General features: G+C 48.5%; 1 pseudogene; it reads left to right on the forward strand.

Annotated features, from left to right (window-relative positions):
• Nucleotides 1–23,384: 23,384 nt before the first annotated feature.
• LOC117034731 (tigger transposable element-derived protein 1-like) lies at nucleotides 23,385–51,275 on the forward strand (annotated as a pseudogene).
• The last annotated feature ends 20,814 nt before the right edge of the window (nucleotides 51,276–72,089 follow it).

Genomic DNA, 72,089 nt, shown 5'->3' on the forward strand with positions numbered 1-72,089 from the left:
CTGAGTGGAAGGGCTCCGGGGTGCTGACGTCTGTCTCGTGCTGCACGTGCCCTCCCGAATGTCGAGTGACACCCTGGAGGGACTTTCCACGTAGCCCAGAGGAGTAAGGTCTCGCCTCTGTCCGGCCTCATTCTGTGCCCCCTTCTCCTCACACCCGAGGCCCACGCTCCACTGTCTCCACCCCTCTGTGCCCAGCGGGCAGGGTGTGTGTCTGCCTCAGCAGCCGGACCCTGGCTCTAGCCCCCAATGGAGTCGGGCAGAAGACTGGCAGGTGTGAGAGGAAGGCTCCTCCCTAGGCTGGCTCTGCCTGCTGAGCAAAGTTTGGGCTCCCCTCAAGGGGACTTGTGCCCTGAGGTTCTGTAAACACCTTCTCTTGTCCCTTCAGCCCAGGGGTGGGGACCGCCGTGCGCCTGCCAGCCAGGCTCCTGCCCTGCCCCGGGTTTCCTTACCGCCTGCCACCCTTCTCTACGTTTGCTCTTGTACGTAAAGACCCCTGGACGATCCTAATTTGAGCCTGCTGTTCCCTGTTGGGACTGCAGCTGACAGACCCCAGGAAAGAGCTGCCCCCCCCACACGGCGATGTCACACCCCTCTGCCTGTGGCCTGGGCACCGCAGGACAGCCCCTCACTGTCTGCAGAGGAGGCAAACATCACCTTCGGACGAAGCCCATTTACCACTGGGGGGCATTTTGAGTAAGACAGGTTTGTCACAGTCCTGGGTGGGGACAAGGCTTCTTAGACAGCCTGGTGACAACTTCAGATAAGCTGGTCCAGGCTGGTGACCTCTGGAAGCCACTCGGCCACTCACCCTCTTGTCAACGTCCCTCGCCCTCAAATCTCATCGATTAGTGTTCAACCTCCCACTCTCACGGGAACATGAGACGTTCTCCAGCTTCCCGCCTCCTCCTGGGGTCCTTCACCTCACGCCGTGTTTTACAGGGGCAGCTTCCTCATTAACGAGACACTTGGGCACAGGGCCTCGTGACACTGTGCCTTCTCCTTACAAGAAGTAAATGAATCCCCAAAATCACTCTGCACCCCCGGAGCAAAGCAGCACCGGCGAGGACTTGGGGCAGAGCCCCAGCTTTTCTTCCGAGATCACAGCCATGTGAAATATTTAGTTGTATCAAGTGGACGGCGTTCTCTGTGTCCCCAGTGTCACCTCACCACCCACATCCAGGTGTGGTCATGTGCAGTCATCCTGTAGTGACACCTCCGATTCAGACGTAGAATATTTCCTGAGTGCACTTTGTGCTTATATTCTTCTTTTCAATGGGATAATGTCAAGCACGCTGGTCTACACCTCAGTGTCTACATGAACCAGTATCTCGGGAATTTTTCCATGGTGACACATCCAAGACCCACCTGAGGCTCTAAACAGGAGGCAGCAAGTGTAAACATACACAACGCTCGACTCCCGTGACTGGAGTGAATGAAGGCCGCATGGCTGAGAACGTCCCCAGGCACCAGAAGGATACGTCAGGGCTCCCGTCCTCCCCGGAATTCACCAGGACCGTTCAGCTGTCAGGCCTCCTGCTCTCAGGAGTAAGTCTGTCCTTTCCACAGAGGCAGAGACACGGCTCGCCCCTCAGCCTCGGCGGCCATCGCACGCATGGCCCGTCCTCATGGCCACACAGACTGTCCTGGTTCCGGGCTCTGTGGTCCCAGAGCTTCCCTTGCTCTTCTCTGCTTCGCTGCCTGGACGAGGCGACAGCCGCAGGCTGTGGGTAGCCTGGGTGAGCGGGTCTCCACTTGGTCCCGCGCAGAAGACAGAAGCAGGTGTCTCCTCCACTGTGTGCCTCAGCAGGGCCGGGATCCAGCAGCACCCCCACCCCCCATGGCCCCAGCTCCTGCTCACAGGACCAGGATGCGGGATGCGGGAGCTTCCCTGGGGGCCTGAGCTCTAATACCCACCCCCCCTTGTCCTACCAGCCCTGGGAGGCGGGGCGCGGGGAGAGGCTTCTTGCTTCACTCGTCTCTGGTTTTATTGCTGTTGGTTTCTTAGCTCACTGACCTGCATCGCAAATGCCTTGCCTTAAATTCACTGTTATACACACGTGTTGTGGATTCTGCTTTCGGGGTCAGACCCTGACACAGATCAGCAGGAGGGCGACCTGACTCCTACCGGCCACAGCTGCAGTCCAAGCAGGAACAAAGCACAATGTCCCGCCACAGAGGAGGTGATTTGGTCCACAGGTCTGAGGGCCCGGGCGCTTCCATTTTCATTCTCCCTTGCACCTAGCCCTGGGTCGGCCTCAGCTTTTACCTGGACGTCTGGTTCCCCTGAGAGATGCCACCTTACCATGGCATTCCCTGGGCGTCTGCCTCCCTGGCGAGGCTCGGGCTGCTGCACCCCCTGGCCCCGTCCGTGCTGACTGTCCTGAGACGTCTGCTTGGCACCAAGTGTCTCACTAAGCGCCGGGAGAGGTTCAGAAAACACTGAGGAGATAAGCTGGCCCGTCCTCCTCTCCAGAAGATGACAGCTCGCCCAGGGGAACAGGACTCCAAACAGCAGTAAACTTGATGGCAGCAGAAACCACGTCTGCTTCCCTCCCCAACATGTCCCCGTGCCCAGCACAGCTCCCGGCCACGGTGGAGCCCAGCACGTATTTGTTGAACTTGAAATTAGTAAAATCAGACAACGATCCACACAACACAAAGGTGAGTACTGAGCGGCCCTTGCATCCCGGGGTGGCCACCAGTTTCTTCCTTTCTTTCCAAGACACTGGCCCACTGCATTTCATCTGTAGGACTGGGATGTCCCTGGGTCCACCCAGAGGTGGCCAGAAGGAGCAGGTGGTGTCTGGTGGGGGTGGGGGCAGAGTCCTAACACCCCTCTCCTAAGAGCTCTCTGCCTCTTAGGGGATCAGTTCTGACACGTCCGGAGCCACCTCCTGGGACGAAGGGGCTGACCCCGGGCTGTTCTTTCGAGGAAGGCGACGCTGCTACGGCTGGGCCTTCCTCCCGTCTCGCCTCCCTCCTCCCACAGCCGATCAGAGCCAACGCACAACGGGCACGTGAGCTCGGTGCTGCCGTAAATACTTGTTACGTCGTCTTCCTCAGCTCCTGAGAAAACGGATCCAGAGAGTGTCAGGGAGGCTCCACGGCCCGTGCGGTGGGGAGGCCGAGCCGGGATTTGCACGCAGGCCGTGAGTCTCAGCAGCCTCGTCTTCAGAGGGGACGTCTCTGGGTGACGCAGTGTATGTGACGCAGCAGAGACCCGAGGCCCCAGGCAGGGTGGGAAGTGGCCCCTCACATGTCCACGGACGATCACGGTGTCGGACTGGAGCCCAGCCCTCGTGGCTGATTGTCTGGGCCGCAGCCTTTGTGTGTTGCCCAATTTTCTGTAAAGATTGGCCAGAAACTTATCAAAATAACGACTGGAACATTCTGCCGTTTTCGTGGACAGAGATGGGCCCCACAGGGGGTCGTCCTGGAGGCTTAGGCGACGGTCTTGGTGGTTTCCTTTGCCAGCAAAGGAAGCAAAAGAGCATCAGCCAATCAGTGAAACTTCCAATGCCCTCATTTTCAATTCCTCCTGTTTTTTTCACTCTGGTTACAGCATTATGACACATAGGGGACAGATGGCCCGCAGAAGAAAACCCAGCCCAAGTTAGGGAGACCCAGCTGCAGAAAGAGGGACCACAGGTTTCGCAAGCACACACCAGGCAGAGGTAAGGTCGGCTGGCAGCAGAGGAAGCTGGGAGGAGAAGCTGACACCTGGGCAGGTGTTGCAAGGCGACACTGTGAACCAGGAAGAGGGAGGAGAGCTGCGGGAGGACGCATGTGTAACAGCTGCAGCAGAGGCTGTCCACGGTCAGTGGGAGGGGACGGACGGCAGAAGGGTGGCTGCGGCCTCGCTGCCAGCAGACGGACTGTCTGCCCAGTGAGCCAGTTCCCCAGAGGTCGGCACAACAGCATTGGGGGAACGTGACAAACCTGACAGGTTGGCGGGCTCCCCGTGTTCACTTCCAGCGCTTCATCACACCTGGGGGTGGTCTTCACAATTGTTTTAACATTTGCTAATCCCTTTCCACATTTAGAGCCCTAAGCAATACGAAGAATTCAAGAACAGAGCTTTGTATGTGTTATATTTACGTTTACGGTTATATTTTATTTATGTCAAATGATACTCGTTCTCTGTTTATGGTTGTTAGTGTCCTTTGCAAACATATTTATTGAAGTAAAAGAGGAGTAGATATAAAAAAATATTAATAATGTTGCAAATGGTTCAATGATACGGCGAACGTTGTGAAAAGGATACCTATTGGTAAAAATAGTGAACGAAATTCTGTGAGTGTGATGGGAAGCCTGCGATGGTTTTAGAGCAGTTGGTGTATCAGACGAGCACAGGACAGGATAGGATGGTAAACTGAAACCAGAATAGAAAGGGGAGGATTTAAAAACAGGACGATTAGCTGGCCGTGCACCGGGGGTTCACAGCTCCACACCTGGGCCAGTGACAGGCCTGGGCCCAAAGGCCTGGGAGAGGGCACGATTTCCAGAACCACAGGACACTATCCTGGAGAGGGTTCTAGGAGGAGCTGTGCCCTTCACTGGGGGACACAGCCAGCCCATAAGGAACACGGAGAAGGACAAGAGAGGCTCTGTACCCGCTGTGGGCCGGGGTGAGGGGCACAGAGGAAAGGGGGGGCAACGCTGGAGGGAGGATGGAGGGTGTCTGGCCCAGAGAGTGACGGGAATTTCCCTGGGCGGTTGTGTGGGGGCTGCTACGGCGGGACTCTTACCTTGTCTCTGTGGAATATGTGACAGGAGGAGAAGACTGTGCTGCATTCATCTGGGGGTCTTGTCCTATAAGACCCAGCTTTCTCTCTGAATCCGTCACGGGGGAAGATCACTAAGTGAGAAGTAGATTTAAGAAGAGAGCCACAGAGTAAAAGCGTAACATGAGCAGATGGTCGCCTGGAAGACGATCCATGGAACGTGGTCCCGGTCGCAGATGCTGGAGCAGGGACTCACCACGTGTCAGGAGTAGGTCTCCCTCCCATCAGACTGTCAGACGGTAACACCACCAGCGCCTTACACGTGAGAAGGAAGAGAAGTAGATGAGTACTTAGTTCCAACAGCAGTCTGGCGAGTGTCTAGGCTTCCCAGCCTTCTCCAGGTGACGTCTTGTTCTGTGCACCCTACTCCAGGCATTCCCGCATGCAGCGGTACAGATGCAGTCATTCGCTGAGCTTCATGAATTCGCCTGTGTGCGTGTGCGTGTGCGTGCGTGCATGCGTGTGTGTAAACTTGTCCAAATGACTGGTTATCATATGTGTGTATCTTTAAAAGAAAATCCCCCATTGTCATTATTATTTCTACTGGCATTTTGTTAGCTCACCTCTTTATTCTTCCTGATGAACTTAAGAATTAGTTCATAAAATTTCCCCAGTTCTTATTAGTATTGTAATTGAAATGATATTAAATCTATAAATTAACCTGGGGAAGGCTGGCATTTTTTTCATTCAGCTTCCCATCGAGGGGAATGATATGGTGCTCCAGCTCCATCGGCCCGTCCAGATTCAGTTGCTACCCTTTTCCATCTCGTTGCGTCCCCAGAAGACTAACCGGCTTCCTTGTCTTCTGGTTTCCAGGTGGGTTCAGCCAAAGGGCAGGTCTGGCAAAGTCACTGGAATGTGGGCGGTGAGTGACTTACCTCCCAGCTTCCTCGACACAGGCCTCTGTCAGCCGCGCTCCTCGGCTCTCTCTCCAGGTGTTTGAAATCCCTTTGTCCTCAGGTCCCTGTACAACTAGAGTTGGTTCGGGCCCAGGCTGCTTCCCCATCCCTCACACTAACTCCCACACGAGAACTAGTCCCTTTATTACACCCTCCTCCAATATCCCACTAGAATGTGCCACCTGCTTCCTGTAAGACCCTGACTGGACAGTTTGCCTTCTTATGCCATTTCCACGTACATCCAGCATAATAATGTCTTCTAGTATTATGTTCCATCTTAGACATTTTCGTTAGGTTTTCCTAACCACTCTACATTCTGCTTATTGTTAATAAATTGGGATTCTTTTTCTCTTTTTATTTCCTCGACAATTATTACTGTGGCAAAAGAAACCTTCGGAATTGTTTTCATTTCACCTTTGACCCTGCAAAATAGCCAGCTTCTTTATCTTTTTTTGCAATTCAAAAAACGTATCTCATGCTTCCCATCCACAATGCTATTGAATATTGGTTTAAGGTGTTCTTTTTGTTTTCTTGTATTTGTTTTATTGTTATATTTTTGGTTGTACTTATCTGAGAAATTAGCTCTAATTGTTAAAGTAGAAAGTCTCCTGAACACTCAGTGGCTTAAAACAACAGAGGTTTGATTTCTCACTCAAGAGGAGTCCGTTGTCAGCCAGGCCGCTCCACCGTCTTGCACCACCTGAAACATAGCTCCTCAGAGGTCACCTGGTAGGGAAAAAAGCCTGAGAATGTCATGAATGGATGGTTTGTCACTCACACTTAATCCTACTGGCCAGAGTCAGGTACAGGGGAATGGAAAATACAGAGGAACAAATGAGAGTTTGGTGTGCACTTAGAGTCTCTCCCATCAAAGCACTGGTTTCACAGAGTGTGTTAAAGACAACTGCTAAAGTTTTGTCAAGGGCCCTTTGGGCAGTTATTGAATTGACATTACAGTTTTTATTAGGTTATTATTCAGACCTTCTGTGCTGTGTGACCTAGACATGTGTCTCTGTTCCTTCAGTTGTTCATCATTTAGAGCTGTTCTGAATTTTAAATGGGCAGTGAGGTCCTTATAGCAATCCCCAGCACATATTAGGAAATCTTCTAACATAACACCTGACATTTATTGTGTGCTTATTACGAAGTAAATCTTGAATTTGGGGGGATAACAGTATTCTTTTGATATGGTGATTCTTTTAACACCTTATTTTGCTTGTTAAGATTTAAAATTTTTGCATCTACATTCATACAATTATTACCTATTGGAAATAATTATACCAAGAGCTAAGTAACGAATTCACATTTTTGTCAATTTCTACATAAATGGGTAATGCAGTTTTTATTTCCTTCTTGAATCAAACATTATCTGGAAGACGGCTTCCCATGTCCAGGCTGGTTTGGGCATTGCCTCTGGTCACAAAAAAACAGTACAAAAAATTACTCCGGAGTAAGCCACAGATACCATTTTTTACATGTTTCATGACAAGAGTAACTGGGTCAGTGTGAATCCTCACGATACGTTTTTTCTAACAATTTGTCTTCTACGAGGTGTGCCTTTGCTTGCTTTAAGAGAGAATTTACAACAATGAGTAAAATCTTTAACTAACGGTGTGATTCACTCATCGCTCAGTCCCACAGCTTTTCCAAGCTCAGTCCCTTCACCTCTAAGGTCCTAAGGGGCCCTCCTCATGTCTGGTTTCTTGTGTGTTCTGCTGTGTTCCTGGGAATTGGAGACCTGGGTAGGGACAGAAGGGGCAGGGTGATGACACAGTGTGATCTTCTCACTGGGTGTGGGGGCGGGGCCGTCTCCCATAGGCTGTTATGAGTGTACATCTGCGAGAAATAGGGCTGGGAGAAAGTTAAACTAAAGTGTCTTATTTAATTGGACCACTGTCTTAACGAAGTGCTTCATCCGAGCCTTAATTACCGGACATTTGTCCTAATGTTAGGCCTTAATTCTAAATTTAATGACTTTATCAATATTCCAACTCTCCATTGCTCTGGAACCTTTAAATCTTTCCCCATGGTACAATGAAAATTGTAATGGAAAGATGGAGAAAACACCTAGCAACGGTAGCTTGATGCTGGCCTAATAAGATGCATGGCTTGTGAGGAGAGAGAAATGAAGTAGAGCTTCTACAGAGTAATTTCAAACAAATAAACTCATATGTCAAAGTGATTATGTCAATTTCTGACACATACACAACCTTTAACAGTTCTCTACAGGCCTGTTTGCCTTGACCTAGCAATGACTTAGGAGAACATTAATTCTTGAATTTTACCCACCCTCCAAATGTGTGATTTATAATACGTTATTAACACTTTAGGCCATTGCTGGGGTCACGTAGATCTTAATAGTAAGATCACATGTCATTTGGACTTGTTTTATGAGTAAGGAATTATTTTGGAGTCTGCATCAACGTTTCCACTTCTCTGTATCCTGTTCTTTCCTTACCTCATCCACCACTCTGGGAATTATGGACCAGGTAAGTCCACCAGAGCAGCCGTCAGTGATATTTCTTATTTAGCCTAACCTCTCCCTTCCTGAGTGCTATGGGCTGCTCCGGTGACATGTTCTTGGCGAGGACCTCAGTTCTGTTTTGCATCGGGATCTTTCCCAACTTAGCAGAGGAAAAGAAACCTTGCAATGTTCAGGGTGACTCGGGAGGATTTATTAACCTACTTTTCCAGAACTACGTGGGGTCGACCGGAAGCTTCATGTGAGCTGGTTAGAGCCCAGCTGAGAACAGGGAGGTGGGATGGAGGCAGCTGGAGCCCGTGTGTGTGACGAATGGCCGGGTCATGACGTCTGACGCTCCCTGTCAGCAGGGAAGCCTCTCCTGGCAGCGCCATCAATCTGCCTGGAAATTGAGATCGCATCTGTGCGACTTCCCGGTGGAACGGTCTCCTCACCCGGGCCCGTCTGAGCGGGTGAGTCTGTCTCCGAGACTGAGACGCCAGCGGCGGCTCCAGCAGCAGGCACACATCCCTCACGGAGGTGGACAGCTGCCACTCCGCCACTGCAAGCTGTGCCCTGGGTAACAAGGTGGAGGGAATCGGATGGCGTGTTGTGACCAGGTCCGGAGCCATCTGTGGCCACTGAATTCTGACTTTGGAGGATGGTCTCCAAAGCCCTACCAGCCACCCATAGCCCAGGTCCCCAAACTGCATTATTAAAAGCCATTATCTCATTCTCTTTGCTCCATCATCAGTTATCTCTATTGTCCTTGGTAGCATCCATGTGTCTTTCATCACAAGAGTTGGTATTTATCTTCACAATCACGGAAGCCGTCTATTTGCTGTTCCTTGTATGGCACAAGGATTGGTTTGGGGTTTTGTTCCAGAAGAGCACCTAGTTCCTTGGAGCCTGTTATTCCGAATTAGTTTCCTGCCTCTGCCGTTCACTCACTATTTGCTCTTGGACAAGTGAACTCCCGTGGAGCCTCTGTCTCTTTAGCTTACTTTAGAGCTAAAACTTTAACACATTTCTTGGCACATACTGAGTTCAAAAAATGGTAAGCTATTTACTTTTTAACTGATGTCCATTTCACACACGCCCTAATAAATGCACACTCACACTCATCCTTGCATGTGCCCTCACATACCACCTGTGACCCACCAGGGACACCGAAGTCCAGCAGGGATGCTTGGACCCAACAGTGGCACTGTGGTCTGCCAGGACATGGAGGTCCCCAAGAACACTGGGGGCCCCCAGGGACACCAAGATCCACCAGAGAAACACGGTTCCACAAGAAATACCAGGGTTCACCCAAAACACTGGGGAACACTAGGAACCACCAAGAAGTGTTGAATGCTCCAGGAACACTGTGGTCTCTAGGGACCACAGATCCCCAAGGGACATGGGGTGGTGGTCACCAGGATACGGGAGTCCTCCACAGATACCGGGGTCCTCCACAGACTCCAGGGTTCACTGGTGGAATAAATTATTTTGAAACCAACACAAGAGGAAGTTCAGTGATGACAAATGAATTAATTGAATGGTCAAGGATCTAAGTATTGGGGAATGTATGGTGCTTTCCTAGGGTTTTCTGAGTCAAGTATAGAGAAAAAGACACGGCCTGCCGACAGCTTAATTTTATTCCTTGGGAGAGACCAGTGGAAGGGAAAAGGAGGTATTAAAGATTGAAATGTAAAAAACTACAACCGGCGCTAATTGTGGGCAAGTGACAGAGTGTACCATCGGGTCAGGTGAGAGAGTGAGAACAATACGGCTCTGTTTTCGCCCTGGGAAGGTAACGGGAAGGCAGAGCTTACACTGGTAATTGTGTCACGAGCTGGTGTATGAATGAAGAGTTACGGTGACATGAATGTGATGACATAATATTTTGTTTGCAGTGTAAAGCGTTTGATTCTTCTCTCTTTTATGCTCATCTAATTCTTCCTGTTATACACCAAGGTCTCGCTGTGTAGACAAAAATCACGTACTGACAACTGAAACAGAGAGGTTACAAGGATCACTGGGATGTGCAAAAGAGGGAAAAAAAGGTTCAGCTACATAGGACAGAGCTAGCATTTTTCTCTCAGAGTGAAGATATCTCTGTCTGGGACACAGAAGAAAAGATTAGCAATCTGCGAAGAGGAGAGTGAGAGGAAAGAAACATCGAGAGCCTCTGTCTGAACAGGTGACATCTGCGTCAGGACGAATCCATCCTTAGACATCAGCTCAGTTGTCCTGGTCACTGCCATCTGATGAGGACCCCCGGGTAACTGAGATACAGCTTACAGAGTGACTGGCAATAGTTCAAGATCAGTAACCCTCTTAGAATGGTGGGTGGGCACCTGTATTCCTGGAAGAGAGGGGATGGTCTGAAGGGAACACATTAGACCTGACACTTGAACCAACGAGAAGCCGAGCCACAGACAATGGCCTTTGTGTCTAGACAGCACCCGGGATCGCAGCAGGGTGACACATAGCCTCCAAGTTTGAGACAAATGGATGGAGGGTGGACAGCACCTGCTGGACGCCAGGCGGAAGCTGCCTGGCTGGTCCCATCCCAGAGCTCAGGCTTCCAAGTGGGAACAGCAGACATGGCGTCAGCGCTAAGTGCCCTGGTCCTGGTAGGATGTGGGTATCAGCCAGCTACCACCACAGCTATCAGTGCCAGCCCCCACTGATCACCTGGTTAGGGTGACACAAAGCCAGCACTTGCAGCAGGATTCAGGGACAATGCCACACAACGTATTTCTTTAGCAGCGTCTCTGATGCTGTGTGTGTGTAAAGCCTGGACTCTGTAGAGGGTCAGCACTGGTCCATATGAAGGAGCCAATGTCTCAGTCACGGTTATTTTGGGGAAGGGGGATATATTTCCATTTCATGAAACTTGGGGATCATTACTAAAATTATTGTGTCTCCAAAGTATTAGTGGACTGACAGGACATAAAATGATAAACTTCGCTTTTCTAAACACACATGCAAAACACTAATTAGGAATGTTACCAAAGCTTTTGGAGTTGGTAAGGAAATAAGAATATGACGGGAAACACTTCTCCTTGGGCCTTTTAGGCAAAGAGCAGATCAGAGGGAAACAGGTCACCCAAGCATCACAGGCCAGTAACACAACAGACATGCTCGTGCAAGAGTTCCTAAAAACAAAATGAACATTTCAAAATGGGACGATCGATAATTAAAACAGAATAATGAACTTTAAGCCTGAAAAAGCATCTTCACACATAGTAAAATAAAAATGTGTTTCCAAGGATAAAAAGCATATGCGAGGCACTGAAAAGGAAGCACAGGCTTGACGAAGGGGCCCAGGTGAAAGGCAGTATTTTATTCAGTTTACATTGTTTCACTGTAATCCCACGGCTTCTTTCTCACAACCCTTGGTCTCAGAACTTGCGCATTTTGACTGTCCACGTACCTGACACGTGGTCACTCACTGTGTGTGATCATGCAGCCAGGGGACCGATACTGGGAAAACCACCTTCACACCAACCCAGTTTCCTGCAGGTCATCACAGTGGGTGCGGCGCCTTCTGTGTGCCTGAGGATCCAGGAAGAAATACAGAATCGGCGGCTTCCGCAGGGCAGGGAGCAAGGGGACAACGGGAAGCTTTAAAATGTACAGCTAGAAAACTGGAATTCACTAGAAACTTAAAAGACTCTATGATTAACTTGCAAATCCATTGTAAGAATGTCTGTAATTCCCTTTATATTAATTTTCCAGATTAATTAAGCAGCCCTCCACGGTGTCTGTTCTGAGACGCCCCTGAGGTGGGGAGCTGGCAGTGCCAGTACCTGGTGTTCTGCAGTGGTGGGGGAGAGGGGTGCTGAGAGCACACAGCCTGCCCAGCTCTTCTAAAATCCAGCAAGCAACAACGTTAGCAATTTGTCCTCGTTCACAGCAACACTAGAACCTTTTTGAATAGATATTGGAGATGAACTAAACATTTCACCATCCCTATTAAACCCAGAAAATGACAAATCAATAGTCGCCCTACGCCACACAGTAAAACTGCTGAAGATGACATTATTTTCTGCAATGCTGTTTTACTTTAAAGGGACACGTAGACTTTTCACATTAGTGCTCGGGATAACACTGCAACCCTTCCCCGCTAAAACAGAATTTATCTTCAACTCAAATGTGTTGTGATTTTATTAACCTGGCATCTGCTGAAGGGCAAGGAAGACTAATAATCTTTTGTGAGAATCATAAAATTTTGTGAGGGAGCATAAAATCACAGCTGTGTCACTTACAAAGGTCCAGAGCTTGCACTCACAGAGGGGCTCAACGACCCAGCGTCTGGTCCGCAGACCCCTCGGCAGAACTTCTCCCAGGATTTCGTTATTAGATTTTTTAACAATATCAGCTTTTGGAGATAGACCTTTGGGTGCATTTTGTTTTCTCCCTTTTATTTGTCTTCATTTTTCAATTTTCCACAGTAAGCATGGATTTAATTAGGAAATAAACACTGATCAATTTTGTATATGCTATAAATTGCCACAAAAAAGGCAAAAATTTGACCAAAACAATCTTATAGCTCCTCCCCCTTAACCAGAGATGCCTTACTTTTTATGTTTTTATTGAAATATAATTGACATATAATATTGTGAAAGTTTAAGGTATACAGGGTGTTGACTTGATACTTTCACGAATTGCCATTTGATGACCCCCGTTTGCTAACGCCTCTATCATGTCACATAAGTATAATTTCTTTTTTGTGGTGGGAACAATTAAGATCTCTTAGCAGCTTTGAAATGTTACAATCCAGTGTTGTAGACAATAATCGCTAGGCTGTGCATTAGCTCCCAGGACTTCATTCTACCTTCTAGTTCCCAGTTTGTACCCTGAGACATCTCCCCATTGCCTGGTAACCACCGTTCTATTCTCTGTTTACGAGATTGGCTTTAATGGACTCCACATATCAGCGATAGCAGGCAGCCTTGGTCTTTCTCTGTCTGCCTTATGTCACTGAGCATAATGCCCTCAGAGTCCATCCATGTTGTCACAGATGGCAGCATTTCCTTCTTCCTCATGACCAAATAATATTCCATTTCATATACGTAAGTACCACAACTTCTTTATCCCATCATCCATTGACAGACGCTGAAGTTATTTCCATATCTTAGCTACTGTGAATAATGCTGCAATGAACGTGGGAGTGCAGATATCTCTTCCAACTCCTGTTTCATTTCCTTTGGGTATATACCCAAAAGTGGAACTGCTAGATTACATCGTAATTCTGTTATTAACGTTTTCACGAACATTGTATTCTTTTCCACAGTGGCTGACCCAACTTACATTCCCACCAACAGTGTGTAAGTGTTTCCTTACCTGTACAGGCTCGCCAACACTTGTTGTTTCTTGTCTTGTTGACAGTCATTCCAACAGGTGTGAGGTGACATCTCATCCTGGTTTGGGTTTGCGTTTCCCTGGTGATTCATAGTGAGCATTTTTTCATATACGTGTTGGCCATCTGGAAGTCTTCCTTAGAAAAATGTCTATTTAGTTCCTATGCCCATTTTTAAAACCTGAGTGTTTGTTTTCTTACTGAGTTATATGAGTTCTTAATAAACTCTGGATATTAATCCCCTATGCAATGTATAGTTTGCAAACATTTCCTCCCATTCTGTAGGTTGCCTTTTCTTTTTAAAAAATTGTTGACGTTGCTGTGCAGGAGCTTTTTAGTTTGAATAGTCCCACCTGGTGATGTTTGCCTCTGTCGCTTGTCTTTTGGTGTCATTTCCAAAAAGTCACTGTCCCGTGTGAAAGAGTTTTCCTGTTTTCTTCTAGGAGTTTTATCGTATCAGGTCTTGTGTTTAAGTATTTAATCCACTGCAAGTTAATTTTCTGAGTGGTGTAAAATGGGGGTCCAATTTCATTCTTTTGCATGTGGTTCTCTAGTTTTCCCAACACCATTTATTGATGAGACCACCCTTTCCCCATTGAGAGTTCTTTGCTCCCCTGTCAATACTAGCAGACCACGTATGCAGGGCTTTATTCAATTTTGTTTCATTGGGCCATATGTCTATTTTTATGTTGGTACAATACTGGTTTAATTCTAGAGCTTTGTAGTGTTGTTTGAAATCAGGAGGTATGATGCCTTCAGTTTTGTCCTTTCTCATGATCGCTTTGGCTATTTGGCGTCTTTTGTTATTTCATACAAATGTTAAAATCGTTTTTTCTATTTCTGTAAAAAATACCATTACTTATTTTTGTGCATTTTATATGCTATATGGGTCAGTTACTGAGATTTATCACTCCGTTTAACAAAATCCTGATAAACTGTGGTCCTAATTCTGATTCTCTATGCTTCAAACTACCTATCCATGCAGGAATCTCGCATTTATTTCTTACCGTTGCTTTAGAATGAATCTGGGTATCTTCAGAGACAAATTTCCTCTCATTGTCATTTTTAAAATTTGCTGCCTATTTCCGCACATTTTCTCTTCCAGAAGATCCTTGAAATTAGCCTCTCAGCTAGCATAAAACATAAGGATTTTGTTTGTTATTGCTTTAAATCTATAGAATAATTTGGGAGAATTGATTGAGCCTGAATAATGTCTTCCTAGCCAGAAATTGCATGTGCTTATTTTGGTTGTCACTTTATATGTCCTACGTAATGTCCTTCAGTAAAACTTCACAGTTTTCTACATATAGTTCTTAAATATGTTGTCGTTGTTAGGTGTATCTCTAGGTATTTTGTACATATTTAAAGTAGGGGTTTTTTTGACGTTACAAATGGCGTTTTTCCTATTATATCCTCTTAACGAATTACTGTTTATGTAGAAGAAAGCTATTGATATTTATATATTGACCTTGAATTTGGTCCAATTCTCTACTCTTACAGTTGATTCTCTTGGGGTTTTCTAGGTAATAAATCACATCGCCTGCAAATAATGACACTGTCTGTCTTTCCAATATCTGCATCCTTTATTTCTCCTGTGTGATGGATTACGTCTGCTGGGACCTTGTGGCAACCTGGGCTAATGTTGGTGATAAATGCAGTAGTCACCCTTGCCTTGTCCCTTCCTCTGGTGAGAAAGCTTTTAACAATTTACCATTAAGAATCACATTTGCTATAGATCCCTGGTAATACTCTTCATCAAGTTTTGAAACAGTTTGCTCCCATCCCCAGCTTTTTGAAAGGTCTGCAGCTCCTAAAACCTGGCAGGTTCTGGGATTAGCCTTTTCCTACTGCTGATGAAATGCATGTCTCTCTTGGTTTGAGCCTCTGGACACATTTTACAACAATCCGCTGGATAACTGCAATCTGCGTTCAGCTACAACTTGGGAAAAAGTGGTGTTTCACCCCCTCCAGCTGCCCATGGCAATTGCCTCAGGAGGCTTCTTAGGCCATGTCCTCGGGGCTCATCCCCAGGCAGCAACGTTCTTCTCTGAAACCTCCCTCCGTAGTTACCACCTTATGTCTGGCTGCTATTTAACATATTTCACAACTAGTGTGAAACAGACACTGACCCATGCAAATGGACCGAACCACAGCCCTGGAGCAGTGCTTTGGAAGCCTCTGCCCAGACAGAGCATGACAGATGCATGACCTCGTCTGCCTCTAGTTCATGGCGAGAGCTTCTTGTTCATTCTGCCACACATCTGAGACGTACGCTCACTGAGGTCCAGGCCCCTGTTTTGGGCACTTTGCCCTCTAGCTACTGGCAAGACAGAGAATGTTGTCGTTGAGTCAGGTGTTAGAATTTATTACCTGCCTTGTGCGAATATACCTACGATACTTTCTCTCTCGTTCTGCCATCCCCGTTTCTCTTCTACTTAAACATCTCATTGCAACTGTTCATCAGTACCTGGGGATTCCAAGGCAAGATTTTACCTAAAATCAGGCAACTACATGTGTGATTGTCATGGCCACATGGCACAGAAGATGCCACTGGGGTATAAATATCCAATGGTAGGTAATCCAGGTCAGGTATGAGCTGCCAGGACAGCAGCTGTAATAAATGCATCAGATCGGAAAATTGATTCATAAAAAAAGTACATGGCTTTATTCCAAACCCAAATCTAAACCAAAGAAGCAAATTAGAAGAGGGTATTTCGAGAACACTTGAAATAGGTCATAGCAATAGAACATGAAATGACACAGAGCCTGCAGTTACCATTTAACGGCTTTGCTGGCAGTCCTAACTTCACTTTGCCCTCTCGTCAATAATGAATTTATTTCCTTTTATTTCTTTAAGAGCTTTGCACTGGACTTGAATACTCACTCTCATCTATATCTATAGATGAGAATTTATGGAAGTGTCTTCTTGAACAACATATGATCCATGACAGAAAACAGGATGCCGAACCTGAGATTGTGATCAGTGGTTACACATTCGTCAAGTCAGTGAGATACTTCACCGTTGAGAAGCTTGTCTTTGTTGTCTTGATTGTAAAAACTGTCACTTCCTCAGTGAGCCCAATGAGGCTGCTTGTAACCAAATCAGTTGACGTGAAGTCGAGACACATGCTCCTTCTACTTCACAGAAGCTTTAATATCTGAAGTCCAAGCAGGAAGGGGATGCCATGTGTTGACTTCACTTTGGAAACAGATTTCCAGTTGAGCACAAGACCAGAGTGCATAATTCTGAATGGGTTCTAAGGAGGGCCTCTGTCTGCCATTCCCTTATTTACAGCACTTTTGCATCAGCCAATAATCTATTTGATTGGCTGTGTTGTCCACATGTGGATGCAATTTATCACAAATCTAAGATTGCACTGACCACGTGGGGCTTGTTTTCACAACCAAGTGATGACTAGGCTTTAGCCAAGTCTCAAACTTGACCTTACTTATTCTTTGTATTTGGAAACCCCCAAATTCCATGGTTTCCCAAATGCATGGGTGGCATTTCTTGCATTCAGTTGGCACCGGTTATGGGGGAAAAGGTGACCCCAGGAGTACGAGGAAGCTCCCAGGTGGTCTGCTGTCCTGTGAGCCTGACTGTGAGTGACTTGGTGGGAAGGCCAGCCAAGCGCTCGGGAACCCAGGCCCCTGTCAATCCGCCTTCCAGCCTCCCTCCCCATCTCTGAGCTCCACCCCCAAGGGCATGACACCTTTCTAGCTCTGAGAATGTTTCAGGAAGAGAGGCTGCATCTGTGGGCTTACACTCAGCATGCAAGTTGTTGTGCAAAGCTGAGCCGCTCCTAGTAGGTACTTACAATGTGATGAGGTGGCCATTGAAATACAGTGAGTCCTACATGGCACGTGTGGACTGTTGACCAGCCGGGGGTGACAAATGCCTTATGCTATTAGTGCCTTTTCCTTCAGACATGTTTATGGGTCCTGCCATCAACTGAAGGCTGCCTGGCTTTTCAGTGCACAGGGAACTGGAGGAGTTTGGCGAACTACTTCTCCTGAGCATAAAGGATTTCTAGAGACAACTGACCCTTTTACTCGATACCTGGTCGTAACGGTAGGGAATAAAAATTATTCCAGGAATTTTAAAATTTGTTTACCCAGGCTGACAATTTAGAGCAGATGTTTGGATAAGACCAAATGAAGTGGGATATAACATCTATCATTTACTGTGTGCCTACCTCAGTTGGTAGCTCTACGTGATATGTGCTCAGACTTTTTTTCCTTTGCAGAATCTAATATGAAGAGAATTTTGAAGTCATCACGTGATCTTCACTGTGTTCAGCTTGAGCCAACATTAGCTTACATTTGAGCTCCCTGAGCACAGACTTCGTGCTGGAACAGACTGACTACATAATCTGGTAAATCATAACAAACTATAAAACACAGCCTTTGACCCATTCATCCCACTTTAAGGAATATACCCAGAGGGATAAACCAAAAGGAAAACTATTACCATCCATTAGAGCTAAAAATTATTAAAGACTCTGACTACTCTACAGAACTAGCCAAATTACCCTCAATAATTTTCAGAGAATTACATTTCTGTACAGATATGGGGCCCACTGGATCTGAGTGCGGCTGCCCTTAACTCTTGGCAAGCCATCCAAGGACAATTAGCCTGAGGGTTTTCTCCTCAGTCCTCTAAAGAACTGTCTATGGGCTCACTCTAAGAGTTTCTTCTTGTCTTATCAATACACGCCTCCTGGTTGCCTAGCCATCTTTTTTCTGTTGAATTTGTTTCTTTGTTTTCCCAACTATCCCCTGTAACCCTTTTTTATCTATACTTGTTGACACTACAGGGTCACGGAGACTTCTAGTGGGACTCCTTTCCTGAGGGGACCATATTACCCTATTACATCTTCAAAATAAATGTGCCACTGCCAAATACTCCAGCAAGACTGATACTAGTAGCTACAGAGTAACAGAAAGAGATGCAGACGTGTGAGGTGGCCATGCTGAGCTGGTCAAAGATACACTGTGTAGGAAACAAAGATACACCCATGTTTTTTGTCTGCAGGCTTATCAGGTGCCCTCAGGTACACCTTAAAGCACCCCTCTGTTATTCTAGACACTGCAGTGAATTGTTTACTAACAATTTTTTTTTGAATAACACTAACAGTTTGTGTTAAAGTGTCAAAATTGATTTAATTCAAAGCTAACTCATATTCATGTGCATTTATTCCCTACCTCCTGTCACACATTACAAGAGATTTTCAGAATTAACTTTGCTTTTTTTTTTCTTGCCTGTGTCAGCTTGTGTTACTGTCATGTCATTTATAAGCACTACCCAGATGGTAGCTTGTTTCTGGGCATCCAAAAGCCCACTCGTGGTGATGTATTTTGAACACTGAGAAAATATCTTGAAGCACTTTTCACTTGCTTTGTGGGGCTGCCACCGAGCCTGGAGTCTATACAAAAGACACACTTTTAAAGTTGGTGGGACCCAACTCTCTAAAATCATGAGTGACTCATAACTCAGTACAATTCCACTGGTCTCTTTTTCTGGCTCATTAGCCTGGATTAAGTTTCTTGAACTGAATTTTCAACTCAATTAATAAGCTCCTACTGTATGCACAGACCATGTCTAAAAATATGAATGCTGGGAGTGTTTGGCCAAGCTGCAATACTGAGCCCTCAGTAACCATAGAGTTCCAAGGTGGAGACGCTTTTAAGTCAGGGGTCAATATATAATGAACTGGGACCTAAGCCACCATCTGAGAGTCTCAGTCTCCCGAAGAATTAGTTCCTGGGGAGAAAATCTCCCTAGGAAGCCCGACTACATCTTTCCCATTCACATAAACATATGTTTATGGCACTTCATTGATTGCCTGACACATCGATCCCTTTGACCAATTTAATGAATGGTAGACGAGGTCCTGCCTCGAGGCCCAGAACTGAGAACTTTCAGCGCTAAAACAAGGACAGTCCTGAGCAAGCCAGGACTAGTATAACACGTAGGACCGCCCTTGTTCTCCAGAAGAGGAAACAGAATTGGAGGAAAGGAATGAGTTGCCCAAGATCTCACCTGGCGAGTGGCAGAGCAAGATAATCTTTCCTCTACTCCCTCCCTTTCTACTGGAGGGATTTCTAAAGGCCTCAAAGGTCCCCCAGTCCCAAAGAAGCAGACTGATGAGAGACTTAGCGGACACACTTAGGAATGAAAGGGACAGTTTAGGGTAGCAGAATGGTTAAGAACACCCGGCATCGCTCGAGTCAGATCTGGCTTTGAGGTTTAGAACTAGCATTTTCTGTCTATTTTGTCTTATTAATTTGTTCACTCTCCCCAAAGCCTCAGTTTCCTTATCTGATAAATGGGGATGGAATAATCAGTCTGTGTGTGAATGTATGTTTTCATGCACTCATGTGTTTCTTCACTCACTTATTCAGCAAACATCAGTGCCTGCCATGAACCACTCTTCCAGGTCTGAGAAATAAAGTAATAAGTAGATAATATGTATGAAGTAGATAATATGTATGAAGTAGATAATATGTATGAAGTTTTGTCTGCTTAGAATAAAAGTTCTGCACCTTTTTTTGTTTTAATGACTTGATTTTCCAGGGTTTTTTTTACATGGAATATTAATTTTCCAGCGACCCAGCCATTTCATGTTATCTTAACTCCAGCTTCTTTTCTTTCTATCATTTACCTATGACTTGCCTGACCTATGCAAGCACTTTTGAGTCTGCACCCCCTGACCTAATGTAGTGGAATCTGTCTCTAGGGTTTGTGTTGAGAATTTAATACATGAGAATAGCTGGCACTAAGCAAATATCCACTGCTCGTTATTCCATTACTAGTGACGATGCTAGCTGCACTTTTCTCTGCATCTTGCAGCAGGTGAAAGCTCTACCTCTTCATACCTTTATCCCCGAGTCCAACTAGACCTGTGCGGAGAGCATTGGTAAAATCAAGGAAGAGGCACAAGAGAAGCTTTAACAAAACGAAACGGAACCTGATCTGCATCCCCAAGGGCTCAGTGTAAACCGTGGACTCCCACGTGCACAAGTCCAGGCGACCTCACTCCTTGGAGCCCTGTAGCGAGCTGGTCTGGACAAGGCTTGAGATCACAAATCTCAGAGTGGAGAAAGCGCATTAAATCTCCTTCCCCACCTACGAATAGTGTTTCCAAGGCAAGACCATAAACCTCTCGTAAGGCTTGCAGACAGGGATGGGAGTCATTGAGCAGCATTAGAAAGATCGTTAACAAAGGGGCACGAAACACCGGGTAGTTTAAAGGACAGGTGTAAATCACGGCGGCTCAAACCCACGAGGTGTGCACTGCAGGCAGCACACGCAGGGGCTCCAACCTGAATCGTCTCATCAACGAGACCAACACACACCCCCTGTTTCTCGCTTCTGGGCTCCTAAGTCTCTTCCCTCACTCAGTCCGCACGACCCATCGAGCTTCCGGGAGACCATTTTCACCAAACAGATATGTCTGGGGCATGCCTCCATTCTAGAAACATGCCACAGAGAACCAGAATGGTGTGCAGTGTTTGTGAGCGTGGGGTGGCTTTGACTGAACACAGCCAGGTCACTAACGAGCATCTTTGTGGACACTGTCTTTTCACCTCCACCCTCAAGGGACATGTTCATTATTCTGATATACCCGTAATATAAGGTATAACTGTTATTATTTTAAGTTATGTTGTAGGCCTGTGCCAAGCACTTCACATTGATTATTTTAATTCTTACAACACAGGAGAGTCTTAGTGTCCTGAGTTTGCAGATGGAGGAACGGACTTCCCCAGGGTCACACAAGTAGGTTATCAGAACCACCAGTCAAGCTTCACATACACTTAACTGTTCTGTCAGGAAGTCCTGACTTGACTTCTCTGTTCCCTTCTCAGATCTTCTACTGGCACTGTCATTGCTTCTTTCAAAAGGTCCAGAGCAGATCAAATGCCCCATGTTGAATTATCTAAGCATCTGTCGTTGAAGAAGAGAACATTTTGAGACTTATCAGGTGGTCACACGGATTCAAGGAGACTTTGGACACCAGGAAAGCAGCACACGCTGGTGCAGACAAAGTGAAAAGTGGCCGCCACGCATGTGCTGTGCGATCTAATCACTAAATAGGAAGAAGAGGGGCCTGGCTTCAGGGGCAAACACTGTGAGTTGCCAGGTAGGGCCATGGTATCTGCCTAGCTGGAGCTGCAATTCTTTCCCAGGACTCTAACCAACAGCGTACATTTGATTGTTTTTATGTAAGGCTCAGGTGGGACTAGTTCTCACAAAAAGCTAGAGGGAGACAGAAACTAGAGTGTCCATGAAAGCTTGATAGCTACTCTAAATAATAAAAATTATACTTGTGATACCTATTACTTATTGAGAACTTACATATACTGGTCACTGTTCTAAATATATTGTGTGTCTTACCTCATTTTATCAACCCAATGAATTAAATACTATTATCATCCCTGTTGTTCAAATATTTAACATTTTTGAGAAAGAAAGCTAAGCAGTTCCTTAGGTCAGAAAGCCAGTAAGTGATAGATTCAGGACGCCAGTTCACGCTCGTTGAACTTCAGAATCCATGCCGTCAGCCACCACCTAATGAAAACCCACCTCTAACGAGGGTAGTGTCGGTATAGTGTGCTTTTACCAGGAACTCTCTTGGGATTTCACCCAGAAGACACTATAGCTCCTTACAAATTAAGTATAAGAGAAATCCAGGTGGATGGATGCTTAGACTATCACACACGATCTGCATATCTTTGCCCTGCTCTGGCGGCTTACAGACTCCGACCGAAAGCCCAGTGTTCGGAACAGAAGAGTTGTGTCTCTGCCTGACAGACAACCCAGTGCCCGCCTATGTGCTATTTTCCGAGCTTGCTAACAACTCAGCCCCCTCCAGAGGCTGTGCGACTTACAGCTATTTGCCATGGGCCAGTTGCCATGGAGTTTTTGATGCCTGTAAACCTAGGACTTCAACTAGTGTGCTACAACTAGATTATGCATATTGATTATGGTACAAGGAACCGTACTCCAGTGGAACGACACGACCAGCCACAGGAGCTCGGGAGTTGGCTGACGACCAAAGCAGAAATGGAACATCGGCAGCCTGGGGACATTACTAATTAAAACCTATTGGGAGCACTTAGAAATACGAGGTGCTAGGTAAGTTGTGGGTGATAATTAGAAGGACATTTTAAAAATCCAGTCACAATGATTATGTATAATTTAAAAGGCTCCAGAGCCAGCTGATGATCATAAAGCTTTTGCATGAAAATCAAAAGAAAGAAACCAAAGCAAGTTTTGCTTAGTGAAACTGTAAGGTCTGAAGACACCAGTCTCCAAGGTGCTGCTTCTCTGATAAATTAGGCTACTGGGATGTGTAACCGTGAGGCAAGAATTACCTGGCTGTACTCTGAGCAATAAGGTAAGTTGACACACTAGGTGAACTTTCAGACGATCAACCAACAGAAATACCAATTATGGCTTCTTTGCTAATACAGGCAGACCTCGTTTTATTGTGCCTCACTTTACTGCACTTTGAAGATAGTGTTATTTTACAAATTGAAGGTTTGTGGCAATTTGTGTTGAGCAAGTCTGTCGGTGCCATTTTCCCAAAAGCATTTGCTTGCTCTGTGTATGTGTCACACTTTGAAAATTCTCACAGTATTTCACACATTTTCATTGTTATTATATTATGGTGATCTGTGATCAGTGACCTTTGATGTTACTACTGTAATTGTTTTGGGCGCCATGAACTGCACCCACATCACACGGCGAGCTTAATGGATACTAAATGCTGTGTGTTCTGACTGCTCCACTGACCGGCCGTTCCCCATCTCTCTCCCTCTCCATGGACCTTCCTGTTCCCTGAGACAATAATATTGAAATTAGGCCAGTTAATAACCCTACAATGGCCTCTCAGTTTTCAAGTGAAAGGAAGAGTCACACAGCCCTCCCTTTAAATCAAAAGCTAGAAATGATTAAGCTTACTGAGCAAGGCATGTTGAAAACCAAGACAGGCCGAAAGCTGGGCCTCTTATGTCAAACAGCCCAGCTGTGAAAGCAAAGGAAACGTTCTTGAAGGAAATTAAAAGTACGAGTCCAGTGAACATGGAGTGATAAGAAAGTGAAACAGCCTTAGTGCTGATACAGAGAAAGTCTTAGTGGTCTGGATGGAAGGTCAAACCAGCCACAGCAATCCCTTAAGCCAAAGCCTTATCCAGAGCAAGGCCCTGGTTCTCTTCAATTTTGTGAAGCCTGGAAGGTGAGGAAGCTGCAGAGGAAAAGTGTGAAGCTGGCAGAGGTTGGTTCATGAGGCTTAAGGAAAGACGCCGTCTCCATAACATAAAAGTGCCAGGTGAAGGTCTAGCTAAGATAATGAATGAAACTGGCTAGGCTGAATGACAGATTTTCAGTGTAGCCGAACAGCCTTTTGTTAGAAGAAGATGCCATCTAGGACTTGCACAGAGAGGAGAAGTCGACGCCTGGCTTCAAAGCTTCAGAGGACAGGCTGACTCTCTTGTGAGGGGCTCATGCAGCTGGTGAGTTTAAGTTGGAGTCAGTGCCCATTTACCGTTCGGAAAATCCTAGGGCCCTTGGAATTATGCTAAATCTAAGATGACAGCACAGCTGTTTACAACACGGTTTATTGAATATTGTAAGCCCACTGTTGAGAACTATTACTCAGAAATAAAGATTTCTTTCAAAATATGACTGCTCATTGATAATTCACCTGGTCACCCAAGAGCTCTGATGGAGAGGAACAAGATTAATGTTTTCATGCCTGTGAACACAACATCCATTCTGCAGCCCATGGATCAAGGAGTAATTTTGACTTTCAAGTCTTAGTATTTATGAAATACATTTCGTACGGCCAAAGCTGCCATAGATGGTGATTCCTCTGGTGGATCTGGGCGAAGTCCATTGAAAACCTTCTGGAAAGGATTCACCATCCTAGATGCCATTAAGTACATTCCTGATTCATGGGAAGAGGTCAAAATGTCCACATTAACAGGAGTTTGGAAGAAGTTGATTCCAACCCTCGTGGATGACTTTGAGGGTTCAAGAATCAATGGAAGAAATAACTGCCGATGTGGTGGAAACAGCAAAAGAACTGGAATTAGAAGTGGAGCCTGGAGGTGTGACTGAATTGACACAATCTCATGATAAAACTTGAATGGATGAGAAGTTGCTTCTTACGGATGAGCAAAGAAAGTTGTTCCTTGAGATGGAATTTATGCCTGGTGAGAATGCTGCAAAGACTGTTGAAATGACAACAAAGGATTTAGAATATTACATATACTTAGTTGACAAAGCACTGGCAGAGTTTGAGAGGACTGACTTCAATTTTGAAAGAAATTCTGTGGCTAAAATGTTGTCACACAGCATCTCATGCAGAGAAATTGTTGGAGAAAGGAAGCATCAATCAATGTGGAAAACCTCAATATTGGGGCGGCAGGATGGCTCTGTTGGTTAGAGCGCGAGCTCTCAAGAACAAGGTTGCCAGTTCAATTCTCGCATTCGCCCCCTGCAACTAAAGATTGAAAATGGCAACTGGACTTGGAGCTGAGCTGCGCCCTCCACAACTAGATTGAAGGACAACTTGGAGATGATGGGGCCTGGAGAAACACACTGTTCCCCAATATTTCCCAATAATAACATTTTTTTTAAAAAAAAATTGTGCTACAATTAAAAAAAAAAAACCAAAAAACCTCAATCTGTCTTATTTTAAGAAATTGCCATGGCCACTCAACCTTCAGCACCATCCCCCGATCAGTCAGCAGCCAACAGCACCGAGGCGAGACCCTCCACCAGTGAAAAGATTACGACTCACTGAAGACTCAGATTATGGTTAGCATTTTTTAGTGATAAAGTATAAGCTATGAACATTTTTCCCCCTTCTTCCGCTTCCCCTCCCCCCAACTCCGGTTCAAGCCGTTGTTTCTCAGTCTAGTTGTGTAGGACACAGCTCCCTGGCCCATGCTGGTATTGCCTCCGCCAGGCTGAAGCTGTTGGTCACCCGTGGTCGGTTGGCCACTCACGGCAGCCCAGCTCCAAGGAGAGCCATTGTTCACAATCTTAGCTGTAGAGGGCGCAGGTCACTGGCTCATGTGGGACTCGAACCGGTGACCTCAGAGTTAGGAGCACAGCGCTTCAACCACCTGAGCTACCAAGCCAGCCCTGTAGATTGTTTTTTTTAACACATAATGCTGCTGCACACTTAATAGACTTATAATGTAAACATAACTTTTATATGCACTGGAAAACCAAAACATTTGTGTGACTTGCTTTGTTGCAATATTTGCTTTATTGGGGTGATCTGGAATTGAACCCGCAATATCTTTGAGGTCTGCCTGGAAGAATGAGAGATGACAGAGGACAAAGGAACCACTGGTGACAAGCCTGTCCCCCAGAGGCTGCACCTCAGGAGGCAGAGTACCCCTCTGACTTGTACCATGGCCCTTGAGAAGGACCAGCAGGATGAAAGGAGTGGTCAGACCACTCGGGAAGAGCTAGAGCACTGAACATAGGAGAGATCGCCTTTGTCAGCTGTTGCCTCTGCTCTGGGATCCTCTACCCTCCCTCCTGCCCCATCTGTCAAGGTATTATGTCTGCAGGTCTGATGGAGAGCCTGCTCCTTGGGGATTTCGTTCCACGATGCAGCGACACTTCTGATGGAATTACTGGGTTTGAAATACATTATTTTCAAAACCACATGGGACAGGATGAGCCATCTGCCTTGGAATGACATTTTTGAGCAAAAGGAGCACAGCCACGCCAGGGAAGCTGGAGCTTGTATGTATGGACCCTGGGAATGTAGGAGGAATCCCATCGATCAGGCCAGTCTTGCTGTCCCCTTTTGAGGTGGCGAGCCTAGGAAACCGAAGGCTGGGCAGTAAGCGTGAGGACAACAGGATGGGGTCCTCCCTTCCTTTGTAGCCACATGGGGACAGTGAGGACACATGAGCGAGAGGAGGAGTAGACATGGCTGGGCTGAAGCACCAGCTGCTGGTGGAGCCACGAGATATTGTTTCCACTAACTGCTCTGATTCATATCATTCCGGGGGCGCACGGTGAGTGCCGGCCCATGTTCTAAAAACTCTGCTATGCTACAAGAGGGCAGCAAGGACAATATTCCATGAAATTAATTTCGCTGAAAAGTGATGAAAGAGCACAGAAAGGTAATCAAGTTGAGCACTGAAGAGAAAGTAGCCGCCATGGGATAAGGTACACTATTGTATAGAAATCAAGAACGGGGAAGTAGAGCATTCATATGTCAGTAATTGAATTGCACTGTCCAGAATTCACTTTCACAACCCAGGTTTTTGGAAAAGAGCGCGTGGGTCTTTAGAGTGACGGCTGCCCCTGGGTTTAGAACCACTCATGCAGCAGATGGAGTAGAGTCAGTGGAATTGTAACAGCTGTATCCGATGTCAGAGGGGTCATAGATTGTGAGGGGTGTAAATGTCTAACTATTACATTGCTTTGTACACCTGAAACCAATAATAAAAAAAGAATATTAAAGAGAAAAAAAGGAACTACTCGTGCAGAAATAAAAAGGTCGGAGTCCCGTTCTTCTGCGAAGAGCTCCTGCCTACCGTACCCGCCATGGTAGGTTAAAATGCACCCATGACCTTGGAGTCCACAGCCCAGAGTGACTCCATTAAATCAGAACCGCACTAACCTCCACGGAGCGGTGCTAAGCCAGGACGCTTGTGACACATCAGGTCCCAGGCCCCGGGCTCCCTTCTGAGGGCAGACACAAGGGCATGCTGACTGGCACGAAGGGAAAATATGGCACAATATCTGCATAGGGTCGTCCAAGTGCCTGCATGTTCTCTGTCTTCTGGGCCCACCTTTTCCTTTAATAACCAAATACGAATACTATTCCCTGTCCTGTTCCGGGGCAGCCCTGACTCGGTCAGTGTCAGGCCCTCTTCCTGCCCGTCTCCCATGAAGTCAGGAGGAAAGAAAACATTCCTTTTATTGGGTTTACAGCTCCAGATGTCTCTCTTGCATCATGTACTTCTCATGTGCAACGTTGGATCTTAGTTTTCATTGTCAAAGATCCATCACTGGGCTTTTCTGAACCAAAGAATCAGCTTGCCTCGAGAGGAATTCTTCCCCTACACCTGTACTTCAGCAATAACTACGGTTCTCTCTCCTGTGACAGCAACTTGTTACCTGATGCTTCTAACATCTTCCATTCTCAAAGCACTAAATCTGACTGGGGCACAAGAGATTGGGAACAAAAAGAACACGCTAGCAGGCAGACCTCTTTCTCTGTGCACACACCACGGTGAGTGGCCTGACCCCTGCCTTGCTTGCTCCCCCAACTCAGGCCCAGTTTCCAGTCCCGCAGGTGAGACCTGCTTCTTCAGGACAAGTGTTGTCAGGCCTTTTCTCTCCTCCTTTCTCATCTTCCTGTTCTGTCCCTGGGTGGATAAGGCTGGACTGGCTCTGCAGTCTTGCTGAACTGGACTTGGGACAAAAAAATGAGGGACCTCATTAAGGAGCATAGGCTGATCCAGGCCAATACAGAACCTGGGGTTCTACGTCGGGTTGAGTGAGTCTTTCATTCCTGTGTTGTTTTGCACAGAACTCCCTCGGTCAGAGAGGAGGGTAGAGTACGGGACTCTCCATATATTCCTGAACCCCTGACATAAGAACACCACAATCCCCCAACCCTTTAACACTTCTGTTGACACATGGCATGTCTGAGAAACTTGGGAACACATCACTACTCACCTGGGTACTACATGGGTCTTAAAACAAGAAAGAAGCCTAAGGCGGTGTCCTGGCCTCAACGGGTTTTCAATTTAATTGGAGAAGCTAGCTGTGCTTATTTAAAAACGAACGACCCCGAGTTGTGTCAGATGATGCAGCATGATATGTGGGGTCACAGAGTCTAAGGGTGGCCTCGGCCGAGTCCTGGCAGAGGAGTCTTGAGCAAGTCACCTCCACTTTCCAAGTCTATTGCTCCATCCACAAAATGGGTATGGTTGTAACAATGCCGATTGCCTGGAGTTGCCGTGAACAGTAAGGAAGACACGGCATACCACTGTCTGTAATCTACAAAGCCTTTCAGGCACCACACCTAAAGACAAACACGGAGCTGAGTGGACCCGCAAGGAGTGGTAAATTCTAACAACTTGACAAGACTGATGTGCTAAAAATTCGTAACATTTATTTTTGAGATTTTTGTTACTCCATACAATAATACTTATTCTTTGTAGAAAACACAAATGGGCAAAATAAGAAACAATGTCTAAAACCCCCTGCGTTCCTAACGCTCAGACAGGACCAAGGTGACTATTTCGCCCCGGGTGCTCTGTTGCGGGGGCGGCTGACTTCCTGCGTCTGCACGAGCACCACTGCTCACCTCCCTCGCTAGGGCCCCTGCTGCCGCCACGCAGGCCCACTGGGATGAGTAGCCACCCCGCCCTCCCCGTGTTACCAGAGACACAGCTCTCGTCCAGGTCACCGACAGCACACCCACAGACACACACATCAGTGTGGAGCTCACCAGATGGACAAGGGGAGTCGGGAAGGGTAAAGAGGGCCAATAATGGTGACGGAAGAGATCTGACCTCAGGTGGTGAACACACAATGCAAGATGATGTGTTATGGAATTGCACACTTGAAACCTGTATAATTTTACTAACTAGTGTCACCCCAAAAAATTGAATTTAAAAATCACCGGAGACCTCCTTGCAGCCAGTCCACTGTTGCACATTCAGCTCTTGCCCGCCCAGCCCTCTGCAGCTGTCTTGCAGCTGACACTCTCTGCTCTCTCGTCCCTGGGCTTCTCTGGGGTCTTCTCTTACCTCTCTGACTGCTGCCTCTTAGTCCCCATGGTCGTCCCTTTGTTATTGGTGTTGCATGATGTCCTGTCCCTGACCCTCTTCTTACTAGACTGACAAAATTGACTCATGCACTCTCACTTCCACCTGTGCAGCCAGTAATTGCCGTCTTTAAATCAGTCCAATAAAGGAATACATTTGTATGCCACGCACAGTCTGTTATGGCAGTCTTGGAAAGTTGTCTGAAAAAAGAGTAACTATTTGTATTACTCAGAACTCTGCTGCATCAGGCTCTTCAGTCATTCGCTTCAGCACCTCAAGCAAATCAATTTCTCTAAGCCTGAATGTCCTGGTTGTAAAAGAGAAATACACACACATGGAATAGAGTCTTTAACAAATATTTGGTGACTGCTTACAATATGCCGGGCACTTGGGTGGCCTTGAGACTGTAGTCACACCTTGTGAGCTGTGTGACCCGAGGAAACTTACATCATCCTTCGGACCTCAGATCCCCGATTTTTGAAATGAGGATGAGACCACCTGCGTGGTCTTCACAGATGATGAGAAAATGGGGGACCTGCGGGAGTTCACAGATGATGGACGTGAGACTCCCTCCCAGGGCTTTGCCCCCCGTAAAGGGCTCAGAGAATGTTTGCTGCGGCCCAGCCTTTGCAGTAAGGGCAAGCAGTAAATCATGTGACATAATGGTTATAAAAGTTCCTTGTAAAGTGCAAAGACCTAGAACGAAATGCAGAGCTGTCCATGGGAGGCAGTGCACAGCCTGGCTGGGAAGAGCTGTCCATGGGAGGCAGTGTTTCCTTGGCCACCAGGAAGGGGCTCGGCTACCGACAGAATGGAGTCTGGTGGGAAGGCCCAAGCCTCATCCACGCTCTTCTCCTTTCTCATGTCCGTTCTGGCCACTGCACAGTGACCAGCACAGTAAATAGCCACGGATGAGAAAAATCAGAAGAGCAGAGCAACAGCTGCTCGCTCTCACAGTCCTCCTCTTTCCCATCTATCGTATTGTGAGGCTCAGACTGTTTAAAAAATGCCGAGGTTTTCAGAACTAGTGGCCAGGGTTTAAAACCACCCACCTCCAGCCACTGTGCTGTCCATTCTCGGGCTCTATATCCCCTTTCCCAGCCTTGGACGCTGGGTCACAAAGGTGTCAACCCAGAGCCCACTCTCAAAGGACTCCGGGAAAGCAGAAGGAATAAGAAGTGTGCACAGTGGGCCGTGCCCGGCGGAGAGCCGAGTTTCACTGCAGAGTCCACATGTCACAACATCCAGTCCCTGAATGAAGCGACGCTGCCAGCAGCAGCAACCCTCATTGCTGAGGTGGCCGCGTGCCAGGCGCTGTACAAGCGACAGGGAGTCATGGTATCCCACGCGCTGCTTCCCCGTTCCTTGACAGAGCCACGGTCACCCGCTCCAGTCCCAAATCACCCAGCTTGTGTGGCAGACCCAGCTCTCTGAAACTCTGAGGACCTGTTTGTCAAAACCATAGCAACCTGCTCCTTAAGGGAAGGAATCGGTCACCCAACTGCCGCCTGGTACCTATACCAAGTGGCCTGCCTGGCAGAGGACACACCACAGGACAGGCTTGAGAAGGCCAGACTCGGAGGGCCACGTGCAGGAGACTCTACTTCAAACTCCTGGGGCGTCAGGCGATGGGCACACTTCGGCCCGGCAGGAAGAGGAAGGGAAGACCGGGTGAAAACAATGGATGCTGACATACATGCAAAATGCATGAAGCATAGTAGGGATTCAAGCTGAGGTCAGGACGAAGGGCGGTGGGAGAAGTGACTGTCAAGACAAGTTGAGATGAGACGGGTTGAAGGAAGCCAGTGTGAAAAGAATGAGATGAGTTAGCACATGGCCCAGGCTGTGCCCACCTCCCAGCCCACCCGGGAGGCCTTTCTGTCTCACCAGCTCCGCCCTTTCTCTTCACCCTGGACCCCCATAGGGGAGGAGCCAGTCGGGATGTACTCCCAGCCACCCTGGTCTGAGCACACGCAGGAGGGGCACAGGGGTTTCCTTCTCGGCTGTCTGGCTCCTCTCCAGCCGGAGCAGCCAAGGGCCCCTTCTCGTCAGTACCCAGCTGTGGCACAGGGGACGCCCAGGGACCACTGCGGACTGAGCGACACCGTGTGCTTGCCACTGTCCATAACCGCACAAGCCTGTTCCCGGAGCTACATTGGTCTGTTTTCCATCGGGAAATAACATGCACCATCTACGGCAACTGGAGTTGCCGTCTTGGTTATTCTAACAAGCAGCGAAAGGCGTCACTGTGGTCCCAGAGTGAAAAGTGATATGCTCCAGCGCTGACATGAGAAAACACTCAAAATCAATTTGTGCGCGAGAAGGAATCCTTCTGTCAACAAAATGTTTATGATTTAAATTGAGGGCAGCTAAACAAAACACCTGCATAATTAATTGTTTAATAACTTGGGCACAGATTGTGCATTTTAAGTCCTCATATATCCATTAATATTAATGGTGTTGACTCCATTTACCAGCTCTGTCACATCTAATATGGCCAGGCATGGGTGGGGTCTATTTTCAGCTCCTGTGGATGCTGGTCCCATCACACCTGCCTTTGCAGACCTGCGCCTTCTCCTGACACTGCGGTGTCATGTGCCACCCAGCCTCTTCACCCCACAACCACCGCCACCGCTCTTCCATTCAGTATGACATGAAGCCAATAAGGAGTCTGTCTTAAGGGGCGTATCTGAAATCATTCAAGTGATTTATAGAGGAAGAGGCTTGGGGAATGTCAGTGCACTTAGCTTCAAGCTGGATGGATAGAATTTTAACATGGATGTTTTTCCCTTTGCTGACTAAGGAGTGGAGCGTCCCAGCTTGTTATAAATGACAAGGAGTCCACCGGCCAGAGGAAGGTGAGACTGAATATGTCTGCAGGCAAATGCATGGTTTCCCTCTTCTCCTCCCCAAATCAGCTGCTTCACTTCCCCCACCTCAGCCCACCAGTGGGGTCACTGCCCTCCCTGTCACCCAGCTTCAAAAACCTGACCTCATTTGTTTCCTTCCTTCCACATTTGGCCAGTCGGACTGGCCGGTCTGCTGTCTTCCCCTCACAAGCTCCCAGCCACGACCTGGCCTCCATCAGGTCTCACACCTGCATGGCTGCAAGTCTCCCAGGCTGTTTGCCTCCTTTTCTGCCCATCTTGGGGGTGTCTCCAAAACAGCATCCCTAAAACACCACTGAACCCCTCATATAGGAACAGAGTGCGAGTTCACGGTGCTTCTAGATGCTTCAAAGCACTCAGACCACCCTGCCCAGGGACCCCGTCTTCTCCTGCCCCTGTGTATGTCTGCCCCCTTGGCTGTCCTACTCGGTGTCACTTTGGTTGTTAAATTCTGGCATTACAGGCATTTCAAGTTCAGAGAATGCGAATCAGGGTTGGTTGCTGTAGTCAGGGAAAATTTACTGGAGAAGGGGGCTTTGAAGAGAAGCTAAGATGTGGGAAGATGGAGGCAAGTTTGAGGGGCCTCCCCAGTGGAAGAGGCAACAGAAGCCCAAACCGGAAGATACAGACGATAAGCAGGTGTTTGCTGCGTCACTGAGGAGACCAACTTGCCAGAAACAAAGAGTTTTAAAGAGATGTAGGCCGGAGCCGAGTCTTAGTGCCAGAGGCCATTAAATAAGTTCAAATATAACAGGTTGTTTAGTGTCACTTTTCTTGATGTTCTTGATGATAAATGCAATAAACATTTATTATAGAAAATTTGGAAAATACAGAAATTACCAAGAAAGCAGTAAACATGGCACCACTGAGAAATAGCCGTGTTAGCCCTGTGGCCGAGGGTGTTGGGGCATTCATTCATTCATTCTCTCTGTCCCTCTCCTTCTGTCTCAGATGGGACCAAACAGTTTGTCATGACATTGAACAAATAGGGAAGAGAGAGGAGAGACTTCTTTTTGCAAACTCAGTTTGGCACAGTGGGATTTGTCTACACTATGTATTTCTTTCACATCTGGTTAAATGTGCTTCATATAAGTAAATGACTGCCCAGCACTGGTGCCCTCACAGATCTGGGGTGCTCCAGTTCTTCCAGCCACAGTTGCACCTTGCTGCCCCAAACAGCTGGGACAATCACAAGTCAAAAGCACACTGACAGAAAACATACATGGCTTATCGCGGGACAGAGTGGCTGTTCCTGTTGGGAGTGTCACAGAGTGGAGTGTGCACTCTCAGAACCAAATCCGAAATGTGAGGGTCAACACTGCATACGACCACCAGTTACCTTCTGCTCCCTTCCTGTGACAGCACAAATCACCCCAAAGTTACCCCCTTAGGCACATGCTCTGGAAAGTGAGGGCAAAAGGTCCTGTGGGGTTCTCCATCCCAGCACGTGAGGTTCTAGCACGTGGACGTGCTATAATTAATTCAACTAATCCCGCGTTATTGGACATTTGCTTAGTTTCCGTTTTTTTGTTATAAGTAGCCCTGTAGTTAGGATACTTGTCATTTAATGGACAGTGTTTCCTTTGGATATTTCCTTTGAATAAATTCTTAGAAGTGAAATTATTGGATCAAAAACTTTATACGTGTAAATGCTCTGGAAACATATTAATATAATAAAAGTATCTTTTCCACCACATGTTTACCAGCACTAGAAATTTATTTTTCGTTCTTACCAGTTTTAGATGACAAAAGTTTTGGTGTCATTTTTCTTGCTGATGTCAGAGCATTTTTAGTTTATATTCTATCTCTCTCCTCTGCTCCGCCTTTAGCACGACGACACCTCATCCCTTCAGCTCTCTCCAATAAATAAGAACGTTTGCCAACATAATTACAAAAACATTATCACCCCCAAAACTTTAATATTGACATAGTATTACCTAATATGTACCTCCTAGATACGTTCCCTTAATTTTCCCATAAACATCCTTTCTTGGCCTTTTCCCCCAGTTCAAGCTCCATTTAAACTTCATTTATTTGATTTTAATCGCTCTGTAGTCATCTTTAATCTAGAAGAGTCCCCTGCCTTTGTGTCCTTGCCCTCCTTTGTGTGTGTCTGTGTGTGTGTGTGTGTGTGTGTGTCTATGTGTGTCTGAACACATGCAAGTTTGTGTGTCTTTCATGACAATGGCTTTTTTAAAAATCCAGGATATTTATCTACAGGAAAGTTTCACAGTCTGGATTATTCCAATTATTATTATTTTTTTTTCATTAGATTCAGTTTAAGTATTTCTCTAAGAATTTGCATAGGGGTGGCCGGATGGCTCAGTTGGTTAGAGCACCAGCTCTCAACAACAAGGTTGCTGGTTCAATTCCCACATGGGATGGTGGGCTGTGCCCCCTGCAACTAAAGATTGAAAACAGCGACTGGACTTGGAGCTGAGCTGCGTCCTCCTCTACAACTAGATTGAAGGACAACAACTTGGAGCTGATGGGCCCTGGAGAAACACACTGTTCCCCAATAAAAAAAAAAATATAATAATAAAAAGAATCTGCATTGATGATATGTAATTAAAAATAAAAGAAACTCCTATCCTGGCAAAACCGAGCAGCCCTTGGCTCAGAGGGTACAAGCCTCCGCGCTGAGCCCCCTGCTACGGCTGTATTTGACCCGAGCTCAGAGAAACAACTCCTCAGGCTTTCCTCCAGTTTATTTATAAATATATTCTGACTTTCTACTTAGTATTTAATTCATCTAGAAATTATGCCTATCGGGAGAGTTAGAGATCAGAGTTTTCTCCTCTAATAGTTAATCAATTTTCCTCCATTTCCACTGATTTGCTCTTTGACTTTTACCATAAATTATTTAAAACAGTGGGATCTATTTCTAGGCTTACTATTTTTATTCCTTTGAATAGACTTGTCTGTCTAGCCCTAGGCGTATGCCTCAAAAAATCTAATTGCTAATTGCTCAAGTTCACCCTGGCAGGAATGTTCTTTTTTTAAAATATTTTTACCTGTTTAATTTTCTAGATGAAGTTTTTATAATTTCACACACACACACACACACACACACACACACACACACAATCAACCTTACTGGGATTCCATTTGACCAATTAATTAACTAATTTGGTGAGAATCATCCTATTTACAATTTTTTTACATGGTATGAACCTGATGGTGTATGATAATTACAATCTTCTTTATGATCTTCGATAAAATTGTATAGTTTTCACCATGTAAATTATGTACATTTCATTGTAATTTTATTTATAAGAAGTTTATTTTTTATGCTTCCTCTTTTGAATGGGATCTTTTATACCTATTATTTTTTAAAAGATTTGTATTAAACTATAGCTGACTTACAATATTATATTAGTTTCAGGGATACGCCATAGTTATTCAACATTTATACACCTAAAGAAGTGATCACCATGATAAGTCCAGTAACCACCTGACACCGTCCCACGCTGTCACAATATTATTGACTGTATTCCCCATGCTGTACATTACATCCCCATGACTTATTTGTTTTAACCTGGAAATTTGGACCTCTTATCCCCCTTTACCTTTCCTCCCCTTTTAAAATTTTTCAATTACATTTAAATTCAATTATTATTTTATATCAATTTCAGGTGTATAATATAGTGGTTAGACACTTGTGTAATTTAAGAAGTGATCCCCCTGACTAGTCTAGTATCCACCTGGCATCATACATAGTTATTACCATATTTTCGACTATATTCCCTATGCTGTACTTTACATCCCCATGACTATCTTGTAACCACCAATTTGTACTTCTTGATCCCTTCACCTTTTCACCAACACCCCCAAACTGCCTCCCATCTCTCACCCGCTTAATCTGGTACCCATCTGACAACCTATTATTTTAATTTAATATAATTGCCATTGTCTGTTTATATAAAAGCTATTAATTTTATTTTGTTCATAATTAGCCCCTTAGGTGAACTCCCCTAGTGGACATCCGATCCTCTTGTAGACAGTCATACCACTGAGACAAATAGCTTGTCTCCTTTGCACTCACTGCCTCTATGTCACAGGGACATGCTAACTCAGAGTCACGTTCCCTGCAACTGACCTAGTGGAGAATGAGAGGAACAGAGGGAGAAAAAGAGGAAACTTACAGATCGCATTCATCATTTGACTCTTCAGAGCAGACACTGTTAAATAAGGTTTGTGGAATATAGCTGTGAATTGCCACTTTTCTACTAGGCTTAGTTTCTAGATCAGTTAGCTATTGCCACAAAAGTTGTGTGTGACGGGCCAGTCCTAAATACAGTGGCTTAAAACAACACTGCTTTGCTTTCACGATTCCTGGGGGTTGGACTCCCCTGAGATGGCGTTGCCCCACGTGTCGCGATCCTCCTCCTGGAACCAGCAGACTCTCAGGCTGTGCTCTGCTCATGACACTGGCACAGGTGCAAGAAAGCAGGACCGTCTGCTCAAGCACTGCTCACTTGCTGCTTGCGTCTCGTCTACTAACACCCCATTGGCACAATCACGTGACACAGTCAGACAGAGTCAAGTGGTCTGAAAACAGGACACCCACAGCAGGAGGCCCCTGCGAGGTCAGGGCCAGGTGTGGAGCGACGATTCTACTACGGGAGGGAGTGAAGTGTGGGAACAATAATTCATCCACCACTGACTGTACCAGGAACTCACTGTGCGGACACGCCTCTCTTTTGTTACCCTCCCGCTGCTCTTAAAAGTCTTATTTCCTCCAAAAATAACTTCGAAACAATATACGTAACATTGTTTCACCACAAAATAGCAATGGAACGGTAAGTGCAGACACTTGTGGGGCGGACGGCTCAGAGCTGGGACCTCAGGGGCCCGTAGGAGGCCTCAGGTGACCTGACACAAGTAAGAGTTCAGTTCCTGTGGGCATCTCATCAACGTTCTAGTGAAATGATGTTGAACAACACGACATTAACGGAGGACCTGCTGTGTGTCTCTTCCGGACGAATGTGGCATGGTCAGGAGATGCTGCAAGCTTCCCTCTTTCACTGGGTCATTAGTAGGAAGGCCCCCCCCGTCTGCGGTCCACGGTCACACCCCAGCTCATGGCAGTGGATGCGCAGACCCTCAGACTTGACCTTCCACTCTCTAAAGGGACTGCTCCCAGGACCACCCGCTTGTCCACTCTACTGGCAGCACGGGGCACCTTGAGGCCCACCCGGCCGGCTGCCACAACAGGAGCATCAGCGTGAGGGTTTCTCAAAGTCCTCCTGAAAGAACCCAGGTAGCAGCCATTTTTGCCTTAAAGTGAGTAGCCCGGCCACACCAGATGAAGTGTGTAAACGGCACCCAAGCCAGGACGTTAGAATGAAGGGCGGTCCCTGAGGTGAGGGACGTCCGAACGGCAAAGCCAGCACCAGCGCACCCAGCCAACACCAGCAAGGACCACACATCTGAAACTCTTGTCCCCCTGGCATCTCAGACCCTTCGTCCCAGAACTGGTCTCCGGGAACCATATGCAGGTGGTTCTAGGGTTCTGAATGTCATTTCTGAGCTGTACAGATATTTATCATCTACATTTCTGTCCATAAGCGACACAAACCCTGCTGACATTATCAGTCAGCAGTGTTGTTTCTAAGCTGAGCAGTGACATAGGCTGATGAGGGAAGAGGCATGAATGCCAGCTGTGACATTATGGTCGAACGGAATTGCTTATTTGTGGGACAGATACACGTGGACTGTCTGCGGAATGGGGCAGGAATGGCCCACGAACCTCTTGAGTTTATGGACCAAGAGTGACAAGCAGACACTGACCGCATCGTAGTGGGTGATGGTAAGCAAGGTTGCAGTGCCACCAAGTCCGGGAGGGGCCTTTTGCATACACTACAACGGGAGTGGTGCCCAGGGGCTGGAGCACAGGGAGAGAGGTGTCACCCAGGCAGGATGTGCAAGGTGAGCCCCACAGGGACAGGGGCATTGACTCTGGGACCCCAAGGATTGTAAGAGTTGGTCAGGCAGTTGGGTGGGAGGTGGGATGGAGGATACATCGGGGAGGGGACTGTGCTCCCAAAAGGGGGATCGGCGCGTGGGAAGAGGAGAGGAGAAAGTGGTGTGCCCAGTACATAGAGTTGTGGGTGGTCACGGGCGGTACAAAAGGTCAGTCATCCAAGGGGACTCAGACCCTGGAGGAGGAGGCGGCTGCCTCCTGGCCATTAGCTTTATTTTCACCTCGGTCTTGGGAAAAAGGATTCATAGAGGTCGCAAAGGACACAAAGGTCAAGAGGTGTGCAGGTTAAGGGCACGGACCCCAGGGCAAGAGTGGCCGGTCTTTACTCCCTGCTCCACGGCTTGCTTGCTGTGTGACCTTGGGCATGTTGTGCCCAATGTTTAAGCTTCACTTTCCTTCTCTATAAAACAGGCGCACACACAGTACCTCCTGCAGGGATGGCTCTGAGGTTAAAAAAGACAGTTCATGTAAAAATGGTTGGCAGAGGACTAGTCAGCGATCAGGGCAAGGGGCCGTGGTCAGTGTCGCTACAGGTCAGAAAGTCTGCAGTGCTCTCTTCCGTCTCCTATTTTGGAGCCTGGTTATCCCTGAGCGACAACTCAAAAGCCTCCACGCCAAATTCCACGTGACTGGTGACAGCTTAAGTATTGTTCCTCCAGGGGATTTCTGTTTTAAAGGCATCAAAGTCTTAAGCTAAAGAGACGGTGCTCCTTTGGGAGAACTGGAGACAGGTGTTCCAGGCTGTTTCAGGGAAACAGAGGCCCAGGGATTAACCATCCCAGGTAGGCATGGCTGAGGCTGGTGGCATTTTGAGTCAGCTTCCTCCAACATGCAGATTTCCCCTGGGAGATCCCAGGGATTGGTCTTTCTGGTCAACTGGTGATTACCACAGTCTTCCTTCCACATCTCTGAAAAGGGAGGAACGGCGGTGTTGGGCCTTGGCAATGCCAGTGCTAGAGGGGCTGGCTGGCTCTTCAAAGCACGGTGGTACTCAGCTCTGGATGCAACCCCTCTCAGTTCTGTATGCAGCCTTCTTTTTTGCCTCATACTATAACTCGGGTTTTCAACAACTACAAAAAATAAATAAAAGAAGGAAACAAAGGGAATTTCTCCTGCTGTGCTATGGTGAGGATAGTTCATGCCATCTTAAATGAGGATTCAAATGTTTCGGAAGAAATACAAACTGACAAGACTGGTTGGGTAAGACTATGAACTAGCTGTTGAACTACACACTCTATAATACTTGCTCATCTTCCTGGGTTGGAAAGTAAGCGCTGAGGTTACCATGGAAACCACCTCCCTCCTGTGTGCTACCCAGCAGGGAGAACCTGAGAACTGGATACAAGAGCCTTAGGCTGGTTTCAGGGAGGGGACCACATTGATTTCATCCACCCATCTGTTCATTCAGCCACCACTGGCCCCAACACTGGAATGGTGGAACGAACAGAACGTGACTTCTCCCTTGAGAGGCCCCATTTGCTAGAGAGAGAAACCTACTCCATAGTCTCTTGTTCTAACGTGACTCCTGATGTTTTATAAAACCCCATCTTGTTTCTTGTCCCCCTGAGCGTCCCCAACATCCCCGTGAAATCAACATGGTAGACAGTATCATCCCGTTTTATAGGTAAGAAGACGGGGGCTCAGAACATTACGGTGACTTATCCGTGTAGCAAGTAGCGATAGCGGGTGTGACAGACTGGAAGAGATGAGATGGAGGTTTGAGCCCTGGTTCGCCTGCTACCTCACAGTCTAACCTTAAGCAAAGCATCTGTCATCCCCGGGCCTCAGTTTCTTCCTTTATAAAAGAAAAGGGGGATCGTTTTTGAGGGCACCTTCAGGTCTGAAGTGCCTGACTCTTCCTCTAGGTGGTAGGACTAAGGGGTTCTGATCTGGCGGCCTCAGACTGAGAAAGAGAATATAAAACTGCTGTTTACTTTGATCCAACAGACAACAAAGCTTTGAAGTTCAAATTTCAACATGTGACTCCACCACGTGGCAAGGTGGGGGAATCTTCTCATGGACTTAGTTTTAAGGTTTTTTGAGGTTCTGAGTTCTACACCCACCTCACTCATTCCTCATACATGAGGTCAATATTTTCCCCTCAGAAAAATAAATGTCCCTGAAAATTCAGAAACTACAGATCCTCTTTTACAATGTATGTCTCAAAAATAAAACTGTAAGCATTGATTTGTGGAGGTGGCGTGGGTTTGTACAGTCAGGCAAAACTGACAGTTGCCTCCTTCATCTGCATTTTGTTGTTGTTTAGATCTTCAATAAGGAAGTTGCTTTGGCCCAGGACCATGGCAAGCTGAATGCCTGCTGGATGGAGGGAAGTGTTTGGATGTGTTGGATACCAGTTGTCGCCGAGCAAATCATTGGTGACCGGACAATGGGGCCCTGAGCCGGGTGCACGCAGAGGTAATCAAGAGGTGGTTTCTTTTTGTGGGGGTGGTGGAACCAACGGGCCATTTACCGCAGGCAGGCACCATGGTCTATTCTGGGTCCACTTTTATTTTCTCCTTTTACAAGCCTATTACTCAATTCCACGGGGATTGGCATATTCATTCTGTATGCTGATAATATCATTACATGCTGATAAGTTTATAGATAGTATTTATAAGCCTCTAAAATCCATTTCTGAGGAATATTCTGGGCTGCTTTTCTGAATAATAAATTAATTTTAAATACTAAAACTACTCAAGCTGAGCCATTTGGAATCGGGAGCTTTATAAACGAATATGGAAGCTATTCTTTTTATCTGACTAAAATGGCCCGGCGTTCTCTGGTTGGGTAATGAATTAAGATACACGGAAGAGTGTACTAAGCTCCATAAACCCAAATGAAACAAAATGGTGCCGGTGAGGGAGGCCTCTTCCCGGCCCGATGGCTGGTCCACACCCTTGTGCTGGGTGGGAGGACAGAGCCGGCGTAAGCTGCCACGGCCAGGACTCTCATCTCTTGGTTCTCCGCACGCAAGGTGATCAGACCATTAGGTTTTCAATCCGTGAATCCAGCCCCACCTGCAATTACTACAAATGGAGGTGAAGGCGTCTCCTACCCTTCTTGTCTTCCCAGCTGGACGCCTGCTGTGCAGGAACTCTGCAGCCCTACAGCCCCGCAGGTGGGGCAGTTCAGGGAGGGCTTAGAGGAGCCTCAGAAGCACTGGTGCAGCTTCGTTCTAGCAACTCCAGCAGACTGCAGTCGTCCACTTAGTAGAGAAAAGAGAATCTGTTCATGTCCCCAAATCAAAACACCCTCAGCTTTTATGATCGATGCTGTGACTTCCCTTCCTGCGGTCTGGCTCTGTCCATGTAAATGCTAAGAGGGAGTTGAAACAACAACAACAAAATACCTTCGTTTGAAAAGTGGGGAAAAAAAAAAAAAAAGACGTCCAGAGAGCTCAATTCACAGCAAGAGGACGGTGACGGTGACGGACAGGCAATAACGATAGTTACTGGTATGAGGACAACTTGACTGGTTACTGAGCATTGGCTCTACATCCGACATTAAGCGAAGTGTTGTACCCGGACGATTTTATTTAATCTTACAACCACCTCATTAGGTTGACTCCCTTTTATAGATTAAAAAAAAAGTAAGAAACTGACTTTAGACTAGAACTTGCTTTAGACTAGACTTTCCTCTCAGTAGACCACGATTTTCCCACTGGACAAGCCCTTTCTAAGCTCTTACTTTAATTAATTAGTTTTGTTTTATATGTGTTTGGTTTGGGTAATCAACTGACCAATAGGCAATGTGGCGACAATAGAAACAGCAGTAGCAGTAACAGGCCTCACAACTAATCCTATTCGCCACGTCCCGTCGTGCGATGCAAAGCGCTGTGAAGATATTAGCTCATCAGAGCGTCAGACAAACCCAGAGGCTGCCCCTCCTGTCTTTCCATTTACTGTTGAGGAGCCTGAGGCTCAGTCGCAGAACAAGACTTCCTTTCCAGACTTGGCTGCTTCTGGAGTTGATTCTCCTAACCTCCCACCTATACTTCCTCCTCTCCTCCCACCCCATCAGTGAAAAAAGAGCCTAGATCTGGAATACCGGGGGAAGAAGTCTGCTCACCACCAGTGTGTATGTAACCTGCCTCCCTCCGGCCCGCAGACTCTCCAACCTCACAAGAAACAGCCGGGGCTTTGTAGTGGATGTCCACCCTCCTTACGAGGGCCACGCCACCTTCAAAGCACCAATGCTGCGTCAAGTCCTTCCCAGGCTCTGAATCTCTGACTGCTTTTTCTGCCTTCCTCGTCCAGCGTCTCTCGCCATCAGCTAGATAATGTTCTGTGCTATGAGGGGCTCATGGGACTGGGTCAGGTCCACCTTACCTTCAATTCAAGGGTGCCACCCACCACAGCATTCTCAGGGACGGACAGCTCATTCCAGAGAGTAAAGCAGGCCTTCTCTGGGGCCCCCGTGAGAAATTCTGCCACCACCGTCTTGGTGGTTGCCCATGTTCCCACAACCTACATGGCTTCCCTCTGCTATGGTCGAGTTGTCTCTGCTATGGTTTGATCTGCTTTTGACTGGCAATGGGAGAAGACAGGCTTCAGCTGCCTACTTGTATCAATCAAGTGAAGAGCTGTCTCTGTGTCAGGATCCATCAGCCCAGAAGAACTGACACTTGGAGCAGGGAGCAGATGCCACCATTTCAGGCAAATTCGCCCCCTAAGAACTCATACAGCCTGTGCTGTCTTAGCCGGCCAAGACCCAGGCCCAACTTTGCTTTGGGTCAGAGGAATGGTTGATCCCATCCCCCAAGGTTCTCAAGGTGCCAAGTCCTCCCCGGAGAGACAGGTCTAACCTCCAACTGTGCTAGGTTTTAGCCCAGTCACCTAACATGTGTTACTGAATTTTATGTCTGTGACTGTGGAGGATAAAGAGATGGTCCATGAGCTAGAGAAGAGCCCAGGGACAGACACACACACGTAATTTCCATGTAGAAGGAGATGGCAGCAGGACCCAGGTCAAGACAGAAGAGACAAGACCAAGAGTCTACTGTGCTGGAGTTGGATGGAAAAGTAGACAGACGTTTTTGCAAAGGATGTGAACCCCAAGGAGATGCGTGCTGAGAATACTTGTGATTATAGCATAGGTCCACTGCTTCTTGTTTCTATAACCTTAGATAATTCACTGACATCCCCTCCTAGGACATTTTTTAAAAATATATAAGGTAGGATAATGATATTTAATCATCATACAAATACTATGATGTACAACTTACTTTAATAAATTTAATGAAAGTATCATAGTGCCTGTCAAACAGTAAGAACCCAGTACAAACAATATGAATACTATTTTTTCTCTTTTTCAATAAGAGATTGAATTAGAGAAGGGGTGCTACTGCAGGCCAGCTTCCTCAGGAAAGAGACCCTGCGATGTAGAAAGTTTGTGGCTGAATACTCTCCAGAGCAACACCCGTGCAAGTGATAGGAGGGGAGCAGCATGGGACAGAGGAGAAGCTGGGCTGCCACGTAGTCCCAGGAAGGGCTCAGACAACCCCATAGCGAGTTCTAAAGTGTGAGAGACACTTCAGAGCCGTCCCGAGTTTCGGCAAAGAAAGCAGGCCTTTCTCACTCTGTGCCCATCACCAGTTGCTGGGTGCAGGCTGCTCTGTGTCACCACTGGCACTTTGTGAGGGGCTGAGGAGAGAAAGGCAGCAGCACTTCCGAGACTGCAGGAAGGATCTGAAAGGGAGTGTGGGCAGCCTTCCATTTCCACCCAGGTACCAGCTCAGTGATCCATGCGGGCCAGGCAGGAAAGGTAAATGAGGAAAGCCCGTTAGACACACTTCGGGTTGGGCGGCCTCTAGAGGTATATGGCTGAAGCCTGGCAAATCAGAGCAACACCTCCCCAGCCACAGTCCAAGATGGGCACATGGTCTTGTCAGAGCCGAGACGGTCCACTCATCTGTAGCAGGGGAGCCTGAGGATAAATCCAACATGGAATCACAGGAGACCACCAAACGGTCACAGGGCTTTCCCTACGCAGGTAACAGGGAGGTGTGCAAACAAGGCCCAAGTGCTTCCAGGGGGTGTTTGCCTCACTCAGCGGTGGATTCAGACACCCTGTGCTGTTATTCCAATTCCGCAGGCGTCTCCCTGAAGAAGGTAAGAGTGGGAAGGCTGTGGAGATACACCCTTGTCTTATCTCCTTCCCTCTCTGAACAACGTGGAAGATGTTTTCATGTCCATTTTTACAGAGAGACCATTCTTTCTAGTTCCTTATTCTATTCCACCGTAGACACAATGGGTTTACAATACCGTTTTCCTTTGCTGTAACCATTCTGCAGTGGCAACCCTTGTCTTTGAATCCGTGACTGATTACCTCCTTGGAATGAAGTCTTAAACGTGGACGAGGTCATGCCTGTTTGCTGCAGTGGACAGACTGCCTGCTTCTCCAGCACTGCCGGAGTGCTTGTTACCCATGTCTGAGGTCCTGAGAGCTCTGAGATGAGAAGGATAAAGGATGCTTCATCCTCAAGACATTTCCCTTCTGTGGATGAGCCCACACACATTACGTGTTGTGTTACTGTCGCCGTATTCTTTCCTCAGTCGTTCTGAAAGTGCGATGACAACATGGAGATGGGGAAACGCACTGCAGCCATCGAAGTCCGGAGAAAACTCCACGGAATAAGTAGCGTGTGTTCTGAGTCTTGAAATATGAAAAGGATCGGACTGGACAAAGGGAATGCAGGAAGGCAGGAGTTAGTGGGAAGCGAGGACACAGAGGTGTGGGATTCAGACATAGGCGTGTTCAAGCATCTCTGAGCATCCTGTCTGAACAGGTCACAGGTTTCACACCAGACTGCGCACTAGAGAAATGTCAGAAGTCCAAAACCTGTTTTTTAAACATATAACAGAACAAAATATATGGCCCTGAAATAGGTCCTTGTTATATATGCCCAGTGCACGGTCAGTACAAAATAATAGTAATTAATATAAGGCCACTGTGAGAAGAAAACTTGCAAATTATTAGTTTGAACCATATGAAACATATTCGACCATTTTTGAGTCACAAAAGCAGCACTTCTGTGTGCTCAGCCTAATAAGTGGGAGGGATAAACAATGCAAACATTTACTCTTAGATCCAGAGCCTAAGTTTTAAGCCTTTCTGTGAAATCCCCCTCCGAGTCTTGTTTTCTTTGACTTGCAAGATGCAAACCTTTTGGCCGTGGCTAGGACACCAAGGACCTCTCTGCTGAGGTTGGACCTGGGTATTTAAACTCTGCACACGGTCTCTGAGCAGAGGAGTAGAGATCGAAGGTGCTTTTCCTTTGTTCTCCCCCCACCCAGCCTGGGGAACTTTATTTATTATCTGCCTTTTCCCCTCCAGAAATTGAACTCCCAGTGCTTGTCAGAAGTGAAAGCACAGAGTCATTTCAGAAAAGAATTGCAACTTTCTTTTGGCAATTCAGCCCTTTCCACGAGTGGGTCAGTTGCCTCGATCACCTCCGTAGTAATGAGCCCTGGGACCGTCCGTGCCTGTGCCCGGCCACTCCATCTCCCTCTCCTGTTTTGTCCTTCCTCTCCCCTTCTTATTCTTGCCTGCCCTCTCCTCTTCTCCCCCTCCTCTCTCCTGAAAACACATTTCTTCCCTTCCTTCCCCTCCTTCTATACTACGCAGGTGAGAAGGTTTGGGGGGAAGATAATGGCTGTTGGTGGGGGTGCTTCAGTAGGATAGCACCACTCTTCTTCCCACTTAGAATGACGGACCGTAGACTCCTGCTAGACAAAAAGGCACCCTCCACCACACTCTCCAAACACCTCCTGAGCTCCCATGATGCTGGATTAAGCTACGACTGTCCAGTTAGATTTCTCTGGTTTCCAGGCAATGAGCATGTCCGCCCCAAGTCATCTCCCAAGGGGAAAGGGAGAGCATCTCCCTTGGGAAGGTCAGCTCACAGCCTCCGATGGGGTGGTCTGTCTGAGCCAGGTTTTTTTCAAGCCTGAGTCTTTAGTTGGTTAGTTTGTTCCCTCCACGTGGTCAAAGCTGACGCTCGGCCTGTGTTGCTACCGTGTGTGATAAATAATAGAAGGGGCTGGGCCATCGTGAGCCAGATTTTACAGGTATGTTTGCTTAAGGAAAATGAGATTTATTATCCGCTCCTTTATTTTCTACTGTGTTTGCATTTGGGGTAAATATTTGTACATTCATCAAATCCTTGTGCATTAATTTAGCCTGCCACTGAGAAGTGAAATGTAATGCATCAAAAAGTGTGAGAGAGGCTACAAATCATTTGCCTTCTTTACACTGATATAGGCAGCTTCTCCACACGGACAGTGGCCATCGCTTTCTGGCCACCAGAAAGATGACCTGTGTCGTGACTAAGAACCTGGGTTCAGGCTGACCGACACCTGGCCGGCTCCTTACTAAGTCTGTGGCTTTGGGCAGGTGACTAAACAGCCCTCCGCTTCAGGTTCCTCGTTAGGAAATAGTGATGGATAATCACACCCATCTCACAATGTTGTAATGGAGAGACAACAAATGTCGGCAAAGTACTGAGCACCCACTTGGCTACGGTGCTAAGGTAATTCGGTGGCTATCGTGGCTGCCGTTGTTACTGCCATCATTGCCTCGGCCTTCTCCCATGCCAGGCCCATCCCATCTCCTTCAGAAACAAGCTCCCCTGAGTCTCAGCAGAAGGACCAGCAGGGGCTGCGAGGCCATCCCGAGTCAGTCGCGATACAGGAGAAGAATGACCTTTCTGGACAGCTCATGACATGGCCAGCACCCAGGCTTGGATCCAGACCACGGGCTACCCGGCCCCGTCACTATGCCCTCCAGAGCAGCGGGGCAGAGGAGGAGGAGAGGGCAGTGAGTGTGTGCTCCCTCATCTTCGGGCTGCGTGGCTGGGTTGGGGCGTGCTCATCCATGTCCTGGCATCCACCATCCAGGAAGACGTTCAAGATAGAAATGTGGCCTCGGGATGCGCCGCCTCTGCTTTCTCCCTCGGGTGCTGCGTTCCCCCGAGCAGGTTCTGCTCACAGTCATGGCTGCCCACTCCACACACCAGGCCGGACACACAGTGGGACTCACTCTGTGCAACGACAGGAGACCACCGAATGGTCACAGGGCTTTCCCTACGCAGGTAACAGGTAGGTGTGCAAACAAGGCCCGAGGGCTTCCAGGGGGAGTTTGCCTCGCTCACTCAGAGGTGGATTCAGACACCCTGTGCTGTTATTCCAATTCCGCAGCCATCTCTCTGAAGAAGGCAAGAGTGGGAAGGAAGGCTGTGGAGATACACGCTCATCGTATCTCCTTCCCTCTCCGAAATGAGCCTTGTGTTGCTGCCTGCCTCGGATGGGAGAAGGAACCCCTGGACCTTACCAGGTTCTGTGGCAAGTCTCTCCTCATTTCTACGTAGAGAAACTGGCTCAGATAACCCCTTGGACCTTTCGAAGTCTCACACACCGAGACGCTGGGGCTGGTCCCACTGCCACGCTCCCTTCCGGCACGGGGAGGGGTTGGCCCTCCTGTTCTCAAGCCAGGTCTACTCTGTCACCAACTTCTGCCACTGGGACTGGGTCCTGAGGGCTCCCGGCCAGTTAGTACCTTTAATCACCTCAAGTGCGCTCCCACCTTCATTGCTGTAAAGCTGCCGCCTCCTCTCTACCAGCTCATAAGTCCTTCCCTGATGATGCAGCACCATCTGCCTGGTGCTGGCCTTCCCGGCACATAACCTTTCCTCGCAGACAGATGTGGGCATTAATGGCCAGTGAGTGGTTCCTCACTGCCCCCTAATTGACCTGCGTACCTCATGTAAACCCTTGGGACACTCCACAAGGACGGGGGCCGTTACTGCATCTCCTTTCCTATCCGAGACAGCTGTTTCTCACACGACAGCAGCTGGTGCTGGACCTGACTTTCTAAAGCCTTCTTGGATCTGAACATTCTTTAATTCCTGACAATTCCTGATTGGAGAGACTTGAAGGCACATCTGTTTAAGGACATCTCTTTCCCATTATTTCCCAGTGTTTCTTGGCTGTGTAGGATCATCTATTGAGACTCTAAGAGTTCTGGGCATAAAATCTGGATTCACCAGGTCTCCCCGTCATCTTCTTGGGCCTCAGCTTCCTCACCTACAAATTGGGGTTTGTCACCTTTAGTGCCTTATTGAAAGAGTTGATATGCGGCTGACAGGAGATGGTGCACACTGAGGGCTTAGTAAAGAAGAGAAAAAACATGCTAAGAGTAAGAAAACAGCACAGCAGCGAAGGTTTTAACTACAGACAGTGTCCAAAGCCACCACGGTGGGAAGACGACCCTGACTCAGAGCGAGACTTGCTGGGAAATGGGAACGGTGGGCGCTAGGAAAAGAATTAAGAGGGTTAAAAGAAAAATACTTTAAAGAGAAGGAATTCACCTGCTCTGCCGACCCCTCCAAATACTCGGCCAGCCGAGCCCCTGATGCCAGGGTGTCCATGCAACACCAAGCAGATGAGAATTGAGAACTCCAGGCAAACAGTCCACAAAATTCAAAGACCTGATCACTCGCTGGATATTTCTCCTGAGTCAATGAGCTATTTTTCTACATTGTCATCAGAGCCCAGTGTTCTTGTAAGCAAGAAATCTTTCCTTTAATAGTAAATCTGAGTTTTATTACAAAATCAAAATAAAGACAAAAAGTGGAGCATCGGCTGAAAACAACACCTATAAGTACATCCATGCAAGTGTTCCTCGAGTCCTAAGAGCGTGTGTGTCCCCGCTCTTTAAGTGCAGCACAGGTACAGTGACAGCTTCCCTGGTTGACTGGCCCAACAGCGCTGCGAGGACGTAGGTGTAACCATCCCCGTGCGCCACTGAAGTTCAGGGTTGGTCGTTGACCTGACCAAAGTCACCCGGTGCGTCAGCAATAAAACCTGGAGCAGAATCCAGGTTTCTAGTTCCTTGGGCTACACTCTGCTACCAGCGGTCCCTTCCTTAAATCTTCAGAGCCAGAAACACACCCTGACAGAGCGCACATTTCAGGGAAATCAAACATACCATTGCTTTTGAAATTTCACTATCTCCAGTTTCCCTAGTTTGATGACAAAGCCTCAATAGCTGAGTCTAGGGGTAGATCCCCAGATCCTCACAGCCTGCCGTACTCACAGCCTGTCCTCTCCGGCATGCACTGCCCTGGGCATGCCTGTCTCTGTGTTACACCCCACAGACCCCTCTTCATCTCCATGTCCTCCCAGCCCAGGATACCGAGTGTAGGCTTGCAGCATCAAAGAGCTGCCCCCAAACATTTCTGCTTGAGTTGAAGAGACTCCCCAGCCATTCTTCTAACACAACACAATGAAAGCAGGGATAGCTTCCGATCTGCCTGATTGGGGCAGACTGAGGGAAAAGCTACTTTGAATTTGAGAAGGTTCCAAACGGGGACTATTTTAAAGGAGAAAAATCCTGCAAGGACAGTGATTTGAATGGGTAACTGGTTTGTAGTTCTAATTGGCCACAAACTTATGAAATCCTATGTCTCGGTAAATGTCTGCAAAGACCGTGTTCTCTTAAATCCATGCATGAATACAGATGCTACACCTACTCGGCACCCTGCACTTTTCCTTTTAAGTCAGACTAGGAGCCTCAGAGAACTTGCAGACCAGTTAGGTAATAAACGTGGGAGGCCTCCAGGCAATGGCGTCCTGACAATCTGTCATGGTCCCGCCACGGCCAGTTGCAAGCTACCAACACGACATCATGGAACACAGAGCTGGAACACAACCAAATCGATGTAAACAACTTCAAGAGCACAGGAAGTAATGAAATGTGGTAACATAACCAGGAAGGGACAAGTTGTGAGTATTTATTGCCCTTGTTTTTAACATCATTTACTTAATTGTAAGTTTACATAATTTACTTTTAACAACAGCTGTGTTTAACAAGTGGCTAGCAGAATTCCTAAAACTTTAACCGTTGGCTTTCATGAGCTGGTACCATGCAGAACACAACATGAGATAGACTCTTACCAGGTGTGAAATGGCTACAAAGTAGTAGAGAACAGAGAGACTGTGTGTGTGTGGGGGGGGCAGTGGGGGGGAAACGCCAGCTTCCTGTAGATGGGAGCGGAGCCAAGCCTCGAAGAACATGTAAGTCCCTTTGCAGTCATGTTGACAATTGAATGTGCTTAGTCCAGGGCTTCTCAGAGGGTCAGTCTCCAGATAAGCAGCATCAGCACCCCCTGGAACTTCCTAGAAATACTGTGATTAGAAACTCTGTGATCCTCCCCCCAAACCTCCCCAATCACACACTCTGGAGATGGGGAGCAGGAATCTATTCTTTAACATGTCCCTGAGGTGGTTCTGAATCGCTCTGAAGTTTGGGCCCCATCAGGTGAAGAGAGAAGATGCCCCAGGACAATTGTGACCATATACTGAGTATTTGTTATGCGTAAGGCCTGTCCTAATCCCATTAGAGACATGATCTTGTCTAATTCTACTAAGTATCCCCCTGAGATGTTGCAAAAGCTGTTGGGATTCCTCCCACCTGTTTAATTGATGTGTTTATCCGTCAGCGTCTGCTCAGTTATGAAGTCCGCCAACAACTTTCTCAGAGGTTCTGAAGCCCCCTGCCCCAGAGGCACTTGGGAATTATACGTCCCCGTCCCTCCCACACCCTGGCTGGTGACTGATGACGGCTCCATTCTGCCCTGCAGTTTGTGTCCCATGGCTCCTTGGTGGATCAGACTGAAGCTAGGCTTCTATTCTAACCACATCCCTGCACGCTTTTCCCTACGCCGCTTCCCTCATCTCTTACCTACTTGTTTCTCCTGAAAGCGAAATCTCCCATCTCAGGATCCAGTCTTAGAAACCTGACCTAAGACATCCATTTTCAGGTGAGAACATCTAACCTGAAATGTTACACAGCAGGAATGTGTCGAGAGCAGTGCCCTTTCCCCTTAGACCCGCCTGGATTGTGTCATGGCCCCACTTCAGGGCCACAACAACCCTCATGATGTCAGCAGAGCAAAGGAGGGGCTGGGAAACCTGTGCAGGTGGCTGCGTCTGAACCTGGGCGCCATCAGCACTGAGACGGGTCTGCTGTGTGGAGAGTCCCTGGACGGCCCCAGCCGGGGTCCCCGTTTCAAACACTGATCGATAGCCTAATCAGGAAAGGAAAGGAAAAGTCTTCAGGGTTTAGAGATGCAAGGGCAGCAGCTCAGAGGAGATCAGCCTCCACACAACAGGAAAACATAAGCCTAGATACAGAAGAAATAACAAGCGGTGGTTATAGTGTATGTTGTACCTTTTGATACCAATTGTATCCTAAAATGCTTTTCCAAGTTGGATCACGCATAAAAGATGTGGAGAAAAATTAAAAGGCATCAGCGAGAGAGTGAAAAATTAAAAGGACAGGATCTGTGAGGACATGGAGACCTGAGAGAGTAGTGAGGGGAGATCTGTTATTTCCAAGCCTGAGTTTTAGGTGTGAAACCCCAACAGTGCCGGCTGTTGGCCGGGGCTACAGCCTCTGAGGAAGTGCATTGAAATGACTGTCCCCGAAAGGGAGACCGAGGCACGGAAGGACCGCAGACTCGGGGCTCAGAAGTCGATCCAACGCACAGGTCTGCTGAGCCCGCCCTAGGCAGGTTTTCTGACTGGAAACCCCCAGGCCTGCGACGTCCATTCTGTCCAGTGCTGAGCACACCTGCGAGCTTGGGTCCTGGAAGAAGATTATCCCATTCCAAGCCCACAGCACGGCCACTTCTCAGCTGTATGACCTTACAGAAGTTATTTAACCCCTTAGGTGGTCACTTTCCCCATTTAAAAGCTGGAGATGAAACATCTGCCTTCCAAGCGTCTCATAAGGAGTAAGTGAAACAGGAAGTGAACCCTCACTCTGGGCTTAGCTCATGGCACTGTCCCCTGGCTGTCCTTCCCCCATCACCGGCCGCTCACTGTTTCTCCTTTCAACCTACAGATGTGCGGACGGAGAGCACGAGACTTGGTCCTGAGGCTGCATCTTTGATCTACACGCTCCCCCTCAGCATCCCCTCTAACCCCATGACGGCAAATCCTCTGATGAGCTGGCGACACTCCGATTCGTGTCTGCAGCCTGGCCCTCTGCTCTGAGGTCCTAACTGGTAGAGTGACTTCTCTGCTCAGCGTCTCCAATGGGGTCGTTCAAAGGAAACTTTCACTTGTGAAGGAGAACTTATGACGTCCACCAGATGCTCAAGTCAGACTCCAGGTGTCACCCGAGATTCTTTCCCAGCCCTCCACACTGAAAGCCTGAGTATATTACTTGACCACATCCACAAAATGTACCTTGCACCTGTCTCTTTCTTCTTTCTTTACGGTCTCCCTGCTCCAAACACTATAATTTCTCACTTGAACAGCTTACAATGGTCTCTCTGTTGGTTTCCTGTTTCCATGGTGGCACTTCTACAATCTTTTTTTCCACTCAGCAGTGAGACCGGTCTTTTACAAAGCAGATCTCTAATGTCACTCCCTACTCAAAAGTCTCCATGTTCTCCTGTAACATTCAGGGAAAAGACCAAAGTCCTTACTGTGGCCTATTAAAAACGAGAAGTTCTTCGAAAACTTGCCCCTGCCTACCTCTCCGAGGTCCTGCTGTACTGCTCGCTACCTGGCAGAAGTGGGAGAACACAGACTTCGCGAGAACAGAAACTTCATCTTGCTCAACACTAAATCCCCAGTGCTTGGCAGCATATGGCACATAGTAGGTGGCCAAAAATATTCATTGAATGGGTGAATGAATGAATGAATGAATCTCATGTATGCCTTTTTGTTTTGTTTTGTTTTCTCTAAGCTGATCTGAGCGGCCAGCTCTTTAAATGACACACTGAGGCTATTCTCACCATCCAGAGGCCCCCGATGAATAGAAATTCCATCCTCTCAACCTTCTGCACAGGTCGTTTAGGATCACTGCTGCCCGAGCACCCTAACCAAGCTCTACCAGGATGATGTCTCTGACCAGCCCTGGCTGAGATCCTGTCTTGTGTACGTAAAGCAGAGAAGTATGGGGGTCTGCGGGGGTGATGAGCCAGTAAGGAGCCTGGGTTTTATTCTGTGAGCAAAAGGGAGCCTCAAAGTCTTTTGGACTAAATAATACACATCCAACACCTATGGGAAGTGATTCTCAGAAGGGCATGGATGATGGAAGAGAGAGAGCGACCCAAGGCAAGAGACCAGCCAGGAAACCCAGGCACTGGTTCAGACAAGAGGAGACGAGGGAACTACACAGGGGTGGCAGAGTCCCAGCACCACTTTCTAAAATCAGAATGCAGACTCTGGTGTAAAGCAAAGCGAACTTGAAATTATTTAGGCTCAAATAGTCCCCAGTAGAACATAAGGACAAAAGGACTATAACAGCTTATGTGGGAATGTGGTTTTGAAAGGAGTTAAATACCTGTAACAGGTTCATACTGGTTCACTGCCTATAAGACCACGTGTTTCCTGGGTGGGGACCAGGCCTCACTTAGCCGCCACTGAGGGAGGAATGGCTGCGTCCTCCAGTCCCTTAAGAACGCACAGGTCAGTGGGTGGACCGGGCACAGAACAGACCAGGGACACGTTAGTAGGGTAAGTGCTATTATAGGGGCTAAAGAAAAGCACTGGGGGTTGAGGGGGTGCTGTCTCAGCTGGCAAGAGAGGTGCTATCCTCGCATGAGGGCTGAAGAAGTCTCGCCAGAGGGAGAGAACACGGGAACCAGCCTTGGAGGACGGACAGGAGTTTCAGAGAACAGTGAAGTCCCACCTCATCCCCTGTATTTGAGCTGCACTTAGTGGGTCCTTTTCCTTAGAAATGCTTTTCTTCTGTATTGTCAACAGTCCTTCCGGTAGGAAAGAGTATCCCATTACGTGAATGAAAGGCAGGAACCTTTACAGTCTCAAAACCGGCGGCACCCAGCTGTGACTCTGTCCAGGCTGCCTGGCTTCAGCGCCACCCTCTGGTGGGGCAGTGGATTTGCAGCCACAGTGAACATGGTCAAACAGGTCAACATGGGCAAAGAGCCACGCCCCCTAGAGGGATGGTCAGTGACCCCCAGGAGGGCGGACAGGAAGACCCGGCTGGCTAGTGCCCGGCAGGTCTCACCCTGAGCTTCCAGGCCCAACTCACTGGCCACTCCTTGGCTTTCCATGGAAGCACGTGGGAAATATTCAGACTCAATGGTGATGACTTTATTTCTATTTTATCAGAAGCAGTGTTTCCCACTCTGCATATTTCTGGAGATGAAGCAGCGTCAGTGCTCAGAAAGAAACAGCCTTTTGAGGGTCGGCCTCTCCTTCCCGCTGTCAGTAAAGCATGGTGAACGTAAAGGTCAGGCCCCGTTTCTTTCCCTCCTTTGTTTGGCTGAAGGTCGTTGGCAGAGAGGTTGAAGCCAGCGGTTTCTCACAGGCAGGAACAGGCACTTTTCTCCTTGCTGTCTCTGGCCTTCCTCAGAGACCTCTCCATTTCTCTAACTAAACAGGGTCACGGGCGAGACTCTGTAGGGGAAGCCGTGTTTCTCCCCATGCTGCAAAGACCTGCATGACCACCTCCCGAATCCGTGGGAGGAAAAGGAGGAGCAGTGAGACCACCGAGCCCCAGGCTCTAGCTGCTCACCACGGCTCTGAGCCTCGCCCTGGCACAGTTGGCACACTGCAGTTTGCTTGGCTCCAGAGAAACTCCATTTTCTTAACAACTGAACTTAAATTCTGCTCACTGATTTGCACCATTCATATGAATCAAGTTTGTTCCACTCTGCAAGAAAACTCCTTTCTGTTTTTCCAAATTAGAACTTAATAAGGGGAAATTAAATGAACTTGAAGCTTCCAAAGACTCTTGATTGTCAAAATTCCAATTTTCTCAAATGTTTCTCTTCATCTAAGAATAAGAGCCAGCTGTTCGGGTCACAACAGAGCCAGCCACTGCCCCTGTTCTACCTGCCCTCGCGGTGCGGACGTGTGCGTGGGGGTAGGCACCAATCCTCTGATCTTAACTGTTGTGTCAGCAAGCTGGCAAGGCCCCGGGGGTAGCCTGAGCAGTTTATTTTTACCTTCTGTTGGGAAAAACGAGCAAGTCTCTTCTGAATGTATGTTGTCCAGGAATAGAAGAGCAAGAAGCAAAAGTGAAAAATAGGAATGACTTCAGCAATGACGAGTCACTCGACAGCCACCTCACGCCTCTGGGCTGGGACCCTGCCGTCTTGGCACGCAGCTCGCCAGGCCCCACTCCAAGAGGACAGTGACAGAGCAGTAACTCAGGACGAGGGCAGATAGGAATGATGCCTCTCACCCTGGAAGGTTCCAATTGGTCTGTGTGATAGTTCTCCACTTGTTTTCATCAATTACCTTACTTTCTTGGTGAGAAAAGGCTCAAGAGTTATTCTATGGTCCAGGGGGACCTAGAGCATAATCTCATTTTTCCTGATGATCTAGTTGAAATCTCTTTACATTAAACCACACAAACCAAGAGAGGTAGGTGGACAAACATTCAAGGAAGAATTAATACCTCTCCTTCGCAAATTAGTCCAAAAAACTGAAGAGGGAAAGTTTCCAAACTCATTCTGTAAGGCCCGTATTACCCCGATACCAGAACCAGACAAACACCACAAAAATTACAGGCCAATGTCCCTGAAGAACATAGATGCAAAAATCCTCCACACAATATTAGCAAACCGTACATAGCAACACATGAAAAGATCACAACCAAGGACCAAGATGACAGCATAAGAGGATGCAGAGCTCCCTCCTCCCCGGAACACATCGAACGCACACCTGTCGTTAAGGCAATTGCTCCCGAGAGGCAACTGAGGGACAACTGAACAGCTTCTGCACAACGAAGGGGAGAGAGACCGCATAGAGAAGGTTGGGGATCCGCAAGGGCTCCCCAGAATCTAAGCGAGCCCACCAGGACCAGAGGGGCTGGCGAGCACCGCTGATGGCACTGCCCTTCCCTGGCGCAGTGCAGGACGGGGCTGTCCAGGTCCTCTGGCTGCCCTGCAAGGCCGGAGTGGCCCTACGCCCTCCAGTCAAGTCCTCGTTTCTGGTTAAGCTGCTCTGTCTAGGTATCTGTTCCCCGCAGCCAAAGAATTTCTAAGTAAGTTATATTCTTGCCATGACACCAGGTGGAATTAAGGCATCGCTAGGACAGAGCTATAATAAACATGCTTTAGAAGTGCAGGAAGGAGCAAACAAGTCTGCCTTAGTGACCGAGTCAGAGTTTGCTCTGGAGCACAGAGCCACTCCCGGCTGAGCCTTCTGTGGATACAGAAAGGTAATCACAGGGCACCTTCACACACAGCCAGCATCACGACCTGTATCAGCCCATTTACTCGCTATCCTAATTAATCCCGATGATAACCCTACAAGGAGATTTAATCACTCCATTTTAGAAGGAAACTGACGGTCAGGTAATCTAAGTGACCATCCTGAGGTTACAGAGCTTGTAAGTGTCAAAGCTGGGATTTGGATCAGAGTTTGCTCTGCCCCGAAGCCAGTCTCCTGAGCTCTATACTATGGACCGTTTTACAGACGTGGAACTTCATCCAACTTTAAAGAAGCAGCAGCCACAGGAAAGCTGACATTATTTCTCAGGGAGACGAAGGGGACTTACCCAGCACAGCAGGGAGAGCAAAATTAGGGTGGAGGCCAGTCCCCCTTGACAGGTTATTTCTGCCTGAACACACAGGGGGCCTCCACACCTGTGCAGAATCCCATGGGGCCTTGGGACCCATGCGGAGTCCATATTTGGGGCCTCTGGACCTGCGCGAGGTCTGTACCTAGGACCTCGGGACCCACGCGGGGTCTGTACCTGGGGCCTCGGGACCGCGCAGGTCCTGCGAGACTGTCTAGATGCTGCCACGGATGCTAAGCAGGAACCAGGGGTGAACAGGGAGGCTTCGTTTCTGGGCTGAGAGCCAGGTGTGATTCTTCACCTATCACATCAAGAAAGGTGTTGTCCTGTGTCCCTACCAGCACGAAGCTCCGGGCCAGCACCATGGACAGCTCTGGAGGTGGCTTCACCGCTGAGTCTAGTGGCACCTGCCCTGGAACCGCTGGGTCCCTGGTCTGCACGGCAATGCCCTAAAGAAACATCTGCCCTGGACTCTGGGGGGAAGGCCATTCCCAGTGCCGGGAGCAACAGAATCAAAACGTGTCACCGGGAGACACCAGTCGCTGCTTAGAGCTTTGTGTTTCCTTCTCTCTGTAAACCTGGAGACATCAGGGCTCCAGATTCCTTCTCTTGGGAGAAGCAAGCACAGATAGTCACCCCGTCGTTGTTCTGTTGCCTCCACTGGGCCATAAAGTCCTTTTGGGGGTGAGGACTGTGATCCATCTTATCTCACAGCCGAGAGGTCCATGCCAGACGTGCAAGGGACTCAGACACGCGGCGGGCGTGAATGAAAATGAGTGACGCACGCTGGCTTGGGCCTCTGATTTGGTCTTCAGAATAGAAATGTGAGCGCAACGTCAGCCCGACACGGTCCTCAGTCTAATCTTACACAGCTTTGGTATTGTTTCTAAATAAATATTTTACTTGTAACGTGCCCACAGCGCTCATTTGAAACTCTTGTTCCCCAAACCAAGTTGAGAGCTTCTGGGAACACTGTATACGGTATTAGCAATAATGAATAATTAGAGCACTTCTTTCCTTTCGTGGTTCAATTAAAAACTTAATTATATCTCACTTTTGTCCCCTCAGAGTAACTGTGACTGGGAAAGGATATCTTCAAGGAAAGACATGAACCTTGGAATAAATCCCAAAGGTGAAGAATGTGGCCTCGTTCCTCACCCTGGTAATGTGGGCAGGTCAACAACAGGCCTGGATCTCTACGATTTGGTGACATTAAAACTCTGTCTTGGAAGGGACCACTTTCCAGAATAATGGGATGCAGTAGGCTGGACAAAGCTTTTCACCTCCGCACGCCCCGCCGGTAGTCGTCTGTCTCTTGAGCACCTGTTGTCTGTGGGTTTCTCAGGGTATAAAAATGATGCTCTGTGCATGTTCCCAGCAGCCCTATGAGGTCACCCGTCTGGCATTATAATCCCATTTCACCGACGAAGAAAGTGAGACCAGTGAGTTACTACACAGCGCACACTCCTCATCCTCGGCTCCGTCCAACACGCCACACGAGCCAGGGCGGGTGTGCTGTGCCAAGCTCTGCCCGCGAGTCCCAGTGCACTCGTCAAACAACCGGAAGCCCCGTCACCTTGGCACAGACCTCCCGTGCCTAGCCCTGTCACCCTCCAAACTCCCATTTGGTCCCCTCGCTGAGATGACGGTTGGTGGCTGAACCAATCGCAGAATCTGCAATACCCTGACCTGTAACGAGCGCCGTCATGAGGATAACGCCGTCCCCACTTCCCAGCCCAGACCCCAGCCCAGCAATCACCCACTTCCACTCGTTCTTCAAACACTCTCCTAGATTCTACCTGTTCCCTAAAGGCAGCACTTCGTCCCATTTCTCCCCAAACCTTTGCGTCAGCTGGAAGGGACCTCAGAGGTCACAAACAGGTAGGAGTGTGCCAAGCCATACTGAGCGGGTGTTTCGTGTGGCCTGTGGAGTGTGACAGGAAAACCCAGAGGCACAGTGGAGTCTAGGCTTTTCGACGGCTGCGGTGTCCGTTTCAGACATCCATCTGCAATAAACACGTTGCCAGTGGTATGGCACAGCTCCGGGGAAAACAACTAGGTAACCAGGCCATCCCGCCCATGAATTTATCCTTTTAGGAAGCCCTGGGTGACCCAGGTAACTGACTGCTTCCATAACCCTGTTTTTCCCTTCCTTCCCGCTAACTCCCACTCTTATATTTTAAACTTGCCAATAAAGAGTAAACCTGTAAAACCCTAGGCACCCCACCCTCGCACCCCAGTGACGGCAGAACCCCAGGTCCGTGCTCTATTTATATCCTCACGACCTCACTGTTTGGCCCTCGGGTGTGGCATGCGTCCTCCAGGACTTGTGAATAATAAATCATTTCCCAAATATGAACCACAAGGTGGGCCCGGCCACATCACTGGCTCTGGTGGGGAAATGCCCCTGGGGGTAGGGGCTGCCACACGTGGGGGGGGTCCTCAGGCAGCACCTCAGCCATCACGAGTCCACAGCATCGCTATTGACAGCCAAGACCCACACAGAACACCCCGCTTCTCTTAAACAGTCAGAAAATATGGCAACACAGAGCTTGCCTTCCTTCATTCCAACAGCCTGCAGGCGCCAGGTAGGAGCCAACCCATTGTAAGGGCGGGGGCTTTCCAGAACCCCTCCCCCCAGTCCCTGATACTTGGTTCCCTCTGAGCCCCGAGGCTGAGGGCCGCTGCTGTGTATCCTGCTGCTTGTTATCATACTGAGGAGACTGAGCTCGGCTCCCACACGGCATCCAAAGCGCAGACACGAAAGATGGAGAGCCTGAGTATTTCAATAGACAGGGGCAGGTGTGTGAGTGAGTTTTTTGCAGGAAGTGAAGCCCTACCTGACTTCCACATGAACAACGTGTGTTGTCCCAGGATCCACACACATAATATTGTGACAACTACATATGACGTCAGGGGGTTACTAGACTTATCCGGGGATCACCATGAGTTATAGAAATGTCGAGCCACCCTCTGTACACCTGAAACTCATATAATATTAAATGTCAACTGTAATTGGGAAGAAAAAAAGATCCCCATACAATTCAGCCCACCTTGTTCATGGCTGCCACCTTTCTGACGATTGAGTTTGTTACATCTGAGTCTATCTGATCCCTTACTTTTCAGACAGGAAGCTGGGGCTCAGAGAGTAGGAAACGATGTCCCCGAGGTCCCCCAGTGAATGGACGGTGGAGACTGGCAGCCAGATCTCTGCAGCCCAGGCCCCAGTGCTCCGACTGAGGCTCGCCCACCTGGGACAAGGCAATGCCACTGATGCCACATCAGTCATGCCGTCACTGAGGCTGGTCAACACGAATAATGACAGTAAACAACCCCCCCACACATACACACACACACACACGTGCGTGCAAACACATGCACACAACACGCCTCCACAGGCGCTAATTAGAGAGTGTGTGCTCTGATGATTTCAGTGCTGGAGAGACGCCTATCTTATGGCCGTCCATGTTGGAGTGATTTCTGCTAGGAGATCGGTGATTGAAAATCAAGCTCAGAAAATTAGCAATTAGGCCGAACAGTGTAACACACGATTGATTAGCCGTTGGGTAATTATGGGTCTAGAAAAGAGACATTAATCAGAATACGAGGAATAAACATTTTGTGCACGAGTCCATTCAAAGTGGTGGATTTGGAATGTCAGAGGAGCCACGACTGCCTCCAGGCCTCTAGCTGAGCACCGGACGTGGGGTGGAAAGGGACGGTCCCCAGCTGAGCGGGGCAGAGGCGTGGACGTCCAATAGGACGTCACTGTCCCTTCCAGACAGTAGACGCCTCATCACACGGCCCACCATAAAAGAGTTCAGAGTTGTTCGCTGATCTTCTCCAGTCCCTGAGCCCTCTCTGCTCCCCACCTGGTCCCCCTCCCCAAAGAAGTGTCTCAGCAGAGGCAGCCCCCTCCCACTGCTCCAGGCTCTCTTCCACAGACACTGGACAATCATCCATTCAGTGGTATTTATTCCCTCCCTACTACCCGCCAGGCACGAGACGAAGTATTAATAGTAAGGAGACCTAACTTAATTAATAATAAGGCAGACCTAACTTCCTTCCTCATCCATTTAGGAAGATGAGGTCCCAGTGAGGCCCACAGCATTAAATAAATATTAATAGTTTTGTTTTTAATCCCTTCCAGGCCAGCCTAGTGGAAGAAATAAAAAACTAAATTATCTCCTAAACCAATCTGTTCTGAGATGAAAACTCACCACCATGTCCGCCTCTTGGGGTGTTAGGATTTTAAAAGATGGAGAAACTTAAATATGCATACATATTACTAAGTGAAAGAAACCAACATGAAAAGGCTACATATGTGTGATTACAACTATATAACGTTCTGGAAAAGGCAAAACTAGAGAGACAATAAAAAGATGGTGGTTGCCAGGGGTCAGGAAGGAGGCAGTGATGAAGCCCCAGAGCACAGAGGGTTTCCGGGCAGTGGGAATACTCTGTATGAGTGATAATACACGTGTCCAAACCCACACCAAGAGTGAGCGCTCACGTAATCTATGGACTTTGGTGACGACGTGTCGCGTAGGTCCATCCATTGTAACAAATGTCCCACTGTGGTGGGGGCGCCCCGTGGGGGGGTTTCCATGTGTGTGGACAGGAGGCTTATGGGAACGCCTATACTTTCTGCCCAATTTGGCTGTGAAGCTAAAACTGCTCTAAAAAGGGAAGTTTACTCATTTTAGAAAGAGGGCATTATCGTAACCAAATCCAGTTATGGGATGCAGGGCGGCCTGGGTGGGTGGTGTCTCCATAATCACAGCACATGGAGAGCTGACCACCTTTCTCATCCCCTCTGCATGTAAATAAGAAAAGCAGATGCTGGACTTAGAGCCTGTGAGGCTGTAACGAGGGAGCAAAGCGTCACGTTGGTCTTGTCCTGAGTCTGGCACGTAAACTGGGCACAGCCTTCCTCTCTCAGGATGAGCTACTAGTTTGTTCTCCCACTAATGTCCTCCCTGAATCTTACCTGTTTCCCCTTCTGTCCCATAGGAGACTGTACCAGATGGAAACCTAGGGACATTTTTTTCTTGAGTGTCCAGCGTTGGCTTGAGCCTGGGGAATGTGTTTGACCAAGAAGCATCCGGTCTCGTCCAGTGGCCCCACGGGTGGGGCTTCGCCTGCAGTGCCCAGCACCCTGAGTCAAAGAGCCCAGTGAAGCCACAGCACCAGGCCCTATTTTGCAAATGTTTCCTCCCTGGTGTTTCTAAGACCCAGGAGAAAGGAGGCACATTTCCTGAGTAAAAGCTTTCTGGGCGAGCTCCAGTTTTCTTTTGGTTACCTTTTATATATGTGTGTTGATGTTTATGCTTCATTACGTTAAACTTTTCTTCTTTACTATAGATCCCACTTATCTTCAGGGTATAGAGCTTGAAGCTTCTAAACCAAGCAGATGTTTTTCTTATGGTGGGGGAAAATGTAGCTACAGTTTATGCCAAAGATAAACTCTGACAGCTTTAATTGCTTTGCGAGGGAAAAAAGCAAAACAAAAAACGGAGCCTGAGTTTTTACTTGCCTCAAAATAGATGGGAACCCTAAGAGTCAATGAGTCCAAGTGCTTTCACTTTGGGGGCTGGTGGACCAGACCAACCATCCACTGCTGTCTGTTCCAAGACACAGCGCGGTCCCCTGCGGGGCAGTCTTAGCAGCAAGAGCTACTCGCCCATGATTTCCTGTTAACTCCCATTTTTCTCCTTGTTTAATTGTTTTGAAAACTCGAATAGTGAAAGACCCCTTATCCAACATCTGGGGACAACAGGGTTTGTTTATCTTGCCGACACAGCCATTTCTCATTTGTACGTAGGTATTTAAAATCCAAGCGTGCTTAGGTGTGTGTGTCTGAGGAGGCGTTGCTCGAGCCAGCCAGCTGGGGTCCAGCTGGGTCACCCCATTCCTCGGCACATGGGAAGGCTCCCTTAGAGGAAGGGATCCCAGGGGAGGCCAGACTGTCCCGGCCTCTGTAACGGAGCAGAAAGCAGGTCATACCTGGAGGAAGTCGTTGCAAGTCAGAAATTTCATCTCTGGGTAAAGATTTGCAAAGAGCAGCTGGGCAGCCTGATGAGACAGCTCTCACCAGTGAGGCCGTTTCTACCCTCCTGTGTCCTAGACCAACGGGCTGCAGTTAAATTGTCCAGAGAACCCAATCACACCCCTCTGAGCTGTCTCCCGCACCCGTACCTTTCTGGTTAAACACAATGAGGGGCGTGATCTCAGGCCTGTGGGCTGGCAGCCCCCGCGCCACCTGCGCACCGCCTGTCTCTGCAGAGGCAGAGCTGGTCAGTCCTCAGCGCTTCTGTCCTGCATCAACCCCATCTCAGCTGACAGGGCAGGGCTGTATCGGGGTCTGACTCGTCCTTGCGTGTTTGCATGGGGCTTTGGCTTGTCAACGTGTAGGGCGAACTCGCACGCGCTGGGGTGGGGCACGCAAGCTGCTCCTGCCACCGTGGGACGTAGCTCACGACGATGCTTAGAAAGCTACACACGCGCTTACCCTGTGACCCAGCAACCCCACTCCTAGGTTTCTACTCACGAGAAACTGACTGACGCTCGTACAAAAACCTGAATGGGAATGTTTACAGCAGCTTTAGTCGTAATCGCCAAAAGCTCGAAACAACTCAGACAACCTTCTACTGGTAAATGGATAAACTGTGGAGTGTTTATCCATTATCACACCGTGGAATACGCTCAGAAATAAAAGGTAATGACTACTGACACAGGTGACAACATGGCAGAATCTCAGACACACTCTGCTCAGCGAAAAGAAAAAGCCAGTCTCAAAAGGCTACATGCTGTAGGAGTCTATGTGACGACAAAAAACGTCCACAAACAGACCAGACACACCTAGTCATTTATAGGCTCCTGAAGGTGGCATCTCAAATCAGTCGAGGAAAGGTGAACTGTTCAACTGGTGTTAAAACAATTTAGTAAGCATCTTTAAAAAAGTAATTAAATAAAAATGGAGCTACATAGTTGTATCCATTTGAAATTTATCCTAGTCTGAGTGTTTTAAAAATGAAACCAGGAAAGTACTAGAAGGAAACATGCTAAGAGTGGGAAATGACATTTTCACTATGATCAACTTAGAAGCATCAAAAGAAATAGTAAATTAATTTACATTTAAAACCTTGTTAGAAGCCCTGTGTATACCAAAGACAATCAAAACACTCCATTAAGGAAAGTCAAAAAATTAAAAACTGGGAAAAATATTAGCAACTCATATCCATAGATAAGACCAATTTTCCTAACATAAAGAGAATTCTTAATAAACGTTAAAAACAATCAACCACTCAATAGAAAGATGGTCAAAGAACGTGAATCGGTTGTCCTAGGAAAAAGAAACACAAATTTCTCTTAAAAGTAACAAAAAATAGAATCTTCTACACCGGGAACCCGACCTTCCCACTAAAGCCGGTCCCTCTCCCTCTCCGTCCACACGGCCTGCACTGCAGGCCTCCCTCCCGCTCAGCGCTCCGGCTCAGCTCAGCACCTCCACCCGGGCTGGCTTGCTGTCTGTTTCTCTAATGGGCAAAGGTTCGCTTTCTTAGCCCTTTTCATACGGTGCTGCCTCTGCGCCTCTTTTCCTTATCTCTACCTGTTTAACTCTTACCCTCCAATTGAGTATCAACTGTAACTGAAAAATAACAATAAAAAAGTCTTACCCTTCAAGGTTCAGCTTCACTGTCTCGGAGACGACTTCCCTAAACCCGTGAAGTCAATTAGAACCCCACTCCAGTTCTCCCCATGCTAGCACCCCACCCTCTTGTTTGTAGCAATTACCACAGAGTCTAACATCATGCTTACTGGTTATGCATTTACTGTCTGTCCTGCTGCTGACCTGGGGCCTCCGTGCGGGCAGGGACTTGTCAATTTTGCTGGTTATGGACGTGCTGCAGGGCTGGGAACTGCGATTTGTAGTGTTTAATGATGTGAATGAATGAGAGCTAAGCCCTTCAGGAAGACCCTCCCACTGATGACAATGCCAAGACATGTGGCTGTGCCGGAGCTGGGCACCAAATGAGACCCTCGTCATTTCTTACTGGAAGAGCCTCACACACCAGCCATTCGAGATTTCTTCCTCGTCCTGAGCCGCATTTTCTTGGTTTCCTCTCCCCAGCTCCACACGCTGGGGTCCACGCTGACTCCTGAGCCTTTCAGTAACATTCCACCCTGACTGGCCACAGCGTTTGGTCCCTGGCTTTCTTTGCAGTCTCTGCCTTGGAGACCCTTTGCCACCAGCAGCACAAGTCCCGGCGGTGGCCCAAGGGTCCCAGTGTCCCAGCAGGAATTCCCTGCTTCCTTCCATCTCACACCCAGAGCCACCGCTGACTCCAGACCTTCAGCCAGATGCCCCGCTGGGCCAGCCCCTTCCCACATGGGAGGAGACGACATGGAAATTCAAGAGGAGTTTTCCTTTGGTGTCTCAAGGTAAGTAATGATCAACCACAACTCATCAGACAGACTGTGTTTAGAACTATGTTTAAAACTATCTGGAAGCTGCCTGTTTATTGGAAAAGAAACAGGACAAGGGGATGTACCCATCAGAGTCATTCAGAGTTAGAAACCTGAACAATTTCAAACAGAAGACATTTAATACAAGAAACCAGTTACACAGGTGACGAAAGGCCTGAGAAGTCACAAGCAAACCCAGAACCATAGGAAGCCACCACCATCTACAGAGCTGGCAGAGGCCAGGAGTCCAGGCCATAGAGAAGGAGCCGGAACGGCGGAGGGCCTGGAAGATGGGAGCTGGAAACACGGAGACACTCCCCAAGGTCGGGGCAGGAGAACGTGACTTCTGCCTTGCTCCTCCCTCATTCCCTGCCAGGGCCACCCGCTGACCACTCCTGGGAAATGTAGTTTCCTGACAAAAAGCAAGAGGGAAGGACCAGAGCCAGTGACTAGAGCCAGTGTCCAGCCAACGGGGAAGTTAAAGGGCCTCCCTGAAGAAGGGAGCCCCGGGGCTGAAGGTGTGGGGCGTCCTGTTTCTGAACATGGAGAAACCCACACGCGTCAAAGCAACGTGTGGGTGTGTGGAGGAGTGGGTGGGGTGGCGGGGCCCCTCAATAAACGCCCAGTGAGGGGCAGAGGCGGGCGGTGATGGGGTCGCCTTTTAACCCTCTTCCAAGGGCCCTCGGCCACCACTCAACGTGTGTCCGCTCAGGGACAGCCAGGAGGCTTCCAGAGGACGTCCTACCTCAATGGGGGGGGCGGGGGGGGTAGAGGGACTTGGATTTCTTGACAAGTTTGGCTGTGATTCGGTTCCCTCCACCCAATATGCAATGATTTTCTTTCCTTCCACTCCATACAGTTCCAGTTTCCAAAGTTCAAATATCCAAGTCTCTTCTGAAAAATGTGTTTCTGAAAGATAAGTGTCATAACAGAAAGGAAAACAGAATTCTTTACCCAGTTCACATCAGAGCCCATTCCAAACTAGTTTTAAGGAGGATATTAAAAATGCTGTGGCCCTGGGGGATTTGCTTGCGCTGCCAGCAGACGGTCCCACCTGCAGAAGCAGGACCTGGGAAAGAATTGCCTCCAGCAGGCATACAGCTGGAGGGAGCTGCAGCAAGTCGGACCCTCCGTTCCCCCGCCAGTCCCACTGTCCTTCTGGTGCTGGAAACCGGCTCCATTTCTTCAGTGTAGTTCACATTTTGCGAGATGACCCTGGTCTGTGAGGCAGTGTGAGGCCCCACGGCCTCGGCAGCCACGGGGTAGTGGGCTGACAGCACAGCTGGCAGGCAGAGAGCGGAGGCCAGGAGCTGTCCTGAGCTGTCCAGAGGCTCTGGACAGGGCAGTCACAGCGGCCTCGGCTGGCCAGTGTTGGATGCAGGCGGCCTGAGCCCACCCTGGAGAAGCAGATCCCACAGCAGGAGTCCTGCCAGCCGTCCTGCTGCCCACGGCCCTCCCCCAGGCATCCAGGTGCCTTTCCCCCTACACCATCCTTCCCCAAGTTCCATCTTCAGCGAAGAGTTGGTTTAGATTTTAAAAGCTCCCGCACTGCCTACAACTTTGTGCCAAACAGAATAACATTCCAGCCTCGTTTGGAATCTGCTCCGACCTCCCGTCTTCTGTCTGCTGCGTCCCGTGGACATGCGTGGCCTTTCCCTCCCTGCCCCGCCCCCACCTTGAGCCTCAGGCTGCTTCATGCACTGGAAAACACCCCCAGGCCCCCACCTACCCCTGTGTGAGGAATCCGACCGTGTGAGGCTGCACAGCAAGTAGAACCAGCCTCTGTCTGCCAACGCCTGGAAGGCCGGACACGCTCTTCCTCGCCCCACAGCTGGGTGGGTACAAAGAGTAGGCTCACGCTCGCTTATGTAGCAGTAACAAGGGTCCAGGCGGAGAAGGGGGACAGGAGGAGGACCAGGCTCAGCCTCCCAGCCCAGCAGGGACAGCTGCAGCAGTAGTGTCCCCTCAGGCTCTTCTGGGGCGCGGCTTTAGTGAACATTCTGACGTCCAAGCTGCCTATCTAGTCCTACACCTAAGCCTCCAGGCTTCCTGTCAGCTCTGCTCAATGTCATTCCCGATGAAGTTAGCTGGTTTGATTTTTGTGCAAGCAAAAATCCTGGCAGGTATGGCATGACGGAAGGTCCACCTGAGATGCCATCCCCTCCATGAAGCCACCACCCCCGTCTGACCAGCTGGAGGGGACTCCCCACATTCAGCGCCTCAGCGGCTGTATCGGGCGCAGCTCTGAGTCCTGGCTCCGACCCTCTCCGAGCTGCCCACAGGCTGGCCAGCCTCTGCCCTCCCGGAGGTCACGTCCCCTGGGGCCTCACTCTCCTGCTAACTAAGCAGGACGGGTCTTTTCAGAGGCAGGTGGCAGTTCCTACACTGGATATGCCTCAGTATTGACAGTGAATCAATACGCATTGTGTTTTCTGTGTCGGCTCTGCTTCTGCTTCCTTCTCTTCCTCTTCAGCTGCTCCCTAATCTCCCCGGGCGCCTTGTACCCTCCCAGATGTGGCTCCAGGCAGCTTCCCAGGGAGCTGCCATCGGTTTTCAACACCTGCAATTTTTGTTCCTGTGAAAGTCCTAGCGAGACCCTTAAGAAAAGCCTCCGGGTTGGCAGTCGGCACTGAGCGCCCAGCCTCTGGAGAAGGGGTGACACCAGCACCGTTACATCGCACGTATACCCACACGCTGGTCTTGCAGACTCCGTGCAAAGGCGGCCGGGCAGGCAGGCGTGTCCTCCTTGTGGCTGAGAAAAATGGGCCCCACGCTAATCCCTGGATCAAGATCACGTGGCTCAGAAGTGGCAAAGTCAAGACTGTTTCCCCACCTGCCATGCAGGTTTCCCGTCTACATGAAGACGGAAGGAGAGGATGGAGGAGGCAGGCAGACTGGGTAGCAGTTTGTTCAGAGGAGAGACAGACAATCAGGATATGGCTCATCAGGGGCCCTGGAGGCTGGGGAGGGCTCCTCCCTGGAGGGGAGCGCTGGGTTTTGCAGGTAGCAGCGCATTTGTTCTACTCAGGAGTTGTACGACCCGACTCTTCTGAGGGAGGCACACCCACGTGGAGGGAAAAACCACTCAGCTTGAAACGCGGAGGCTGCTCCGTGAATGACGGGGTGACACTTTTCTCACAATTACATACCCTGTTGCAATTTACAGCACGCCTTCCCATGAAGGACCCCGTTTGCTACTCGAGCAACCCCAGCAAAGTGGGCAGGAAAGAACCCTCTTCCCCTAAGGCCCCACAGCTTCATTCAGCAGTCCTCAGTTGGGTGGATTTGTCGTTTTCTTCCATTTCCCATCCCACAGAATGTCCCGACTGCAATGGGTGGCCCTCGCGGCGTGGCGATGTGAATCTGTTTGATTGCCCAGGTGAAGGGAATGAAAGCCACTTCCATTGAGCCAAAGAGGCTGGTATTTTCATCCGTGGGTGGGGGTCCCAGAACAGTGGAATTGGTGGGGTGGCAGAAGTGGCATGAGGGACGGGTGTGCGTCCTGGAGCCTCCAGCTGGGGTTCTGGAGTCGAAAAGGAGGAAGAGGGTGGTGGGCCTTTGTCGTGATGAACAGCATTTCCATGGGTTTCCTTTAGACGCTGGCTTATGCGTGAGAAAAGCCAGCTGATGTCGCTGAGAAATCTCTGCCATGGAGGCCAGGTGGCTGCGCCCTGAGAAAGGGTGGAGTCTGAGATCACACCAGTGCCCACTAACTGAAATGTTAATGAGCTTCAGCTGAGATTACTACAGCATCTTTCAGACAATAGACAGTGGAGAAGATTCTTCATGGGGCAAAAGTCCCCTTTGTTTGTGCAACAACTGATACCAAACACTCCCAGGAAAGGCCTCTGACAATTGCTGGGGCCCCTTTATCATTCAAGGTACCGCCACAGCCTCCCCAGTACCAGGCACAGCGGATCTGAGATGTATCATCTTCTCCTTTGCACCTGAACTTGCCCGAGAATCTCCCTGAAGTGCAGCCAGAAGCTCTCTTCACAAGGTGAGGACAAAGCGTAGGAGGAGAAAGTAGGTGCCTCCTAGTCGGACGACTAAGCACTCTCAGGGGGCAGACATGCCCGAAGCTCCAGGGATTCAGCCTGGGGCCAGGCGTCGGCCAGATGCATGGGCAGTGGGGGTGGTCACAGGGGCAGCCTGGGCAGCACTGTGGCACTGCCAAGGCAGCCCCCCTGCGGCGAAGGGCGGGTTCTTCACATGAGAAGGAGAAGGAAGAGGCCCTCCCTGCCCACCTGTTACCACCCGGTGAGCGCCCTTGGCAGTCTGAGGCCAGGGTCAGATCCCTATCAAATGGCTGGCGAGGGCAGAACCTGAGCAGCCGTCCTCTACCCCACAGCGGCCACGGCCTGGCTGCACAGCCTCCTCTCTGACTGTCCGCCTGTGTTCCTCCGCTGCGACCCCCCGTGTGGCTCCTTGTCACTGGCTCCCCTTGCCTTGACACTGAGGCCCGTGGCGCCGTCATCAAGAAGACCTCCCCATGCCTTCACTGTCTTCCGTTTCCCCTCACACACGAAGGCAGAGGACGTGTTCTCTTTGTGTTTCCTTCTTGTAACGTACACCTTCTTCGTCATGTTCCTGCTACATGTTTGCTCCCCTTCAGCCAACTGGACGCATCACCATCACAGTAATCTCTGAATTTTTCTCCCTCCATGTCTGTGAGCAAGACCTGCGCCTGGATCTGTCTGTAAAAGAATTGTGTTGAATCCCATTTCTTTAAAGCCATCCCTGGTTCCAGCAGCACGAAGCAGTCCCCATGGCGAGTGCCTTCCTTAGCACGTGAACTGACATTGCAGAGCCACACACCCTCAGTCGCCCCCTCCCCTGGGAGCAGGGACAGGCCACAGCACGGAGCGGAGGCTACCGCATCTTTGAAGCGTATGATGGGGGCAGAGGCGACGGCACTGGGTCCACCTGACACTCGGATGTTACAGTTTGTGTCCACTTATGTGCACTTGCCGTGCAGCACGAGACCTGAACACAGGTGCTGCAGATTTCCCTTCCCTGCGATTATCCACTAAACACACATCTGTTTCATTTTGGAAGCAAGTGATGGATCGATGGCAGTTCACGTCCAGGAGCGAACCGTGCTGTGGTGTTTATCTTCCCTGCCGAGGCCAGCGGGACGACTCGCTGAGTGCCACCTCCTGGCGATTCTTCTGAGGTTAGCCAGGCTCCTGGTCGGGTAACAGTGCTCCTGGAACACGCCGGCTCACTAATGTTTCCGCGTTCCAACCTTCCACCGTGATGCACAACTGTGGACCCGCCCAATCTAGCGTGTGTGATGTCTTTGAGGCGGTCCATTTTGTGGACTGTTTTAGGATTGATCACTCTGCAATTCCCCCATTTGGAGATGGTGAGACACTCCGGTAATGTCTAATTCCCCTCCTCGCAGCAGTTAGCGGTATGCCCGTATCTCTCTGCAGTTTACAGCAGGCTCCCATAAAGCTCCACAATTTTATTATTCTACTCGCAACATACAGACTCCCGTACGTTGCTCATAAATAGTGATGAATTTGCTTTGAGGTTGGCTCACGTCCTGGGATAAAATAATTATGAATAATGCTGAAAGCCAAACGGCCAGGAGAACGGATGTCAAGGCGACCCACTTTGTCTCTTTCTTCCACTTTTCCTTAATCGCTCAGGCAGATGAGGTGTTCTCGCTGTTTCTCGCTGGCTCCGGGTCTCGTTCTCCTGCTTTTCCCTTGTAACGTAAACGCCCTTCATTACTTTCGTCAAAGCTGGGATCCTGCTGAACTCCTGAGTCGGCCCTTCAGCTTTGTGTAAACCACCACCGATTTCCCAGCCCAAGGACACTTTCTGGTGATTTACAAAAAATGTAGTAACAGCAACTTTGCTGTGGTTTTCTCTAATATACATGCATGTTGGACCTGCGTGGTGAGGAAAGGAGACAGAGCTGAGGGCAGGAGGAAAGCGTTATTTAACTAATTCCACAGCTAACGGTTCTCGGCAGGCACCCAAAATATTACTCCCAAACCGGCTCTGCCGACTGTCGGAGGGGCAGAGGGCAGAGGGGTGTGAACGGCGACCTACCCAGGATTTTCTCTACAGAGCAGGAAGAGTTCAGACTCCCTCTGCGCGTGAGGGAGCGAGATAATTGAGCCCCGTGCCAGGGACTGGTCGTGTTGCTAAGTAAGTCAGGTCCACGTCAAGGGAAATGGGTCCACTGGATTTGTTGAAATGATTTTGCAGCACTTCAGAAAGAGGGTGAAATATTTTGAGTTGGTTTATTAAACTGAAAAAAATATTAAGTTTGTCTATGCATGTGAGTAGGATAAATGTCAATTCATCTTCAAAAGTCCCCAGAATTAGAGGTCAGTCTCCCGAGCTGTAGCTGTTGGCACCGGTGTGACCTGTGTGTCTGGAAAGAGGCTGCAAGGCCACCAGCCACCCCACCTGCCCCGCCGCCCGTCTGCAGCTGGGGCTCCAGACTCATAAGACCACTAGCAAAACCTCACTCTTTCTCCAATCAACTACGAGAGGCTTTTACCCTTGGTCGCTCTCACAGATTACAGGGCACTGGCCAGGCCGGACAGCAGCTGTTTCTCCCGGCCCTTCTCCCACAGACTTCTCTGCTGCCCGGGTTCCCCATCTCACTCACAAGAAAACGGGGTGGAAGCAAATGATACAAAGAACAGGATCTCAGAGTTCAAAAGACGGGCCTGGGTTCATGTCCTGGCACATAGTACTGTTTCCCCGAAAATAAGACCTAGCCGGACCGTCAGCTCTAATGTGTCTTTTGGAGCAAAAATTAATACAAGACCCAGTATTATATTATATTATATTATATTATATTATATTATATTATATTATTATATAAGACC

The sequence above is a fragment of the Rhinolophus ferrumequinum genome, chromosome 15, assembly GCF_004115265.2.
Source record: "Rhinolophus ferrumequinum isolate MPI-CBG mRhiFer1 chromosome 15, mRhiFer1_v1.p, whole genome shotgun sequence".
NCBI lineage: Eukaryota > Metazoa > Chordata > Mammalia > Chiroptera > Rhinolophidae > Rhinolophus > Rhinolophus ferrumequinum.